Below are 72,089 nucleotides of genomic sequence, written 5' to 3' on the forward strand. Positions count from 1 at the left end.
CAATGCACAATGGCATAAAAGAGAATGAAACAACGTCTTGTATCATTCTAGGAGTACAAGTTTTCCGGCAAGACTCCCCCCATTCTTCATACTCAAGGTATATACGTTCCAAGAGTTTTGAAGCTCTTTGGGTTACACTTTACGTTAATTAGTATATTATGTTCAAGGCGACTCAAGACACAACATACAAAAAAAATGAACAATTCAACAATTCAACAATGACACTTCATTATTTTAATTCTTTAGGACTTGTGATCAACCAAGACTCAAGTGAAATTACTCCCATTGTTCCTTCTCAAAAACACTGTTTGAGATAACCCGACATTGCCTATTAACAAGCGGGGTGTGCCCTTAGCACGAATTGTCCTTAATTCAATTCACATAGACTCTCTAACATATTCTACCCCTTTGGTAGGATATATATTGCTGACTAGAAAAATTCGACTGGCTCAATAATTATGCTAGACATCCTGTACTATAGCATAATAATAATAATAACAACTTGCATGCGCAATACTCATACATGCAAACCAACTTGAACAACATGCTTAACATAATTCAACGATTATAAAAGTCCATAACATGATAGTTCAATAGAATATATATAAGGCATAATTCAATTCATAACATGCTCGTTCATATAGATTCAATAATAATAATAACATGCTCGTTCTCAACATTAAACATGAATTCATAACAACATAATCATTCCCAATCATCAAACATGAATTCATAGCATATAAGTTCACATGATTCGCATTTAATACACTTCACAAAGTCCTCAAGGGATGGGTGGTCACCCTAGTCTTGTACGTACCTGAAATACCTAAGTACGGGGGCCACTGTGCGAATCACGACTCACTAGAAATCAACTCCTATAAAACAAAATAAGAGAACTAAATTATTATCCATGTTTACTAAATTTCCAGCAACTATTTAAGAAACTAAAACCCTTAGTTTAATTAAAATTCATTCATTAATTGGTAATTTAATAGTCTCAAATAGTCAACTCAAGTCCTAGTATAAAAACATTGACTTTTTCGCTTTAAAACCCTTAAAAACCAACTTTTTAAAGCTCATAAACATTCTGAAAATTTTGATTGATTCCCATAATTTAAATTGACATTAAATTATGTAAATCAATTGCTTAATCAATTTGAAACCAAAACCCTAGCAATAGTTTAATCCGAAAACATGTTTTGACTTCAAAAATCCACACTTTATAACATATAAAATCTGAAAATCATAATTTAAATCATCAAAACCAATCCCTTTAATTAAAACACAATACTAACCCAATACGGTGTTCATAACCGTTTTAATTAATCTAAACAATCCAATAATAAACTCAGTCACAATAATTAAATCAATTTAAAACTGAACATTAATATTTTTGAAAACATAATTTGATTGTACCATTTCAACAACACACACGCACACAAGAATTAATTGTGTTGTGTGCGTGTGCGTCGAACAATCAACGCAACAACAGAACACACGCACGCACCGCAGCAGCAGTGCGCACGAGCACGCGACGAGGGCGAGAGGGGCAGGCAGGCGCTGGGCGCGCAACACAGCGACGAGCGGGCACAAGCTCGCGTGGCTGCTGAGAAGGACAACGCGCACGCAACACACAGCAGCAGCGAGGGCGCTACGCTGCAGGGCGAGGCGACGAGAGAGAGAGAGAGAGAGAGAGAGAGAGAGAGAGAGAGAGAGAGAGGGGTACGCGAAGTGCTGGGCGAGGGACAAGGCAGCAGCAACACGGGGCGCTGCGGGCTGCGGGACGAGGCAACGATGCGTGAGGCTGGGCGAGCACACACGGCACGGCAGCGTGCCTTGCGCTGCAAGCAAAGGGGTCGGACGAGAGGAGAGGGGAGGGTGCCGCAAGGAGAGAGAAAGAGAGGAGAGAGAGGGAGTGCTGAAAATTTGTGAGGGTTTAATGAGAGGGTCTATTTATAGGTTTTCTCTCCCTTGTGGGCTAGGTTAGGGTAATTTTAAGTTGGGCTTGCTTTCGGGCTTAGTTCATTAATTTCCTTGCAAGCTTTGTTGAGTTTAATTAAAACAAAACGTTTAAGTTTATTAAATTCGTTTTTGAAATACGACCCAACAATTCCCGATTAAATAAATTCCTTGAATTTATTTAATAAAAAATACGGTTTTCGAAATAATTAATATTTAGTTAATTAAAAATAAAAAGCGCATTTAATTCCCATTAAATGAAATTAATTTATAAAAAATACAACGAAATGCTTTATAAATATAATAAAATATATTTATAATTATAGAAAAATACGAGGTATTACAATCTTATTCTCAACTGGGAAAAGTGTCATTTTATGGTACAACAAGGAGTAGTTTTGGGTCATGTCGTGTCCTATAGAGGCATCGAAGTCGACAAGGCTAAGGTAGACGTCATTGAGCGATTGCCACCCCCTATTTCTGTGAAGGCGGTGAGAAGTTTTCTTGGTCATGCGGAGTTTTATCGCCGCTTTATCAAGGATTTCTCTAAAATTGCCCGGCCTCTAACTGAGCTTCTAGGCAAGGATGTTCCTTTTGTTTTCACTAATGATTGTCTTGAAGCTTTTGACAGGTTAAAGCAAGCTCTTATATCTGCACCTATCATACAACCACCGAATTGGAATCTACCATTTGAGATTATGTGTGATGCCAGTGATCATGCTATAGGCGCAGTGTTGGGCCAAAGAAAAGATGGCAAACTCCATGCCATCTACTACACAAGAAAGACTCTAGATGCGGCCCAGATGAACTATGCCACGACCGAGAAAGAGTTGTTGGCAGTGGTATATGCTATGGAGAAGTTTCGATCCTATCTTGTTGGGTCGAAGGTGATTGTTCATACTGATCATGCCGCATTGAAATATTTGATGAGTAAAAAGAATGCTAAACCTCGTTTGATTCGCTGGATTCTATTGCTGCAAGAATTTGACCTTGAGATCAAGGACAAGAAAGGCGAAGAAAATGTTGTGGCCGATCATCTCTCTAGACTTGTCCTTGATGATGAAGATAATAAAGGGCTCCCAATTGATGATTCATTTCTTGACGATCAATTGTTTACTCTCTTTGTTAAGGAGTTCCCATAGTATGCTGACATAGCCAATTACTTGGCTAGTGGTACTATTCCTCATGGCTATTCATCGCAACAGAAGAAGAAATTCTTTTATGAGGTGAAGAAATATTTTTGGGATGATCCTTTTCTTTACAAGGGATGTGCAGACAGCGTCATTAGAAGGTGCATTCGTGAGGATGAGACAGGCTTTATAATTTCTCATTGTCACGATTCCCCATGTGGAGGTCATGCTAAAACCGCTAAAACTGCTACAAAAATTCTTCAATGCGGTTTCTATTGGCCAACACTATTTAAGGATGTTCATGCTTATGTTCAGTCTTGTGATCGTTGTCAAAGGGCTGGAAATATCTCTAGGAGAAATGAAATGCCTCTAAATAACATTCTTGAGGTTGAATTATTTGATGTTTGGGGAGTTGATTTCATGGGCCCTTTTCCTTCATCTTGTGGGAATAGATACATTCTAGTTGCTGTGGATTATGTCTCGAAGTGGGTCGAGGCTATTGCTACTCCTACTAATGATGCTCGTGTAGTTCAAAAGTTCTTTAAGAAGACAATTTTCCCTCGATTTGGAGTGCCACGGGTATTGGTTAGTGATGGAGGTACACATTTTGTAGAGAAGAAGTTTGAGGGTATGTTGAAAAAATATGGAGTACATCATCGAGTGGGGCTCTCGTATCACCCACAAACTAGTGGTCAAGTAGAAATTTCTAGCCGAGAGATCAAAACTATCTTAGAGAAGACGGTAGCGAGATCGAGGAAGGATTGGTCCATGAAGCTTGATGATGCACTTTGGGCGTATAGAACTCCATTCAAAACGCCCATTGGGACAACTCCGTATAGGCTTGTCTATGGAAAAGCATGCCATCTCCCCGTTGAACAAGAGCATCGTGCTTTTTGGGCGATCAAGACCATAAACTTTGATTTGCAGGCGGCGGGGGAGAAGAGATTGTTACAGCTAAATGAGTTGGAAGAACTTCGTCTTGAAGCTTATGAAAACTCTAAGTTGTACAAAGAAAGAACAAAAAGGTGGTACGATAAGCATATCATGAGACGTGAATTTCATGAAGGGGAGTTAGTTTTGCTGTTTAACTCTCGTTTGAAGTTATTTCCTGGAAAACTTCGTACGAGATGGTCCGGTCCACTTAAAATCATAATGGTTTTTCCGTATGGTTCGTTCGAAGTTTGGAGTGAAGCTACTGGCTCTTTTAAGGTTAATGGTCAACGTCTTAAGCATTATCGAGAAGGTGAGCCTATTGAAGGGAAAGCAGCTTATACCCTTTCCGATCCCCACTCAAGGTGAAGAAAAAGGTGGTCAAGCTAGATGACCTTAAACTAGCGCTCCTTGGGAGGCAACCCAAGCTATCTAATTCTTCTCTATTTATTTTAATTTATTTTACTATTTATTTATTTATTAAAAAAAAAAAGCGCCCTATATATATATATATATATATATATATATATATATTCATATTTAATTCAAGATTAGTATTATTTTTTCTTAATTTTGTTAATTTAATTGTGTGTGTCTTTATTATTAATTTAGTTTATTTTTGTAGTTTAATAATGTATTAACGAATTTTTCATGAAATGCCCCTGAGGTTTGCTTTAATGCACCAAATACCCCTAAACTTTGCAGAATGCACCAAATACCCCTGAGGTTTTATAAAAATACATGAAATGCCCTTAATGACAATTTCCCTCCATTCCGTTATCTTTTTCCGTTAACCTAAATTCTTATGTTTTTGTTTCCTTCTTTTCCCTTTATCTTGCTCCTCCTTGCCTATGTTTCCCTTCAATCCAGTGCATCCACGCCTCACCATCACCATCAATCATCATCACCATCTCCATCTCCATCTCCACGCCTCACCATCTCCATCAATTCATCTCCACGCCTCACCATCTCCATCATCACCATCAACTCAACTCCACCATAATTCATACAAAAAATTGAAATCACCACCACCGAACAAACCAGAAAAGATGCCACCACCACCGAACAAACCCACAAAATGCACCAATTACCACATTCAATTCACCTTTGACGGCAACCACCAAACTCCACGCCGCCGCCGTTGTTGCCGTTCTCCGTTATTGTTGCTCCACCATCAGATTCACTGCTCCTCTCCCTCTTCTTGATTTCCTCTTGCTTTCTCCTCTCACTCTCCATTCTTTCTCTCTGAAATGGAAAATTTGAAGAAACATTGAAGTAAAGGGTGATTGATTTTGATGAATCAACAAGAACAAATCGATATTTTTTGGGTTGCATTATGAATAAATTGGGGGTGGTTTAGGTGTTGTGAAGGTAGCTTCAATGGAATAATTTCACAGCCAAACAACAACACCAATCAAGTGTTCGACTCATGGAAATTGGCGACCAACCAGTTGCTCTAGCAAATCAATGGAAATCCATCAATGGATCTTCCAGGAGTTGTTAGTTAATTCATTTGAAGGGTTTGAAGGAAGGAAAAGGGAAAATATGTGATGCTAATTTTTATAATCTTGCAATTGGGAGCTGGAGAATCAAAGATTTTAATGTTGTGGCACAATCGAATTGAAGAAGAAGCAACAAGCAGAGAAGCAAATGGGGTTAGATTAGAAAATTTTTTTAGTAGTTAATTAGGGGCTTAATTTTTTTTAGATAATAGTTAAATAATTGTTAGGAGTTTAATTAATTTAATTAAGTGTTAATATTAGAATTAGTAAAGAAAATTGTTGAGTAAGGGTAAAAAAGTAAATTCACGCTAACGGTGACTTAACGAAATGGACGGAAAATGCTCATTAAGGGCATTTTGTGTTATTTTTCAAAACGTCGGGGGTATTTGGTGCATTAAAGCAAACCTCATGGGCATTTCATGAAAAATCCGATATATTAATGAGCTAACGAGGTTTGTTTAGTGTGTTTGATGTATAAATTATTTCTTTCCGTCAACATTAGAAGCTTCTAAGCCCACTGCTTCCACTGCTGATGTTATCTCTAAGGCTCATACTGCGTGAGATTCTTCTTTGCTCTTCCCTTTATTTTATTTTATTTTCACAGTGCAGACACTGTTTTTCATTTAGCTTGGGGGAGGGATACTTATCTTTAATTGCCTTCCTAGTATGGTATTTATTGCTTTTGTAGGATTGTTGTACGGTTTGTACCGTCTATTAGGGATGGGAGTTTGTACTGCTTTCTAGTGTTAGTGATCATAATAGTTGCATTACATTTTCATTCATGTGTCTTGATACTTCATATATGACTTTCGAATCGTGTGCGGATCTTGTTTGCCTCTTTGAACTTATTTTGACCCTAGTTATGATTTCGAAATTAAGTCGGTTTATGCTATACATTGATAACTATTTGACAACATGTGATACAATTGAATGGTTTGTGGTAAGAAGTTTGTCCTATCTCAAGTATAGCTAGCCAATTCTCTTATACATCACCTTACTTTTGTTTGGTGAAGTGATGCAACTAGTTATTTTTCTTGACTTTGCTTGAGATCTCTAGTAATAACTTGGTTAGAACTAGCATTTGTTGCACATGATAGAGGCCCTGTTTTCTTAGGTAGCCTTCAGATAATTCTTAGATACATTTGTTCCCATCTTGCTTACCCATGTTGTGCTTATGCCCTTTCATTTGATTATTAGCCACATTACAAGCCTATATAGCCTCATTATAGTTACTATTCCCAAGTTTAGCTTGGGGCAGCTTATTCAATTGATGTGGTTGTGAAGTTTGTTAATGTTTATACTTCAATATTTTGCGAAACATGGTGAAAGTGGATGGTAAAAGTTGTAATCTTTGATTGAGAATGTAGTTTGAGGAAAATGGTTTGTAATTAGTTGAAACTTCATTAATATATTTCTTCAAAAAAAAAAAAAAAAAAAAAAGGAATTGAAATGAATGGAAGAAAAGAAAAGATTTATGCATGTTTCATCCTTAAATGAATGAAAGAATAGTTTTGGAGAAGTTTGTGAAAGTGAATGGATGTTTGAGACCATTTATCATTCTGGTCTTTGACACATTTATGTTTATGCTCCCCTAAGTTGGCTTTTCACTCACAATTTTTCCAAATATATCATCCTACCCTTTCACCCTAGGCCCATTACAACCCTTGAAAAGACCTCTTGATCGACATATGCTTGTTTTGAAATTGAGTGAAGCTGATCTCTTGCTTTGTCTTGTTACCCCTTTGTTGCATCATATACATATTACAAGGTGTGCGGCGACGACTAACTTGATTAGGAGTTGTTTGAGGCATAGTTTGGTGGATTCAGTTGTGGATCATGATGTCTTATGGTTCTATATGTATCCGAGCTTGATTTCTGCTTTAATAACTTTGGTTGATTGTTTGCTCGAGAGTTAGATTGGTCTTATTCTGGTTCATTGAAAGTCTTGTTCATCATATTTCTTTGTTTGAGTTTGTTGTTGCTTAGGGACAAGCAACAGTTTAGCTTGGGGGAATTTGATGAGTCACTTTTTATATAAGGTTTTTAAACATATTTAGGTGCATATTTGGAGCATATTAGTCTAGATAGTTGCATTTTAGGCATTATTTGCATGAATTATCCATTTTGTACTCTATTACGCTTCGTCTGTGGTTTTCTTAAATTTTCAGGTAGTTTTATAGCTATTTGGAAGCTTTCGAAGCAAGATAGTACGAATTGGAAAATTATAGAAGGAGAGTTGACGATCATAGGCATTCTACACCAGCTTTGGCATCAAATGAAGTGAGTTTAGCATCCATGAGGGTCATAGCATAGCTTATTGGGGTGAAATTGAGTTAAAATCGAAGAAAGTTCACTGTTTGCGAAAGTTCAGTTTGACCAACGTTCACTATTTTGCATATATCTCGAGCTACAGTTATCGGATTGAAGCGATTCAAGTTGCGTTGGAAACTAGACTCGAAGAGCTTCAAAACGATAGGTCATATGCCCTATTACGATGTCTGGAGCTCAAGTTACAACCCCTAGAATTTGATCCAGCAGTTCTGGAGCCGAATCAGCATGCATTGGAATTGCCTATATTCATCTATTGTTACTGCTGTCTTGTCCACTGATTATCCAGCTAGAGTTGAGGAATTCATGGCCTTAATTATGCTCTCCTATTGGTTTCCTATATTATTTCTATACTTTAATTAGGATAGAAATGTTAAAAGTAGCAATTATGTCTTAACAAAATAATGCTTAACAAAGTTGATTTGTGTCCTTGAGTAATATAAGGAGAAAAGCTATAATACTATAGAACAAGAGAAAAAATAGGAAGAACGTCAATTTAATGGTATAGGTTATTATATAAATATGTTATTTTTGCTATTTGTAAAGGGGGGATAGATAGAGAATAGATTACGGGAGACTCGATCTCTGATACTAATATGTTATTTTGGTCTTCTTTCAACTCTCTTAAAAATTAAAGTTCTATTATTTTCAATTCCTTCATTAATTCAAGTATTATTTCTCCTTCTCTCTTTTTTCTTTTTTTTTTTTTTTTTTTTTTTTGCTAGGCAAGCAAGATCGAATAATATTAAGTTCAAAACAGATTTACAACCTAAACTAACTCAAGGATGAAACAAACCAACTAGGTTGGACCATTCCATCAAAGAGCTAGAAACAGAAAGCTATCTTACAGAGTAGCAAACCACAAGCTATCTCTCCTAGATACATGTTTAGGTAAAACAACCAAAATTCGATCTCTAACATTTTGCTTAACTCTAGCTACCATATTCTGAACAGTTGGAAAGGAAGCATTCCAAAAACAACCATTCCTACTTGACCAAACAGCATACACTGCAGCAGCTAGCATTGCAAAGCTAACCTGCCTTCTAAACTTTGACATTCTGCCATGAGCAATACACCTCATGAGCTGCTTCAGATTACCAGTGGAATAAGTAATCCCTAACCAAGCTTTGAGAGCACTAATGCATCTGCTGCTATAGGGACAAGCAAAGAACAGATGCTTATGATCTTCATCAGCTTGTCCACAAATCAGGCAACTTGCAGTATTACTAACACCAAATCTTGCCAATTTTGCAGTGGTTTGAAGCCTGTCCTGCACTGCCAACCAACATATGAATCTATGCTTAGGGATATTCAGCCTATTCCACACCATATTATCCCACTGAATCACAGGTTTTGGACCAATAATTTTCTCATAAACTGTTTTCACAGAATAATGAGGCATAGCAGCTAACTCAGTTTGAGTATAGACTAGTTTCAACCTCTCTTTTATGGCACAAATCTTCTTCCAATACCAGCTAGCAGAAGCTACAGGTTTATACTCCCACCAATCCCCATCCTTAATGTACACAGCATGAACCCATTTGATCCAAACATTATCCTGCTTGGAAGCAATGGCCCAAACATATTTTCCAATGCTTGCAATATTCCATCTGAGAACATCTCTAAATCCAAGTCCACCTTGCTTCTTATCACAACATGAACTTTCCCAAGAAATGTTACTGTTTTTCTGACTATAAGTGTAACACCCCGACCTCTAATTACATTATTAAAGCATAATTAGCAGCGGAATTAACCTAATTGGTCGGGGCATTACCTGCCGTAACTCCCTCTTGGGAATTACAAGGCAACCATCAATCATAAGATATTAAATCCCAAAAAATTAATATAATAATCTTTAATATTACCAAAATAAAGGTGCATAAATTACTAAAAGTCTTTAATTAAACTATTAAAACTCAAGGCATAGACTAGGTGGGAATTATTAAAGTGAAATCCTCGCCACTACTCGTTCCCATCGTTCCCAGCGGTACCTAAAACAGAAAACAAAATAACGGTGAGCCGAAGACTCAGTAACGAACTATTCTAGCAACGTAAATTCATTTCATTTCATTTTATTTAATAACACATGGAGAATAGAATAACGTAAAACATTTTATAAAATCCTTTATTTAATTCATTTTCAACTTTAGGGTGCACATGCTAGTCGTGGCAAGTATGACATGGTGGAACGTCTTCCACGATGGACCGCTGTCCATAAAACATGGGGCCTTGGCCCGAAAACATGAGAGCCTTGGCTCAATGGGCGGATGCCCCATGGGTACATGCATGACCGAGAATCGTAACCTGTGAACATATACTGCCAAACGGACTAGGAATTTCACTTTCATTTATCATGTTTCGTTTAATTTTACATTTTAGCCTTTTTACTTCAGTAGAAGTAACATAATTCCTTTAGATCATGAGATCATGATAAAACATCATTTAGATCCTGGGATCCATAAAATATCATTTCTTTCCTGGCATTATAGAGACATCATTTCATTCATGGTTTCTTATAAAGATCGTTTTATAAGAATTTCAATCAATCATATTATAATAAATAATTCAATCAAATCACATTTCATTTCCCGCAATTCATAAAACATGTCAAAGCATTCAATTCATAAATAAATCATAACATTGTATTTTCATAAACGCATTTATAAGGGAATTGCGGGTACTAGCAATAGCCGTTACCTCAATTCCACGATTTGACAGGCCTTTTTCCTTGGTTCGTTCGTCCTGAGCTCCGAGTCCGAATTCTTTCAAAAGATTAAATTATTTAATTAATATTAAAAAGATAAATATTGTAAAATCAATATTTCTAAATAAGTTTTAATTGATAAATTCATAAATTAATTAAATAAAGTTTATTATCAAATTCAAGTTTTAAGGGAATACATGTGTTAGTAGTTTAAATTTAAAAATAATAATAATGCTAGATAGTTCTTAAATTTAATTGCATCAAATAATACTCATTGGAATGAAATAGCAAAAATCAGAAATTTTAATAAGAAGAATTGGGCCTAAGTAGGATTTGGGCTTACTTTGAGTTATTAAGCAAACCAAAGTTCCAAAGTTGGAACTTGGTTTCACGCACAAGACAGAGCAGGCACGAAGGAGAGAAACAGGAGGGTGAAGCAGCGGAGGGAGAAAAGATGGAGGGCGGCGGCTGGGTGGTTCTGGGCGGCGCAATGCGCTGGTGATGGTGGTGGCAGGGAGGTGCGGTGTCGACTGGAGTGGCTTCGTGGAAGAGAGAGGCGGAGGGAGTTGGGCGCAGAGGAGAGGGACGACGAAGGGGAGGTTGGGCGCAGGGGAAAAGGGATGGCGAAGGGTGGTGGTGCGGGTTGTTGGGGTTGCCGGAGAAATAAGGCAGTGGTGGTGGCGGCTGGCGGCAGTCACGGTGGTGGTGGTTATGGTGTTCTAAAATCTTGAATTTATTTTAAATGAATTTCAATGGTGAATTATAAATTGGTGGTTAATCTGATTTGTGGTTCATTTGGGATGATTGAGCAGCTATTTATAGTTGTCATGGGGCTCCATGAATGCAACAACTCAGCTTGATTGTATTGACAAGTGGAAGAAATTGAATCAATGAAAGTGATGATTAAGATGAGCTATTCTAGTTTAGATTTCCAGATATTCACATAGGTTTGATGAGTAAGTCTTGAGTTGCATTATGGTGGTGACAAGTAGATTGAGTTGCCTTGTGGTGGTGACAAGTAGAAAGTGAAGGTTTTGACTTCCATGGCCAAAGTGGCGTGAGGAAGAAGAAGAGAAAGAAGAGAAACTGATTTGTTTCATTTAGGTGTTAATAAGGGTAATTTCGTAATTTTGAGCTAATTTTCAGAATTTAATTACTATTAAAATAATGATTTGGCTAAATTAATTTCCGAAAATAATTTTATAAAGTGCAAGTAATTGAATTTATTTTCCGAATAAGTCGTTAACGAAAACGTACGAAATATTTAAAACGTAATTATTCTCGAAAATACGAGATTAATATAATCTGAAAAATAAATAAATCGTGAAATAAAACTTTTGTAAAATAGGTTTAGTTTTCGAATAAAGATAAGAACGTTTCGAAATTATTTAGAATCCGAAAATATTAAGATTAAGCTTGTGAATATGAAATTTAAATTAAAAATTCAAGCGAAATAAAACTTCGTTAATTAAAATAAAGTTTGAATTTAGGATTTAAAATGATAAAAATACTTAAGCATAATTAATCGAGTTTTAAAAATTCGGGGTATTACACTCTTACCCCCTTAGAAAAAGTTTCGTCCTCGAAACTGGAGCTCAGTCGAACTTTCCATTCTTAGAAATCATACATGTCATACTCAATCGTTTTATTCGTTATGAAAATATGATCGAATAACATTATAACATAATCATTCATATAACATAATAAAGATTCATACGTCTTATCGTTTCTAAACGAATAACTGGGGATATTTCGATCTCATTTGTGCTTCGACTTCCCATGTGGCTTCAGATGTCAAGTGATTGGCCCACAAGACTTTAACCATTGGAATTACTTTGTTTCTAAGTCGCTTTTCTCTTAGTTCAAGAATTTCAATTGGTTTTTCCTCATATGTAAGATCGTTACGCAATAACAAGGGTTCGTGCGTAATCACATGACTAGGATCAGGAACATATTTTCTTAACATCGACACGTGGAACACATTATGCACCTTTTCCAAGTCGGTTGGTAAAGCTAGCCGATATGCTACTGCTCCTATTCTTTCTAATATCTCATATGGCCCGATGTATCTTGGGCTCAATTTTCCTGTTTGACCAAATCTCATTATTCCTTTCGTTGGCGAAATTTTCAAGAACACGTGATCTCCAACTTCAAATTCTAATGGTCTTCTTCGTTGGTCTGCATAACTCTTTTGCCTACTTTGTGCTGCCTTCATTCTTGATTGGATCAAACGAATCTTGTCAGTAGTTTCTTGAATCAATTCAGGTCCTATAACACGTGCTTCATCAATATCACTCCAGCACAAAGGTGTTCGACATCTCCTTCCATAAAGAGCTTCATACGGTGCCATACCAATGGTGGCCTGATAACTGTTGTTGTATGAAAATTCAACCATAGGTAGGAACTTTTCCCAAGTTCCTTGAAAATCTAAAACACATGCTCTCAACATATCCTCAACAATTTGGTTAGTGCGTTCTGTTTGACCATCAGTCGTTGGGTGAAATGCAGTACTGAAGTTGAGCTTTGTTCCAAGAGCTTTCTGCAATTCTTTCCAATAGGTGGATTGATATCTCGTATCACGATCAGAAATAATCGAACTAGGCACCCCATGCAATCTCACAATAGTATTCACATATAGTTCAGCCAGTTGATCTAAACTCGAATTGTTCTTTACTGCTAAGAAATGTGCTGATTTTGTCAATCGATCAACAATAACCCAAATAGAATTCATTCCCTTGGTTGACCTCGGTAAGCCCAAGATAAAATCCATCGACACGGAATCCCATTTCCATTCTGGCACATCCAGAGGTTGTAACAAACCTGCTGGTCTCTGATGTTCGATCTTGATTCTCTGACATGTCAAACATTTAGCCACATAATCTGCTACTTCTTGCTTCATATTGCTCCACCAATACACTTGCTTCAAATCTTTATACATCTTATTTCCTCCTGGGTGAATCGAATATGGTGAACTATGAGCTTCTTCTAAAATTCTCTTTTTCAACTTCTCATCATTAGGCACACATAATCTTCCCTGAAACCTTAACGTACCATCTTCTTGAATGACAAAACCGAGTGACTTTCCATTTCCCACCCCACTCCTTATTCTCTCTAATTGTGAGTCTTTACATTGCGCTTCCTTAATCTCATCAATCAAAGTTGGCTTTATTACCATCACATTCAAACAAGCACTTCCTTCCTTGATAAACTCAATTTCCATCTTTTGCATATCATCTTGGTTGACTCGGGAGAAAGTTAGGATAGAATTTAAGTGAGACTTTCGACTTAATGCATCTGCAACAACGTTAGCCTTTCCGGGATGATATTGAATATCAAGATCGTAATCTTTAAGAAGTTCTAACCACCTACGTTGTCTCATGTTGAGTTCTTTTTGGGTGAAAATGTACTTAAGGCTTTTATGGTCAGTGAAAATTTGACACGAAACTCCATACAAATAATGTCTCCAAATCTTAAGGGCGAAAACAACATCTGCAAGTTCGAGGTCATGGGTAGGGTAATTTTGTTCATGAACTTTGAGTTGGCGTGAAGCATAAGCTATAACTTTTCCGTTTTGCATCAAGACACATCCTAACCCATTCTTGGAAGCATCACTATAGATTACAAATCCGTCAGCTCCAGATGGAAGGGTAAGAATAGGGGCAGTGGTAAGACGTTTCTTAAGTTCTTGAAATGCACATTCACAATCATTATTCCACACAAATTTAGTATTCTTTCTAACTAATCGGGTTATGGGTAAGGCAACCTTAGAGAAATCTTGAACAAATCTTCGATAGTATCCAGCTAAACCCATAAAACTCCGTACTTCAGGTACATTAGTTGGTCTAGGCCATTCCACAATTGCTTTTATTTTCTCAGGATCAACAGATACACCTTTCTCAGAGATAATATGTCCTAAAAATGATATTTCCTTAAGCCAGAATTCACATTTCGACAACTTAGCATATAACTGGTTTTCAATCAACATATCTAACACTTTTCTCAGGTGCTCCTCGTGTTCCTCATTACTCTTAGAATATACCAAAATATCATCAATGAAAACGACTACAAACTTATCAAGGTATGGTTTAAAAATACGGTTCATCAAATCCATAAATACAGCGGGCGCATTGGTTAACCCAAAAGGCATCACAACAAACTCATAGTGACCATATCTAGTTCTAAAGGCTGTCTTTGGAATATCCTCAGGTTTAATTCGAAGTTGATGGTAACCTGACCTCAAATCAATCTTAGAAAACACATTTGCACCTCGAAGTTGGTCAAACAAATCATCAATACGGGGTAAAGGATACTTATTCTTAATGGTAATCTTGTTTAACTCTCGATAATCTATGCATAACCTCATAGTTCCGTCCTTTTTCTTTACAAACAAGACAGGGGCTCCCCAAGGTGAAACACTAGGTCGAACATATCCTTTTTCAAGTAACTCATCTAATTGTTTCTTTAATTCTTGTAACTCAGCTGGTGCCATTCTATATGGTGCCTTAGAAATAGGGGTAGATCCGGGAATTAATTCAATGCTGAAATCTAACTCTCTTGGTGGGGGCATACTAGGTATTTCTTCTGGAAAAACATGCAGGTATTCACATACAACAGGGATGTCAGTAATGGAAGGTACATGGGTATTTAGGTCAACCACACTACATAGGTAACCAGATAAACCACTCTCAATCATTTTACGTGCTCTCAAAGCATGGACAATTTGAATCGTTGGTTTTCTTACTAACTTATGGAATGAAACTCTCTCTCCATTTGGTGTTCTAAGGGTCACACTTTGCCTCGAACAATTAAGGTTAGCTTCATACTTAGTCAACCAATTCATTCCCAAGATTACATCAAATTCAGATAGGTCAAAGGCTACTAAGTCTGCTAGAAACTCTACTTTTTCTATTACAATGGGACAATCTCTATACATGGTTCTACATTTCACTATTTCTCCACTAGGAAGGGAAACGCTAATAGAATGAAAGTCACAACATGGTTTCAAACTTAAACATTTAGCAAACAATGGTGAAATAAAGGAATGTGAAGCTCCAGAATCAAAAAGAACTTGGGCAGATAAAGAATGGATAGAAAAGGTACCGGTGATAACATTATCATCCTCATCTGCTTCATCTTGTCTCATCACAAAAACTCTTCCAGTTGGCGGGGGTCGAGGTGGGTTGCGGTTTGAACCTGAGGCATGGTTGTTGTTACGACCACGATCGTTGTTAGTTGGAACTGGTCCTCTCATGGTTGACGTCACTTGATTTGGGCAATCTCTGACGTAATGATCATGACTTCCACATCGGTAACAAGCATTTGTGCCCACACGACATTCACTCTCAACATGACTCCTTTTTCCACATTTGGCACATCCTTGCGATAGATTGTTTCTTCCCTGAAATCCTTGTCCCCTATTATTTCCTTGATTACCATCGTTCCTCCTTTGATTTCCCTGATAACTTTGGTTAGGCTTCTTTGCTCCTCCTTGGCTTTGGTTATCATTTCTCCTTTTATACCCAACATTCTTCGCTTCTCGAAGTAATACCACTCGCTCTACATTAACTGTGATATCGACCAAATCCTGATATGAAGTAAACCTTTGAGTGGACAACCTATCCTGGTACTTAAGGTGCAGACCTCGCTCGAAACGGTTCATCCTGGACTGTTCTGTCGACACCAAGTCTGGTGCAAACCTTGACAACTCCATGAACTTATTTGCGTATTCCAGCACGCTCATTGTTCCTTGTTGCAGGTGGAGAAATTCATCTTCCTTTTGTTTCCTTAAGGATGGTGGATAAAACTTGTCTCTCATTAATTTCTGGAGTTGGTCCCAACCAAATCCTGACACATTCTTTCGTTCCTTGTTGACTTTCCACCATAATCCTGCTTCGCCCGTTAAATAAAACACCGCAAAGTCAACCTTCCATTTCTCCGGGCATTGCAGGGTTTCAAACAACTGATCAATGCGACTTATCCAATCCTCGAACTCAACTGGATCGGGCTTGCCATCGTAGGATGGTGGGTTGAGCGATGAAAAGTTCTTGAACATCGTTGCGTTCTCGTTCCCACTTACATCTTTCTTTTTCCGAGAATCATGGACTAACTCGGCCAACATTGCACTCACATTTTCCAACCGTTCCATTCTCTCCTCATGTCCATCAACATGGACATTCTCCTCGTGGATAACATTGTTATCATCATGAACATGGTGCTCATTGTGAGCCCCGTTGGTGACATCATTGACAGCATCGATAGTCGACATTCTGTGTAACATATCTTATCAGATTGAAGCAAAATAATAAAATAATCCCTTTGATCCCGTTCCTACACTCACACTCATATTCATTTTAACTTAGCAAGATTTAAGAGCATTCTTTTTAATTCATTCATTAAAACTCTTTACTTAAAGCCTAATAAATTCAATTCGTGCGAAAACCCATAAGGTTTAGCACTTATGGTCCAGAACCTTTGCTCTTGATACCAAACTGTAACACCCCGACCTCTAATTACATTATTAAAGCATAATTAGCAGCGGAATTAACCTAATTGGTCGGGGCATTACCTGCCGTAACTCCCTCTTGGGAATTACAAGGCAACCATCAATCATAAGATATTAAATCCCAAAAAATTAATATAATAATCTTTAATATTACCAAAATAAAGGTGCATAAATTACTAAAAGTCTTTAATTAAACTATTAAAACTCAAGGCATAGACTAGGTGGGAATTATTAAAGTGAAATCCTCGCCACTACTCGTTCCCATCGTTCCCAGCGGTACCTAAAACAGAAAACAAAATAACGGTGAGCCGAAGACTCAGTAACGAACTATTCTAGCAACGTAAATTCATTTCATTTCATTTTATTTAATAACACAGGGAGAATAGAATAACGTAAAACATTTTATAAAATCCTTTATTTAATTCATTTTCAACTTTAGGGTGCACATGCTAGTCGTGGCAAGTATGACATGGTGGAACGTCTTCCACGATGGACCGCTGTCCATAAAACATGGGGCCTTGGCCCGAAAACATGAGAGCCTTGGCTCAATGGGCGGATGCCCCATGGGTACATGCATGACCGAGAATCGTAACCTGTGAACATATACTGCCAAACGGACTAGGAATTTCACTTTCATTTATCATGTTTCGTTTAATTTTACATTTTAGCCTTTTTACTTCAGTAGAAGTAACATAATTCCTTTAGATCATGAGATCATGATAAAACATCACTTAGATCCTGGGATCCATAAAATATCATTTCTTTCCTGGCATTATAGAGACATCATTTCATTCATGGTTTCTTATAAAGATCGTTTTATAAGAATTTCAATCAATCATATTATAATAAATAATTCAATCAAATCACATTTCATTTCCCGCAATTCATAAAACATGTCAAAGCATTCAATTCATAAATAAATCATAACATTGTATTTTCATAAACGCATTTATAAGGGAATTGCGGGTACTAGCAATAGCCGTTACCTCAATTCCACGATTTGACAGGCCTTTTTCCTTGGTTCGTTCGTCCTGAGCTCCGAGTCCGAATTCTTTCAAAAGATTAAATTATTTAATTAATATTAAAAAGATAAATATTGTAAAATCAATATTTCTAAATAAGTTTTAATTGATAAATTCATAAATTAATTAAATAAAGTTTATTATCAAATTCAAGTTTTAAGGGAATACATGTGTTAGTAGTTTAAATTTAAAAATAATAATAATGCTAGATAGTTCTTAAATTTAATTGCATCAAATAATACTCATTGGAATGAAATAGCAAAAATTAGAAATTTTAATAAGAAGAATTGGGCCTAAGTAGGATTTGGGCTTACTTTGAGTTATTAAGCAAACCAAAGTTCCAAAGTTGGAACTTGGTTTCACGCACAAGACAGAGCATGCACGAAGGAGAGAAACAGGAGGGTGAAGCAGCGGAGGGAGAAAAGATGGAGGGCGGCGGCTGGGTGGTTCTGGGCGGCGCAATGCGCTGGTGATGGTGGTGGCAGGGAGGTGCGGTGTCGACTGGAGTGGCTTCGTGGAAGAGAGAGGCGGAGGGAGTTGGGCGCAGAGGAGAGGGACGACGAAGGGGAGGTTGGGCGCGGGGGAAAAGGGACGGCGAAGGGTGGTGGTGCGGGTTGTTGGGGTTGCCGGAGAAATAAGGCAGTGGTGGTGGCGGCTGGCGGCAGTCACGGTGGTGGTGGTTATGGTGTTCTAAAATCTTGAATTTATTTTAAATGAATTTCAATGGTGAATTATAAATTGGTGGTTAATCTGATTTGTGGTTCATTTGGGATGATTGAGCAGCTATTTATAGTTGTCATGGGGCTCCATGAATGCAACAACTCAGCTTGATTGTATTGACAAGTGGAAGAAATTGAATCAATGAAAGTGATGATTAAGATGAGCTATTCTAGTTTAGATTTCCAGATATTCACATAGGTTTGATGAGTAAGTCTTGAGTTGCATTATGGTGGTGACAAGTAGATTGAGTTGCCTTGTGGTGGTGACAAGTAGAAAGTGAAGGTTTTGACTTCCATGGCCAAAGTGGCGTGAGGAAGAAGAAGAGAAAGAAGAGAAACTGATTTGTTTCATTTAGGTGTTAATAAGGGTAATTTCGTAATTTTGAGCTAATTTTCAGAATTTAATTACTATTAAAATAATATTTTGGCTAAATTAATTTCCGAAAATAATTTTATAAAGTGCAAGTAATTGAATTTATTTTCCGAATAAGTCGTTAACGAAAACGTACGAAATATTTAAAACGTAATTATTCTCGAAAATACGAGATTAATATAATCTGAAAAATAAATAAATCGTGAAATAAAACTTTTGTAAAATAGGTTTAGTTTTCGAATAAAGATAAGAACGTTTCGAAATTATTTAGAATCCGAAAATATTAAGATTAAGCTTGTGAATATGAAATTTAAATTAAAAATTCAAGCGAAATAAAACTTCGTTAATTAAAATAAAGTTTGAATTTAGGATTTAAAATGATAAAAATACTTAAGCATAATTAATCGAGTTTTAAAAATTCGGGGTATTACAATAAGCTTGCCCACTCCAGAGAAATGCTCTACAAACTTTAGTAACTTCCTGCAGTACTTTCTTGGGTAAAATAAGTACCTGAGCCCAGTACATATGAATACTCATCAACACAGAATTAATGAGCTGCATTCTTGCTGTGTAGGAAAGATTCCTTGAACTCCAGACTTTAATCCTAGCAACCATCTTATCCACTAAGACATCACATTGAGCAGCAGAAATTCTTTTAGCACAGATGGGAACACCTAAGTACTTAAAAGGAAGCTGACTCCTAGTAAAACCAGAAACATTGACAATTCTGTTGATTTCATTCTCAGCCATACCACAGCAGTAGATAGCTGACTTCTGCTTGTTGGCTAACAAACCAGAAGAGTTGGAGAACAACTTAAAGGCTTGAAGCAGAAGATACACAGAGGGGAACTCACCTTTACTACACAGGATTAGATCATCAGCAAAACATAGATGAGTGAGCTTAAGTTCTTTGCATCTAGGATGAAACTGGAATTGAGACAACTCACTCATTTTGTAGAGAATTCTGGACAGGTACTCCATGCAGATCACAAACAGAAGGGGAGACATGGGATCACCTTGTCTTAAACCCCTTTTTGACTTGAAAAAGCCATGCATTATGCCATTAAGCATTAGAGAGAACTTAGGGGTGGTCACACACTCCATTACAAGAGCCACAAAAGCTACAGGAAAACCCAGCTGTACCAACATTTCTTGCAGGAAATCCCAATCAACTGTGTCATATGCTTTTTGAAGATCAATCTTCATCATACAACTTGGTTTAGCACTCTTCCTACCATATTGTTTTACCAAATCCTGAACCACCATGATATTATGCACTATGTATCTGCCATGCACAAACCCCCCTTGATTCTCAATGATCAAATCTGGTAATACTTGCCTCAATCTGCTACAGATCACCTTAGTAATGCATTTATACAGAGTATTGCAACAGGATATAGGTCTGAATTCACTCACATTCTTTGGACATTTAGTCTTAGGAATGAGAGTAATGACTGTATGATTTAACTCCTTAAGCAACCTGCCTTGTTGGAGGACATCCAGCACAGCACTGACAACATCATAACCAACAATGCTCCAAGCATCTTTATAGAAGTAGGATCCATACCCATCAGGCCCTGGTGCTTTCCTACCAGGAATAGAGAACAAAGCTTTCTTCACCTCATCAGCTGTATAAGGAGCATTTAGAATATTTCTATGAGCATCTGTAATCAATGGACCAGCTTGGACAATATGACTAAAAACAGGTCTTCTATCAGTGTGAGTAGTACCCAACAAAGTTGTGTAATAATCCAAGAAAGCTTGAGAGATATCAGCAGGGTTATCTCTCCAAATCCCATCCATGCCATGAATGCTGTAAACTTGGTTATGATTATTCCTAGATTTGATACTCTGATGGAAGAGGGAGGTATTTTCATCACCATCCCTAATCCATGAAACCTTTGCCTTCTGTTTCAAAAACTCTAAATAGGCTTGATGCTTATTTTTGTAATTCTGCACTGCATTGAGTTCTGCATCAGCAAGACTCTGATCAGCAGGATCAAGATGCATTGATGTCTGAGCTGCAATCATGTCATGGTATGCTTGAAGATCAGCAGCTTGAACATCAGAGAATCCCTTTCTATTCAACTCTTTGAGAACCAACTTCACCTTCTTCAGTTTGTGAACAACACCAAACATCTTGCTCCCTTGAACTGTACCACTCCATTGTGCTTGGATAAGAGTCAGAAAATGAGGAGCAGATTTCCACATTGTAAAATACTTAAAAGGCTTTTTCCCCCCTGTATCCCTAGGATAGACAGTCAACAATCCAGGGGAATGATCAAAACAACCCTCATTCATAAAACACACTTCAGCTGAGCTATAAACACCTAACCACTTAGGATTAGCCATTATTCTATCAATTTTAGAAAAAACTCTAGCTGCACCATGCTGCTTATTGTTCCAAGTGTAGAAATTACCCACACTCTTAATATCTTCCATACTACAGAAATGCATACAATCACACATATCCACTATTTCAGTATTCCTAACAGGGGAGCCAACTCTCTCATCAGTACTCATAACACAATTGAAATCTCCACACAAGATCCAGGCATCCTGTGTGTTTAAAGCTTTCAAATCTTTCCACAACACTTCTCTATTAGAGCTATCATTGAAAGCATAAATGAAAGTACAGAAAAAACTAGGCATACCACTCACTGGTTGAATGAAGCAATGCATAAACTGACTAGAAGCTGCTTGGATACTCACAGAAAAGCTTCCTGGATTCCAAGCCAAAATAATTCTGCCACCATTATGATAACTTGCATTACTTGAGAAACACCAATTTGGGAAAACTCTTTGGTAAAGCTTCCCTAAGTTAGGAAGCTTAACCTTATGCTCTAGGAAACCAACTAACCCCACATGATATTTATGAAGAAAATGCTTCACAGTATCCTGTTTCTGAGCTAGGTTGATACCCCTAACATTCCAAGATAATATCCTATCCATAAGATTTGGAAGAGTTCCCTCTTCCTGTGCTACCCTCCTCAATGTCATCTTCCCTATCCAACTCAGCAGTACTGCAAGCACTGTGACCACCATCATCATTCAGCATTTGGAAAGAATTAACAACTGGTGTTGGAACCAAATTGGTAGGTCTAACCCTGATTGGCCTGAGAGTTCTCTGAAACCCCTCCTGATCCACCTCTGGTGCCACCACTTCTGTGTGATTCTGAACTTGTTGTTTTTTCTGCACCCATATTCTCTTAGTTTTCCCCTTCCTACACTCAATGGTTGAATGTCCAACTAGTTTGCAATTATCACAAACAGTTGGTCTCCACTCATAGATGATAGGTACCTGAACCAGCTTACTATGCTCATTCATAAATGAAACTTGATCAGGAAGCTTTTGTGTGATTGGCATATCAACCAACACCCTAGCATACTGAAGTTTATCCCTACTCACAGTGGCTGCATCCCTCTTAATTGGTTTGCCTAACTGACTCACAATCTTGAAAAGAGATTTTTCACCCCAATATTTAAAATTCAGAATCAACTGAATCCAGATGGGGACAGATTTGATCTCTTCCTTCTCCATATCCATATCAACACTCCAGGGTTTCACTATCATAGGTTTGCTGTCAAAGAAAAAATGGCCAGAAGTGACTTTGTCTCTCATGTCCATAGTCAGAAATCTCACTAAGTAGATCCCCTTTTTCACCAACACCACCTTATCAACATTAAAGTTCTTCCAGATTCTCCTAATAAACCCTTCCATAACATGTATTGGGGGATTAGCACCAATAATATAGCAGATTATGGAAGAATTCCAAAAATCCACCTCATCCTGTATATCATTAAAATCAATCTGTACAGGGCTAGAAACAGGATGCATTTCAATTGGATCAGGTGGCCTAAATTCATCATCAACACTATCAGCATGTTCAGTCATTACTTCATCAAATTGTTGCAATATTGGAATGGAAATCGTACCAATGTCAACATTAGATGGAGTATTATTCACCTTGTTAGCTGATCTGTGAACAGATTGCATCCACTCATTGAAGGAATGCCTGAGTTCAGAACGAGCTTGCAAGTGTTTCAATCCAGATTTGGGGGTGAGAATTTCATTTTCAATCGTCAAATCCAGTGCTTCGACTCCTAAAACCTCCTCAATCGATCGAGTCCTAAGAGCCTGAGAATCAGATGAAGGTCCTCTTGGTTTCTGCTTTGCATTGCGATGCTTACTACCTTGCATTTTGCCCCCAGACTTCCTTGCCATGGCAGCAGTGCACAATGGAGATCATGCACCGAAGGGAAACTTGGGGGAGAAGGCAAGGTTTTCTCTCGCTTCTCTCTAGAGTTTCTCTCTCTATTTTTTCGTATGTTTTTCTCCTTCTCTCTCTTTACTGTTATTATTATTAATTATGTTTTCTTTTATTATTTCTTTGGTTTGCTTAATTAATATGTGTGAGTAATTTCACCAGATTCTAAGGTTAGGATGAACCCTAATATGGATTAATTTGCAATTGAATTCCTAATTCCCAAACTTTGATTAATTTATAATTCATTTATTGTAGGGTTGGTTTTAATTATCAATATTTCACTAGAAATAGTATTTATTGAATGTGATTAGGTTTGCAATGAAGGTTGATTCTTAATCGACATAAGAACCCTACTTTAATATAAAGGAAATCACTATGAAAGTATTGATGGAATTTGTTAGGATCTTAGGATGCTATGCATAAAGTCTTTAGTTTGCATGAATCCATGAAAATAGGTAGGATTGCAATATTTGGGAAGCTATTGATTGATCGAAAGAAATCATTAGTATTATTAATTAGGGCGCATCTATCCTATGAATTATTTGTTAATCAATTAAGGGAAAAGAGAATTGTTTGTTGAATTAATTCATGTTAGTGGGGATTCCTATACCTAGAATTGCCTTTTAATTCTTGATTTTAAATCTTGTTAGTCTTTTAATTACCTATTAGTTGATTTCTTCATCACTTATTTTGTTTGATTGTTTAGAATTAATTAAAGATAATTTGACTACTTTGAACCAATTAGTCCCTGAGGGATCGACCCTTACTTGCCCGACTACATAGTTAGGAGGTCCAGTTAGGTTATTATTTTTGTTAGGTACGCGACACGCCTATCAACCATCTGTCAAACCCCAATTACCAATGACCAAATTCAATTCTAGGTATGCCAGGAATTTTAGGCATATACCAGCTGATGTTAGAGCAGAAAAAATAGCCAAAGGCCTTTTTTATTATTGTGATCAGCCTTTTGACAGGGGTCACAAATGCTAGTTTAAGGAACCCCAACTGTTTACTGTGGAGATATCTAGTTCTGAAACTGCATCAAGTCCAGTGAGTGATGAGGATGTTCATGAGGAGTTTGAGGAAGACTTAGTAGGTGATCCTGTGTTGTCATTGAATGTACTGTCTGGTAATCAAACCATCCAAACCATGAGAGTCAAAGGAATGAAGGGCAGTAGGATGTTTCACATTCTTATAGATTCTGGAAGTACTCATAACTTCTTAGACCTTGAGTTAGCTAAGAAGATGGGATGTAATATTGAATTAATTCCATCTCAAGCAGTGACAATGGCTGATGGAAATCATTTAGCTTGTAAAAATATGTGCAAAGCTTTTAGGTGGGAGATGCAAGGAAACAGTTTTGTAGCTGACATGATGCTTTTATACCCTTTGGAGGATGTGATATGGTTCTGGGAGTACAGTGGCTGACTACTTTAGGGCCTATTTGCTGGGATTTTAAGGAATTGTGGATGAAATTTGGCCAGGGTAGTGATCAGTTGGTTTTGAAAGGAGTACATCCTCAAAAGGTGAAGGTTTTGAGTGGGGCACCTATTGCAAAGTTAATTGATAGTGTAGTTCAGTTGTGCTTACTACAAGTAAGAGATATGTCTTACATGGGAATTCAGACAGAGGATACACCTGTTAGTCCAGTTTTCCCTGAGTTGGAGGAACTGAAACTCAAGTACAGTGATATTTTTGCAGACCCTGAGTTGTTACCACCTCATAGGGGGGTGTTTGACCATAGTATTCCGCTGGAGGCTGATGCTAGACCAGTTAACATTAGGCCGTATAGGTACCCCTTGAAGCAAAGAGATGTGATTGAACAATTGGTTCAGAAAATGTTAGACAGAGGGATAATTCAGAATAGTGCAAGCCCTTTTGCATCCCTAGTAGTGTTGGTGGGCAAAAAAGATGGTACTTGGAGGTTATGTGTTGACTACAGGGAATTGAATAATAGAACTATAAAACACAAGTTTCCCATTCCTGTTTTAGATGAACTAATTGATGAATTGGCAGGAGCTACTGTGTTCAGTAAGTTGGATCTAAGAGCTGGTTATCATCAGCTAAGAGTGAGTGACAAAGATGTATACAAGACAGCCTTTAAGACACATACATGCTACTATGAATTCTTAGTTATGTCATTTGTTTTAACAAACGCTCCAGCTTCATTCCAAGGGTGGATGTATAGTATGTTTAAACCCTTGCTAAGGATATGTGTCTAGGTCTTTTTTGATGATATTCTGGTTTACAGCAGATCTCAAAAAGAACATTGGGAACACTTAGCCCAAGTATTGGAGCTAATGAGAGGAAATATGATGTTTGCAAAAAGTAGAAAGTTTAGCTTTGCTATAAAGAAGGTAGAATATTTAGACCACTATGTTTCTAAACATGGGGTTGAAACTGATCCATATAAGGTGTCAGTTGTGGATAGTTGGCCTGTACCCAAATCAGTCAAGGAGCTTAGAAGTTTTTGGGTTTAGCTGGCTATTACAGAAAATTTGTGAAACACTTTTCTATCATTAGCAAACCACTCACTGGTCTTCTAAAGAAAGAAGCTTTTGAATGCTCAGATAGCTCTGATCAGGCTTTCCTATTACTCAAAAAAGCTTTGGTGTCTGCTACTGTTTTAGCTGTTCCAGATTTCTCTAAGGTGTTTGTGGTAGAAACTGATGCTTCACAAATGGGAATTGGGGCAGTTTTGATGCAAGATAACCATCATGTGGCTTATATTAGTAGATCATTAGGACCTAAGTGGCAAAGACTGTCAGTATATGAGAAAGAACTACTGGCAATTGTTTTTGCTATTCAGAAGTGGGAACAGTACCTGATGAGTTCCCATTTTATCATTAATACTGACCAGAAAAGCTTGAAATAGTTGCTTCAACAGAAAATATCTACCCCATTTCAGAAGTTTTGGTTATCTAAGCTGATGGGATTCAATTATGAGATTCAGTATAAGTCTGGAAAAGAGAATGTAGTAGCTGATGCACTGTCTAGAGTTCAAGGAGATGAAATTTTATGTTAAGCTATTTCTGTGATTGCTTCTGATCTTGATGCTCTCATTAAGGCAAGTTATATGCTAGACAATAATCTACTGTCACTTCTGCAACCATTACAACAATCAACTGTTATAATTGATTACAATGTGGTGGATGGTTTAATAAGAAGAAAAGGAAAAATTATTGTTGGTCCTGATACTAACCTAAGAAACAAGATTATCAACTAGCTTCACTCTGCTCCTGCTCCTGAGAGTGGTCATTCTGGTAGAGAGCTTACTATTAGAATATTTAAAGGTCTCTTTTATTAGAAGGGTCTCACTAAGGATATTAGGCAGTTTGTGAGACATTGTCATACATGTTAGACTTCTAAGTATGATTCTGCAGCAACACCTGGCTTGTTACAACCTTTACGAATCCCAGAAGCTGTCGATTGATATCAGCATGGACTTTATCACTGGTCTTCCTAAATCAGCAGGCAAAGATGTGATGTGGACAGACTAAACAAATATGGTCATTTCATGTCTTTGGACAATGTGTTCAAATTGCATGGTTGGCCTAGGAGTATTGTAAGTGATAGGGATGTTGTATTTCTCAGACAACTCTAGAAGGGTTTGTTCAGTTTAATTACATGGTATCGAATTCCTCCTTTCTTCAGTTTAATAACAATCTGATGCATAATGCCCATATTTTTGGCAATTATAACACTAGACATCGTTTGTTTTTCCACGTTCATTTAAGGTTTTTCCTCCTCTATGTGACCCTCTTCCATGGCCAAATCTCATTATTATAGTTACGAGGTTGATAGTTTCCACGGTCTCTACCACGTCCACGAAAACCGCCTCTTCGTTGGATACCTCTTTGCTCAATTAAAGTCAGCTTTGATTCAAGTGCCTGCTCTATCATAACAGGTCCATCATTTTTTTATAATTCTTTGTTCATGCACCTGAAACGATCCAAGAAGCTCTTCTATTGATAATGTATCACTCAACGACCTTGTAATCTTCAATCTTTTCACCATTCTGCTTTTGTTGGTTAACATTTGTAAGCAAACGAGAAAAAAATCTGAGATTGACTCACTATCTGTCATTTTGATTTCCTCAAAATCACCTCGTAAAGCTTGTAACCTAATTTTCTGGACAGGCTCGACTCCTTTGAATACTATAACAAGAGTATCCCATGCTTGTTTGCTTGTAGTTGCATTTGAAATTTTGATAAATGTTTCTCGGTCTAACCCGGCATATATAAAAAATAATGCCCTTTGATCTTTTTTCTGAATTTCTTTTAATTCGGTTTTCTTTTCTTGGGTATATGAGACTTTTTCCTCATCTGGCGGTTCTTCAAAACCGTCGCTTACAACTTCTCATAAATCTTGGGAACCAAATAATGATTTCATTTAAATACACCAATCTTCATATTGGTCTTTGGATAATTGGGGTACTTGTGGCTGAACAAAGTTGGTAGACATTTTTAAAAAATAACCTTGCTTTTTGGTACCAAATGTAGGAGTTATACAATTTACGAATTGCTAACTCAAATAATTTTAAGGATTATAAAAAGGAGAAAGAAATATGGATTACAACCCAAGATAACAAAATATATATATATATATATATATATATATATATATATATATATATATATATATATATATATATATATATATATATATATATATATATATATATATATATATATATATATATATATATATATATATCTTTCAATATAAAACTTTTTCTCCTTAATATCTCCTTTATCTTATCTCTTACCTGCATCATGCAATAGTAGCATAAGCGGTGGGGGCGGAGACGGAGTGGCTTTGGTGGTGCTGCAACAAAGAGAAGAAGATAGCGGGATGGAGCGAAATTTATGGATTTGAATTTCAACGTTGGAGTATAATAGAGGCGGTGTTGGTGGTGCTACGTTGATTGCAGAGAATCTGCTTGTATAGAATGAATGAAGAAGCGGCGAGCATGGAGAAGATGGAGTAAAACCGAGGAGTTAATTTCTTGACCGAGGCAAATCACAATCAAGTGTATTTATTTTATTTTATTTATTTTTATTTTAACAAAGGAAGAAACGATATGTGCCATAAAAGAGAGATTGAAACTAGTTTATACTCAAACTGAGTTAGCTGCTATGTCTCATTACTTTGTGAAAACAGTTTATGAGAAAATCATTGGACCAAAACGTGTGATTCAGTGGGATAATATGGTGTGGAATAGGCTGAATATCCCTAAGCATAGATTCATATGTTGGTTGGCAGTGCAAGACAGGCTTCAAACCACTGCAAAATTGGCAAGATTTGGTGTTAGTAATACTGCAAGTTCCCTGATTTGTGGACAAGCTGATGAAGATCATAAGCATCTGTTCTTTGCTTGTCCCTATAGCAGCAGATGCATTAGTGCTCTCAAAGCTTGGTTAGGGATTACTTATTCCACTGGTAACCTGAAGCAGCTCATGAGGTGTATTGCTCATGGCAGAATGTCAAAGTTTAGAAGGCAGGTTGGCTTTGCAATGCTAGCTGCTGCAGTGTATGTTGTTTGGTCAAGTAGGAATGGTTGTTTTTGGAATGCTTCCTTTCCAACTGTTCAGAATATGGTAGCTAGAGTTAAGCAAAATGTTAGAGATCGAATTTTGGTTGTTTTACCTAAACATGTATCTAGGAGAGATAGCTTGTGGTTTGCTACTCTGTAAGATAGTTTTCTGTTTCTAGCTCTTTGATGGAATGGTCCAACCTAGTTGGTTTGTTTCATCCTTGAGTTAGTTTAGGTTGTAAATCTGTTTTGAGCTTAATATTATTCGATCTTGCTTGCCTAGCAAAAAAAAAAAATCAAAGGAAGAAACTAGTTTCGAATAAGAGGTTTCTTTTGTTCTCCATATTTATTTTAGTTATTTGTTTATTTTTTTCCTGAAACAAAGAAACCTGGTAAATGAAAAAGTGGTTTCCTATGCTAGGCAAAATATTTGATGAATAAAAAGAGACCTATTTTCTTGGAAGGGATCTCTTATATTTCAATCAAAGAAACCTCTTTTCTAATATAATAGGTCTCTTTTATTAAGAAATCTCTTATTTTACAAAAGAGGTATCTTATTAGTAATTTTTTTGGCCGATTTTGAGGTATTGCAACGTCGAAAAACCTGATTTTGTAAGTTAATTTTTCACAAAAACCTGATTTTATATGGTGGTTTTTTACAAATTTCCCAAAGTAAAATGTGGTTTAAGATCCTTATTACAAAACGTAAGGCCTCGATCATCCTCTATTTATAAGAGTAAGACGACAAGGTGTTCTAAGCAATAGGAAAGCAGTAAAACATTGAAAACTGTTGGTGTACACACTCATGCTCTCAATGCTGATATGATCAACTCAAGCTTACAACAATGCAGCAAGCAATTTCGTGCAGTCAAGCAGCAACAACTGCAGCAACAACTAACTGCATCAGCCTTCTAGAATGTTCAGTGTAACTGAATTCTGTTAGAGCTATTTGTTAGCTTCTGTTTCTGTTATAGAGCATGTTAGTTAGAGCTTGCTGATGTGTTAAATTTGAAGCACATTGATTGGCTCCAACACGTCACCTAATCATTGTATATAATGCCAATCATGCTGTAATCTTTATTCATTCAATAAGAAAACAATCTATCTCTCTTTCTTCCTCTCTTTCTCTTTGCATTTACTGTTAAGTTGCTTAGCAACTTTCAGTTTGTGATCAACCAAGAAGGTGATCACTAACATGGTATCAGGGCAGTGACTAAGTCAGATCCTGCTATAATCCGTTCTTCTTTGCATATTCAATCAGCAAAACACTCAAAAAGGTCAATCAAGAATGCCTGATCAAACAGATCTATCCCAGAATCCTAGTTATGTTTACTATCTGAGCAACAATGATCTAAATGCTACAAAATTGGTGAATATTGAATTTGAGGGACAATTTTTCAATGATTGGAAACGATCTATGATGATAGCTTTATCTGCAAGAAACAAATTGTGTTTTGTTGATGGAACACTAAATCAGCCAGCAATAAATTCTGCAAACTACAGATTATGGTGCAGATGTAATGATTTGGTGATTTCTTGGATGTTAGATTCACTTGAACCTAAAATAGCAAGAAGTGTCTTGTATCTCAAGACAGCAAGAGCAATTTGGCTTGAATTGGCTGACAGATTTTGTAGAGAATCTGGTCCTCAATTGTTTTCTGTACAACATCAGTTGAGTGAGTTAACACAAGAAGAGGATGAAGGAATTGCTAGTTTTTACACTAAAATCAAGCTATTTTGGGACCAACTGGATGGATTAGAACCTCTGCCTACGTGTGTTTGCACTGGTTGTAATTGTAATCTCACACAACAACTTCTGAAAACTCAGCAGAATCAGAGATTGATACAATTTTTGATGAAATTAAACCAGAAATATGAGCATCCTAAAAGTGCAATTCTCATGATGAATCCCTTACCTACAATATCTAAGGCTTATGGACTCTTACTCCAAGAAGAGCAGCAGAAAGAGTTGCACACTATCAGAAATCAATTGCAAACAACAGAATCTGCTGCATTTAGTGTCAAAAGGTTTGACAACAAGTTCTACAAGCCTCAATACAGCTCTAATTCTGGCTCTCAGATTACAACATCAACCAGGAATAATCTCTTTTGTGATCATTGCAAAATGAGAAACCATACTGTTGACAAATGCTGGAAGCTACATGGCTATCCAAAAGATTTCAAGAATAAAGGAAAAAGGATTGCAGCAGCAGCACAGCTTGATGAAAGCTTCAACAAAGAAAATCAGAATGAAACAAATTCAGGAATGGTTCATGCCACTTTTACTGAAGATCAATACAGTCAATTGATGCAATACCTCAACAATAATCAGGTTTCTAATCAAGTTGAGAATTCCAGCCCTCACTCACTTGGATTAGCAACAACTTCTCAGCACAAAGGTACTTTCTGTTTATTTTCCAATCTCAAGAAAAAATGGATTTTAGACAGTGGTGCTAGTGATCATATGTGTTCAGATCTGTCATTATTCAGTTCTTTTGAATCTGTGAATGATGCTCAGCATACTTTTACTATTCCTGATGGTTCAGAATTAACAGTTAAGCACAAAGGTGTCATTCATTTAGGTGGAAATATTACACTTAAAGATGTGCTGCATATTCCTGAGTTTCAGTTCAATTTGATATCAGTATCCAAACTTTGTTGTGATGATGGTTATTCTGTTTCATTCACAACTAATGAATGTTTACTTCAGGACCTTTCCAAGAACAAGCTTATTCTGCTTGGTAGATTGGAGAAGGGATTGTACAGTTTAAGTGAAGATTTACTGGTGTCTAGCAAGAATAAGTATGCTCTCTCTACTGTTGGGTCAGTTGCTGTCCAAGAAGCCAAACTCTGGCATCTTAGGTTGGGACATATGTCATTTGGCAAAATAAAGGGATTACAAGGAGTTGATGTATCAGGATGCTTAGCTGAATCTTTCTGTCAGATATGCCCTTTAGCTAAGCAGGCTAGGTTTCCTTTCTCTAATAGTAGCATCAAAACAACTAGGCCTTTTGAATTAATACACATTGATGTATGGGGCCCTTACTCTATTCCTGATTCTTCTCATTGTAATCAGTTTCTTACAATTGTAGATGATCACACAAGGATGACTTGGACTCATCTTATGAGAAATAAAACAGATTCTTTGAAAATCATGACTCAATTTCTTATTTATGTTGAAAATCAGTTTGGCTTAAAGGTTAAACATGTTAGATCAGACAATGCACCAGATTTGACAGAAGGTAGCATGAAAGAGTTGTTTCAATCAAGGGGTATCCTAAACCAGAAAAGTTGCAGCTATACACCTCAACAAAATGGGGTTGTTGAGAGAAAACACAAGCACCTACTTGAAACAGCTAGAGCTCTTTCATTTCAATCCAATCTCCCTGATAAATACTGGAGTGAATGTATTCTTGTTGCTACTTATCTCATTAACAGAATGCCCTTGAAAAGTATCAATTTCTGCACTCCTTATGAAAAGCTATTTGGTACAAAACCAGACTTGTCTCATCTAAGGGTGTTTGGATGTCTTTGTTACATTACTACTGCAAAGACACAGAGATCAAAATTTGATCCTAGAGCTGATCCATGTGTCTTCATATGATATCCTTGTGATCAGAAAGCATACAAGGTTCTTAATCTTGCTACTCATAAACTTGTTACATCTAGGGATGTTGTTTTTCATGAAAAACATTTTCCATATCATTTTTCATCTTCCCCCTATTCCACTTACAAAACCAAATTTTTCCTTCCAATTGTTACTGATATTTCAGATTCCTCTTCTCTTTCCATTGCTCAAAATGAAGAATCTCATATCTCTTCTCATATCTCTTCTATTTCTACTCCTTTAACTTCTCCACTTTCTGCTCACAATTCTCCTTCTTCTATACCATCTCCTTCTTCCCCAGAAACTGTTCACACTTCTTCAGATCACAATCAACCTTGTGCTCCTCCTCCAAGAAGGTCCACTAGAGTACCAAAACAGCCATCTCACTATCAAGATTTTATTTGTTCAAAGCCAGTTAGACACTGGTGCAACCTTGTTGCTTTTGACCAATTACCTGACAAACAAAAGGTTATAATTGCAGCAAATATGGACTTGATTGAGCCCACCTCTTATTCTGAAGCTGCTGGTGATCATAACTGGGTTACAGCCATGGAAAAAGAGATTACAGCTCTCAACAACAATCACACATGGGATTTTGTGGTTCTTCCTAAAGGCAAGAAAGCAATTGGCTGCAAATGGGTTTACAGAATTAAGAAAAATGCTGATGGTTCTATTGAAAGGTACAAAGCCAGATTAGTGGCCAAGGGTTTCACTCAAAAATATGGTATTGATTACCATGAAACATTCTCCCCAGTTGTAAAAATGTCCACAGTTAGATGTCTAATTTCTATTGCTGCAAGCAGAAACTGGAAATTGTTCCAACTGGATATTAACAATGCCTTTTTACATGGCAATCTTGATGAGGAAGTTTACATGAAAGTTCCTGAAGGTGTCAATGCTCCTGTTGGACATGTGTGCAAGCTTACTAAGTCCCTTTATGGCCTCAAACAAGCATCTAGGCAGTGGTTTGCCAGACTTTTAGCTGAGTTGAAATCTCAAGGGTTTACACAGTCAAAGAATGACTACTCTCTTTTCATCAAACATGATCTTACTGACATTACAGTGGTGGCTGTTTATGTTGATGATATTATCATCACAGGATCAAATGAATCTGTTATTACTGCACTAAAGACTCATTTACATCAGACATTTAGCATCAAAGATTTGGGATTACTTAACTTCTTCCTAGGGATTGAAATCTGTCACACAACAGAAGGTTACATCCTTACTCAGAAGAAGTATACTAAGGAAATGCTCCATGATTGTGAACTGGATCTTTCTAAACCAGCAGTCACACCTTTCCCTTTGAATCTAAAGCTTTCTCCTGAGGGTGATCTTTATGCAAATCCTGACTTGTATAGATGCTATGTAGGCAAGCTAAATTTTCTCACCAACACAAGACCTGACTTGGCATTTGCTGTTCAATCACTTAGTCAATTCATGCATTCACCCAGAATTGATCACATTGCTGTTCTCACTCATACCTTGAGGTATGTTAATCACACTGTTGGTCAAGGGATTTTGCTTAGAGCTACTGATAAACTCACACTCCAAGCTTTCTCTGATTCTGATTGGGTTGCTTGCCCTTCAACTAGAAGATCAGTAACTGGATATATTCTCTTGCTAGGCAATTCTCCTATTAGCTGGAAATCCAAGAAGCAAACAACTATATCTAAAAGCTCTTCAGAAGCTGAGTATAGAGCTATGTCACAAGCAGCTAGTGAAGTCTCTTGGATTGTAAGACTTCTAGAGGAATTGGGGGTCACTGATTTACAACCTGTTCAACTTAATTGTGACAATCAATCTACTCTTCACATTGCCACTAACCCTATTTTCCATGAAAGAACCAAGCATATTGAGGTTGATTGCCACTTTACAAGGGATAAAGTTCTTGAAGGTCTGTTACAACTCAGCTATCTTCCTACTCAGCACCAGTTAGCTGACATATTCACTAAGATTCTCCCTAGTCATCAACACAGAACTCTTTCTTCCAAACTTGGTATGACTCATGTTTCACCCATCCCAAGTTTGAGGGGGGGTGTTGGTGTACACACTCATGCTCTCAATGCTGATATGATCAACTCAAGCTTACAACAATGCAGCAAGCAATTTCGTGCAGTCAAGCAGCAACAACTACAGCAACAACTAACTGCATCAGCCTTCTAGAATGTTCAGTGTAACTGGATTCTGTTAGAGCTATTTGTTAGCTTCTGTTTCTGTTATAGAGCATGTTAGTTAGAGCTTGCTGATGTGTTAAATTTGAAGCACATTGATTGGCTCCAACACGTCACCTAATCATTGTATATAATGCCAATCATGCTGTAATCTTTATTCATTCAATAAGAAAACAATCTATCTCTCTTTCTTCCTCTCTTTCTCTTTGCATTTACTGTTAAGTTGCTTAGCAACTTTCAGTTTGTGATCAACCAAGAAGGTGATCACTAACAAAAACCCAATCAGGAAGAAGCTTGTTAAGCTGTTAATTCTTGCATGATTCAACTTGCGGGTATTATATTAATAGGGTGACTTATATCTATAAATAATTGGATCCCGTGCTCCTCCAAAAGCCTTTTCAAGAGACTGATGATGAGCTGTTGTAGTTTTATCAGTATGATCAGCTTCTGTGGTTTGATCTGGTACTGTATATACTCCAACTCGCGCGCCTGCAGTAAGCCGGCGAGCTAAGCGTTCAGCATCAGGCATTTTGGCAACATGGATGACAAGATGTTCAGTCGTAGGATGACGAATAACGCATTTCTTAAGACTAGGGAGTGTAGTAGTTGTTGTAGTAGTAGGAGTTTTAGGGGCTTTTGAAGTTTCTCCTCCAGACTCGAAAAACTTGCTAATTAAGTAACCAGTTAAGGCTCCGACCGCAACAGCTAATACGACACCAGTTATTATCGAAGCCGCAAGTACAGCAACTGAAGCAACTACTGTTGTGGTTGCAATCCCTGTCGCAGCAAACAAGGAAACTGTAGCAGCAGTACCTATCATCTCGCCTGCAATCCCACCAGCTACCGATGCACCAAACTCCACGGTCTCTTTTACTGCGGTTTGCACTGGATGATCTGATTCAATCGTATCATAAACTATCATGCCCATTTGGAAAATGATGAGTGCTCTACCGAACCATTTTGCACCCTTTGCTAGATTGGCATACGAACGCTTTCCAGCTTTAACCGCAATTTCATCATAAACCTACAAACATGGTAACGATATCAAAATAAGTATCCAAACTATCCACAAGAGATAAATCAGCAAACTCTGCTACTATAGATACATATAATAATTGATCGACCTTTACGCAATTAAACTACAATCCCATGATCATCTGGAATCGGGACGTAAGCTCTAACCAACTGAGCTATCAATCACTCTCATGGTAATTTTTATGTAATTGTAAAGAAAAACTATTTTCATTCCCATGGTAAATTGGTAATGCTAGTCTACTCAAAATTATCTTTTATTTTTTTCTGTATGAATTTCCATTTATCACCCATTACAAGCCATTTGAGGAAGCGTATTGGATAGTAATGCAAATTTGTGCAAGTTTAAGATAAAGTTTTATGACTGTGCATATTATGATGTTATTATTTTTTTTATTTTTTTTTGCCAAATAGCAGTAAAATAAATCAAACACAAAAATAGTAATATAACAACTTTGAAAAACCATGGACTACAAGTTCACAACAATAAATTCCAAAATAAAATCTAAGAATATACCGGAAAAAGTTGTATGATTCGTAGTATTAACTTGCAATTCAAAATAACATATGGTACAATCTACGTAGTATTTGTGTGCTGCTCCTTCTCATTGATTTATAGTAATATTAATATTATTTTCGATATGAAAATAAAAAATAATCGACTAATTTCTTATATCAATTAATAGTAAAAAGTAGCATATACAGGGTACACAAATTACGGGATATAGGATTTTAACTCAATGTTAAATACAAAGACTTATATTTAAATTATGACTATTGAAGTATTGAATAGATGTTCTATTGAGAGAGAAAAAGTTTTTAATTTCCCTAGCGTGTTACGGGATACGGAATATTATTTTTCCTTAGGAAGGGTGGGAAAAAAAACAATGATATTTTATAAACACGACAAACGCAAGCATTCGGGACAACACACTTGCTTTCTTAACACATATTTTCTCCGTTTCATAATAATATTTTAGTTTCTATATTTATATTTGTCAATCCACAATTTTATATCATTTATATATACACAGTAATATATATATGTTTCTCCTTATATTTTGGAAATCATTAAAAAGATTCTCTCAAGTTGTGATTTTGTGAATAGTGCCAAAATTATAAACCGGAACATCATAATTGTGAAACGGGGGAAGTAGTCTAGTAACATAATAATTTACATATACCTCAAGAGTCTCCAAATTCTGTATTTCTACCGATTCTTCCAAAGTCACTCCCTCTATCTCGGCAGTATTTGTTTCTGAGACTTCTCTATTTGTTCCTCCCTCTGTTTCTGAGCTATTTCTTCGCGCAGCGGCCTTAGCTTTGTACCTACATTATGACATAGTGTTTCGAGTTAATAAATTTCAACAATTCGGTTACATTTTAGTTAAAAAATATTAAAAAAAAAAACAATAAAATTAAAGCAAGTAATGCAAAGATTTTTATGCCTTATGTTCTAATGAAAAGTTGGTATGTTACGTACTTAACGACGACGTGGTTAAACAAGTTATCCGTAGGATGCTTGTAAATCCTCCTCGAAAATCTTTTCCGGATTGTAGAAGGGATTTGACGTGACTTTAGAAAATCGAGCGAGAGTTGCTTGTGTTCCATCAACTCGCCCACGATATTTTCAGCTCGTAAACACTGGACTCCAAGTGCTCCATCAACGACGAAAGACTTAATACGGTCCAACGCCGTGTGCGTCTCTTGTACATATTCTCTGATCTTCTTCAAGTACTCGTGGCGAATGTGGAAGCTTGGCAAAGCTCTACAAGCTACACCCACGGAAATATTGGCGAACTCTTTCAGATGATCACAAGCCGAAGAAATGGAGTCATCCACCTACATATTCATTTAACGTAACATTGCCATAGTATGACAGATCATACGTTCAAAGGATATACCAAGTATATACCTATATTTACGGGTTAGATGTACGTAAGGGTCTTTTTTCTACACATTTTAAACTCTATTTTCCAAACTCTATTTACGGGCTATATATACGACATGCAAAGTTAGATGAAAAAATGAGTATTAGCAGAAGTTGATGTAGCAGTAGATACTAAATAGTCAAAGATTTTAATAATTAAGATGTGACATGTGATTAAATTAACAAATAAAAAGAATAATAACATACTTCTGTTATAATGAAAAAAAAGTAATTGAAATCTACTAATGACCCTCAAGGCCTCAAATGAAACAATGAATGAGTATAAGAATTTTACGTAAAATTTTCCTTGGGAAAAGGATTCGAACTAGCGACCCCTACCTTATTTTTTGTTCTTTATTTACACGAAAAAATTTCTATTCATACTGTAGGAGTTTGTTATACTCCCTCCGTCCCGGAATACTCGATCTGGTTTGACCGGCACACAGTTTAAGGGACTTGAATTGACTTATTTAATTTAATAGGTAGTAGTTGATAGTGGGGTATTATTTTAAGGTAGTTAGTGGAAAATGTGTAAAGGGGTGGTGTTGGGGGAGAGTAGGGGTCCGGTTGAATTTTTAATTATTTTTTGTATGGAGTAGGGGGTAGGTGGGTTAATAGGGGTGGAGTGAGAAATAATATAATATTGTTAGAATATTTCCATTTTTAGAAACAGGTCAAGTATTAAGGGACGGCCCGATAAGGAAAACAAGTCAAGTATTCCGGGACGGAGGGAGTAGGATTTTGGGCCTTTTTCTTTGGGCCCAGGGTGACCGGCCCTTATGCCCTGCCCTAGGGCCGGGTTTGCTATTATTAAACTTCAAGGCAAAGGAATGTGATATCACCACATGTGGCTACATATGTAATGATGACATGATGCTTAGTTATAGGTTTTGAACATGTGACCTCTCATATTTTAGTCACGTATGATAATCATTATGCCACAACTCATTTTGTTGTTTCTTATACGTTCAAAATTACATTAAGTCATGTAATTAGAAAAAGCTAGATCTGAATCATTTCTTAATGGATTCACATCACTAATTAGTCATATATATATTACTCTTACGACTTGCTAATTCTTACATGATAAATTTTTTTAAAGCATACTCAAAGCAAGATATAGTGTAATGTAAAAAATTAAATTACACTCAAAACGAGTGGTATAATAATGTAAGTGATCTATTTCTCTACTATCCAGACATCGTCCCGGACACAAACTAGTTTGCTTTTAAAAACATAGGGTTACTATGATTCATAGAAAGATTAGTATATCTAAAAAAATTAGTGTTTAATTAATTATTTGCAATATCTAAACAATTAATAAAGGTTTATTTGTATGCAAAAAGGTACTAGAGAAAACTATTAGTATTCAGTCCACATTAATATTATTGTGGACCAAGTCCACACAAGAATAATCCACAAAATTTAGCTTCATGTGGAATTTAACCCTTATTAGCCATTAAGGATGCGCGTAAGGAGAAGTTTCTTTTTTCTTTTCTTCATTTCATGTTAAGACCCTGTTCTTATAGACTTAATTACAGTTCCATTCAGTTCAGTTCAGTTCAATTCAACGCGCTCCATTCGGTTCAATTCATTTCAGTTCAGCTCCATTCAGTTCCATTATGTTACGTTTAAAAGAGCGGCATTATGTTCCTCCTCCTCTTTAATGATCTAATTTCATTATTATTTTTATTATTATAATATTAAATATTATTATTTATTATATTGCAATTATTATTATTATTATTATTATTATTATTATTATTATTATTATTATTATTACTACTACTACTACTACTACTACTACTACTACTACTACTACTACGACTATTGTTGTAATTATTACTATTGTTATTATTGTTAGTATTTAATATTTATTATTTATTATTTATTATTTATTATTATTATTATTATTATTTTTTATTATTTTTTCTTTTTTCTTTTTATTTATTTTTTTATAATTTTTTATTTTTTATTTATAATTTTTTAATTTTTATTTATAATTTTTTATTTCTTACTCCCTCCGTTCGTAAATGTTCTTCCCGTTTTTATTTCGGGCGTTCCTATATGTTCTTCCCATTTCTATTTTTGGACATGACTTTTTACCATAAATTTCCCCACCATCCCTTATTTAATTTATTCACATTTCCCTATTCACCCACCCAACCCCACTTTTATGATTTTTTATTACTTTATTAAAAATATCTTCTCTCTCCACCACTTCTTTATTATTTTCCTTTACTACTTTATTATTTTCTCTTACATTCAATCATTCATCTTACACCCAATCATTACAAGATTCCATTTTCTTAATTCCCACATCAATTCCCAAATGGGAAGAACATAAAGGAACAGAGGGAGTATTATTTTTTATTTTTTATTTTTTATTAATTATTAATTATTAATTATTAATTATTAATTATTAATTATTTATTATTTATTATTTATTATTTATTATTTATTATTTATTATTTATTATTTATTATTTATTATTTATTATTTATTATTTATTATTTATTATTTATTATTTATTATTTATTATTTATTATTTATTATTTATTATTTATTATTTATTATTTATTATTTATTATTTATTATTTATTATTTATTATTTATTATTTATTATTTATTATTTATTATTTATTATTCATTCAATTCCATTTTTTAATAATCATCTAGTATTGTCATGTTCAGGAGCTTTATCCGTAGTTGTAATACTTAACAATACGGAGAGAGTAAAAAAAATACAGTAACTTAAGCTAAGAGAATAACAGAGTTTAATTTTCGGTAAGTAATCACATATAATTATTAGAGACATTCCGAGTTAATCTCAGTGATTGGAAAACTTTCCAATCAAATGGAAAATTCGTAAATATTTTGTCGAAAAAGTACTAGTATTTTATCTGTGGACTATATATTAGTAGTTCTTAATTGTATATTAATTGGTGTTGATGGTATAGTATTAGTCGTTGACTGTATCTTCAATGACTGGTTATGTATTACTAAAATTCAATATTGTTCATTTGTAAGTGATTGATTGTATATTTGTAGTTGTTGATGACATATTAATGAATGTTTATCGTATATTGCTAGTCGATGACTGTATATTATAGGATTGTTGATATATTCAAAAATATAATGATGACCGTATATGGCCCTACATCAAATAACATGTGACTGTTCTTAGGCTTACCTTTAATGACATTTACATAACAAAATGTTCATTTATTTATGAGAATATTTGATTAGGACAATTTTCCCAATCAACGAGATTAAATCAGAAACGTCTAATTATAATTTATTAGGTAGGTAAGTAGAAGAAAACCTTATCATCTTGTTGAAGATCACGCTTACGCTTAAGAAACTCAATCTGCTCGGCGAAATCCAGGATTTGAATGGCAGACTCGTAGGTCTTTCGGCAGTCTCGAAGGTACTGTATCCGGTGATATACGGACCTAAATTTAATGGTCTGTATGCGCTGTGCCTCTTGTAGATACATCAACCAAGCCAGATCCCTTAACTTGTCTTCCGACATCAGAAGTTGAGATATATTGTCAACTTTGCTATGATCAGTTTCTCCTCCCATTTTCCTGCAATACGTTCTTTAATTTATTATTACTAGAAAATAGAAGAAAATTACAATCTTGAAAAAAGACTATCAGTAAAACAAAAAAGAAAATAGAGGAAAAGGGGAAGTAGAGAATAGACGACATACCGTACGTTTAAGTTCCGATATGATAGGACTATAAGAGTGGAATGTTTAAACAACACTAGCTTGCCATTTTATTTATACAGTATGTGGATGACTTTTCAATAGCCATAATAAAGTATTTAAAATTTTTTGTCTGCCCCCGGTCTACAGTATTTTACTGTACATCCAATCTAGCGCGTAGAAAGTGAAAAATAGAATTCACTCAAGGTAAAAAGTGATCCAGACCAAAGATAAAAGTATACCTGACCAAAGATATAAGTGAACTTATTTGAGGAATAAAGTTACCTTACATAAAATAAACAATAAAGTGACTCTCGTCAAGAGTGATATGGTTGTTACAAGTTATAACTATTGACTAATACAACACCAACAATGAGAATGCATCAATACACAAGTGTAATATAATATAAGTAATAGTCTATGTGTGGCTTGAACCCACACCATGTACAATATTGTATATTGCTCTCTCATTTGAGCTAATAGCCTTGAAAATAAGGTAACTTATAATCACAATAAAGAAAATTAATAGCATCAAAAACGGTAACTAAAAGAACAGAACATGTACGAAAAACCTTTATCTTTTGGACCGCCATATAATATATTAACATAGATCGGCCTTTATGAAAAGTTTATGTAAAACATTACCCCACAATCTCAACCATGAATTTCCAAGAATCTTAACCGCTTGTAAGTTTGATATGTTTTAAAACTAATTATAATTATAAGCATAACCTCCCTATAATATCATATTCACACTCTCTCAGTCCCATTTTTATTGTAATGTTTCTATTTCATACGTTTCAAAATTATAGCCCTGTTTCTATTTTTGGCTATTAAATTTTTTTACTCTCATATATTTTATTAATTAAAAATGTATTGGTAATACAACAAAACAAAAATTATGTACTACTTCATATTACAACTCTTTGACTCTCTGTGTACTATATTTCACTTTTCAACGTACTATACTCTCCTTCCTCTTATAAATCAATTACCAATATATTGAAGGAAATAATGCCCTTGGTCCAAGTATGCATTCTATGTTAAGTCTAATAAATGCGGTTCAGTATTAATTAACAAGTTAATAATTCAGTGAGATCAAGTGAGCTGAATGCCTAGCTAGAGGCCGCTTCATTTCAAGTGGAATTAATGATATTAATCCACAGCTTACTCTTGACTGAACCCGTAGGGTCACACAAATAGTACGTAAACGGATCAAGTATTTAATGGCATTAAATACTCTATCTATGGATATTCGGAATCGACGGATCTTGGTTTCAGTGGGAGCTGAGATCGTCACAGGCAAGAAATGAATACTCCGGAAACGATGATATTACCGGAAACGGAAATATGGATCGTATCGGAAATATAAATATTATCCAAGTCGTAGATGTTGCCGGAAACGGAAACATGGTACGTATCGGAAAATATTATCGGAAATGGAAATATTACCAGAATTGGAAATATTGCCGGAAACGGAAATATTGTCAGAATCGGAAATATTACCGGAATCGGAAAATAATTCCGGAAACGGAAATATTAAATATTGTTCGTAACGGAAATGAATTCCGGAATCGGAAATTTAATCGGAAGCGTATCGTACGAATAAGCATCGGACGAGGCCTGCCGGACGAGGGCCCAGCACGAAGCTAGGCCATCGCCCAGCAAGCCAAGCGCGCCACACAAACAGCCACGCCAGGCCCAGCGCAAGGCCAGGCCCAGCAGGCCGTGGCAGCGCGCACAGCGCGCGCAGCGCGCGCGGGTGCTTGCGTGGGCTTGTGGCTCGCGCAGGCCTCGCTGCGTGGGCTGCTGCTCGCACGCACGCATGGGCGGCCCATCGAGGCTTCCGTGTGTGTGTGCGTAAGTGTTTGTGTTCGTGCACGTTTCCTAAAACGTGCAGAGTTCGGTTAATGATTAAATTCCTAATTCTATTTGATAAAATAATTAAATTAGAGTTCTTGTAGGATTCTAGGTTTAATTAATTTGTATCTGAATAGGATTCCAATTCCCTTTCCATAACCCTATAAATATGTGGCCTGGGTTCACAATTTATAACGAGTTTTAAAAAGTATTTAAAGTGAGTTTTTGAGAGAAAAATTCAGCCACACATCTTGCTCAAAAGTGCCGAAAATTCTAGTACCTTAAGGGCGATTCTAGTTGGTCAATCTTAAGGCGGATCCGGACGTGCTGTGGACTATCTACGGAGGGACGACACTTGGAGTCCTAAAGACTTGTTCTTGTTCGGTTCGGGCGCAGCTAGGGAGGGCACGCAACAAAGAGTATGCATCTAAATTATGCTATATGATTATGTGTAAATAATATGTTGTCCTGGGTTAATGGTTGTTTCCGCATGATCTATGTAATGTCATATGTATCATAACCTAACAGTGGTATCACGAGCCCCTTATTATTTTCATAATCTAAATTGCATAAACATGGTTAAATATTACAAATTTGCAAGAATTAAAAGGGGTGATTAATTTTCGTAATTGTTAATTAATTGCAAATTGCGTTTATTTAATTATACGTACGTAGTTTTTCGGCAGTTTCTTCGTTACTCATCCAAATCGAGTGATTTTTGTGTCAATTCCGCATGTAAAAGGCATTCTAAAATTTTGACTTTTCGAAGGTTTTAGTTTTTCGAATGCAAAATTTCGTAAATTTAAGATGTTAAATTAAATATTTGCGATTCTTGTTGATAAATCTTGAATTTTTGATTGACCTACTGCATATGTTTAGCAAGTTTGAATGCCTAGTCTTGTTAATTATGCAATCTAATTTGTAATTATGATTAATTTGTTGAAAATTAGAATAATTTAGAATTAATTTGATTTTCATAATTAATTGTAATTTAATTAGAAACCTATGATTAAAAACCACCATAAAAATTGTAAATTTATGATAAATTTTAAATTTTTATGACCTAGACTTGAATCCATAACAATCGGAAATCAATTGGATAATAAATTTTCGATTTTTCGCCCTAAAATTATGAAATTAATAATATTTATTAATTTGTCATTAATTTTATAAATTTTAATTTTTTTTTATGCGATTCGTTCATATAACTTGCACGCACAAAGCAATGGACGCTTCGTGTTACCCTTAAGGGGTGTTGTATAGTGCGGGCATGCGACGACGAGCAAGGGAGCTCGTCGCCCGTGCGGCACGAATGCAATGAGCAAGGAATGGTGCACGTGCACAAGGCAGCAGCCCTGCCTTGTGTCGTGGGCCACAAGCAAGCGAGCGATGTGGGCAGCAAGCGAGCTGCGCCACAACGCGCACTGCCTCGCGCAAGAGCGCGCAGCCTCGCGCGCAGCGAGCGCAAGCTCGCGTGCCACGAGCGCTGCGCCCAGCGTTGCTCGCGCGCCCAGCGAGCGATGTCGCGCGCCCAGCGAGCGATGTCGCGCGCCCAGCGAGCGATGGCTCGCACGCACAGCGAGCGATGTCGCGCGCACAGCGAGCGATGTCGCGCGCCCAGCGAGCGATGGCTCGCGCGCACTGCGAGCGATGGCTCGCGTGCGACGAGCGCTGGCGCGCGCGCAGCAAGCACCACAGCGTGCGATGGCTTGCGATGGAGATGCAGCAGCTATGCGACGAGCGCATGGGCTGCGCGCACATGGCCAACGATGGCTGTGTGCGTGCGGCCCATGGGCGTGCAATGCGTAGGGTGTTTGCGTTACGATTAGATCGTTTTGAATGTTTAATTTGAAAATTTCAGTTCACGTAATTTTAATTAATTTTAAAATTAATAATTTAAATTATTTTCTTGGATTTTAATTTTGAATATTGTAATTATAATAAATGTTATTTATTCTAATTATTTTACTAAAATTAAAATCATGAATTAATTTAAATACGACTGAAATTAAATTAAACTTTTTGGATTCAATTATAAATTTATATGAGCTTTAAATTTTAATTAAATTTGTAAGTTTCCGGTTAGACTAGAAATACATTTTTATGTTTAAAATTAGTAAAGCATATGAATTTATTGGTTTAAGTGGGAGCGCTTTTTAGTCATAAACTCTTGATTAGGTCTACAAATCCTTAAGGTTAAAACAACTTGATTAGAATTAATAAGGACTGAATAATTGGTAGATTATTGGTGCCCTTGATTAATTGCTGCAAATGTTTACGTGATGCATAATGTGTTTTACTAACCAGCTATGTGGGCCATTCATGATAATGAATGGGTGAATGGTATATATTGTATATGTACTGTTTTGCAGGTTATGAAGTGACTAGTATGGCCCAAATAGGATAGAAAATATGGTCTGCGTACCATTAATTTGAATGTAATTGGTCTGAAGTACCAAAGTTATTTTTCAATTCAAATATGGTCTGCGTACCATCAAATAGTTGTAATTAGTTATAGCTTATCCTATTTGAAGAAAATGGTGCCTCCCACGGAGATTTTCAAGACGGACTTTGAAGTTAAAGTTTCAAGATGAAGTCGGGCCATACTAGATCACAAATATCTTATGCATGTTTTAAGTTATTTATTGCTTTTAAATATGTCTTAAAATGCATGAGATCAAAAGCTTGATTATGTTGCATGATTAAGGATTTTAGTTCACTTAAAATCTAACCAACATAGTAAGAGCTTTAAGTTCCAAACTTAAAAATTGAGTTAAAAGGTGCCATGCCAAAATATACACTTGCTTGGATATCCTTTACATCAATCTAGTAATAGTTTTCGCTCAGCGAGGTGTTACTTATTGGTCCTAAAGGGGCAAGGTACACAAATAATTGTGAGTACATGTTAGTTTTGGTGAAACTCAACGATATAAGTAAGGAGTCCTTTTATGTCGTGGCAAAATCGATAGGTTTACCTAACAAGTTCTTAGACGTACCTATCAACCAAGAGTAGTTTCTAGACTATTAGAAAAAGGCTTTTGCTTACCTAAGATGTTTTAGGATTAAGTCGACAAACTGTGCTTAGTTCTTCAATGATTTTAGGGTCTTGGAATCATTTTATTCACACCTGCCGGAACAATAAAATCGAATAAAATGCTAATAACTTGTTTGAATTGCATGGTTGCTTTAATTTCAAGTTATTATTCATGATAAATGTTTAGACTTTGCATGCTTCAATGTATATTTTAATTATTGTTTATAATTAAATATCTTGCACTGCAATAAATCCTTTTAGAAAGGTAACAGTAAATTTCCTCGATTGGTAGTGAATCCAAGAACGATTCACGGAAATGAGAGAAAATGAGCAATTTAAAATGTACGTTTCTTATATCGACTTTTATGGTTGTTTTCGAGAATCAAAATCGAATGGCAAACCGATTGGTGATTGTGAATTCAAAATACAATGTAGTTTTGAGATCATAAAGCATTGAGTTTAATACGCTCAGCTTTACCAATGGTTAACAACCTAATATCTTTGTCCATTTAATTCTCGAATGAGTCTAGTCCCTAGACATTCGAATAGATCGATGCTTAGAGAACTTTAGAAGCTTCTGGTAAGATCATCTAGTTGAAACAAAATATTCAACATAAATTAAAATGGTAAAGAACCTTGTTGGTGACATTGGACATGTCTAACAAAGTATAAAAGTCAACACTAAAGAATTCAATTCTTAAGACTATAAGAAAGGGTACAAGAAATAGGAAAACAAAGGAACACATGAAAGGAATTTACGATTCCGTTTCTACCTATAAGTTTATGTTTAAAGAGAAGTAACCTAGCAATCAAACTTCCTTGGTATCATATACCGCTTGAGGTTCTTACTTCGATAATAACTCAAACAATGGAAGCTAGGATACACTAATGACCTACAAGTGGGAAATGAAGCATGGCAATGCTACATTAGTTGTAGGGTCATCTAGTTTGTTTTAAAGTCCTTTCAAAGGCTGGAACTTAATGGCTATTTTGTTCCATAATCAGCATACCTAAATTTCTGCTTCAAACACAGAAAGACTCACATTCAGAAGAACAAAAACAATGCTTGATTGTTTGTTCATTTGAATGAAATGGTCATTTACAGAATGAGTCAATATGCTTGATTAAAACAAACAACTCTTTAAAGAACTTTACTAGGTTCAAATCAACCCCTTGATTTGAGTTCCACTAATCTTTGGCATTGTTGCTTAGACCATATCAACAAGTTAGCATTCAAAAGCTCTATTTTAATGGACTTTTGAAAGTTGGTTGATTTCTAGATCAACTTAAGACAAGCTAGTCTTACTTGTTGAAAGTAACAAAAGATATGAACTATTGTTAGAACGCCTAGACGATAGAGTTCAAAGCTAAAGAAAGATTTTATGACTTTATTATTTCACATGGATTTGAGTGAATATAGGTTTATTTACTCAAATGTGATATAAGTTGAATCTGTTTGGCTAGTTCAAAGATTCAGAAGTATAAAATCCACTTGGCAAGAAATCATAAAGATCTAGGTTAGATCATGTTGATGATTACTTGAGACCAAATATGATCATCAATGATTGTGTGTTGTAATTTCACAATCTAGCTCCATAAGATATGGCATATCTAAGTTGGAATTATCGAAGTCGATTAGTACTTGATTCAATCAATGATGGATCATAAAGACTTTTCCTATAATTTCTAAAACAAAATGCTCAACTACCACCAAACTAAACCAAATTCGTCAAAGCTATTGAAAAGTAATTTCAGAATATCTTTTCATAATATATCTAAAGAGTTCTTAAACTCAGTGGGAGCTTAGTGTTTGTTATTCAACAAACTAAGGCCCAAGTCTAGATATATGTTTCATTGTGATTTATTCAAATGAGACACAAGGGTATTGTTTCTACCACGAATTTTTGAGAACATAATGTTTGTTTGCTCGAAATAATGTCCTTTTGGAGATTCGTTTCCAAAATGACAAGTGGGAGAAAATAGACCTCGAAAGTCTTCGAGGCGAACAACAAACATAAACGGACATTCCGGAAGCTTTTCGAAGTGCTTCAGAAAAACCGAACTTATTCTTTAAGGACTTTAGAAGTGGATTTAAAGAATAGACATCTCTTAGAATACTTTACAAGTGCTTCAAAGAGAATAGAATATTCAAAGGACTCTCAAAGTGCCTGTTGATATTCTATTGTTTGATGTTCTATACCCAAGTAGGCATAGAGTTCAAGTCACTGGAACTATTAGATTCTTCTATTAGATAGTAAAGAAACATAGAGTTCTGGTCAATGAAACTATGAGATTCTTCTATTAGATAGTGAAGAAACCTACAACTTGCAATCAAACTATTATCATGTAGATTAATGAGTTTGTGACTTGTAAGAAAGCTATGACGAAACCTAGATTCCCTAAAATGGTTAGAGGCCATATATAGACTCAAATGTTTTAAATGGTTAGAGGCCATAAAACATACTCAATGTTTTGATGACAAAATTGAAATTTTGTTGATTTGCAAGAATAGGTTCACACCTATTGGTTGCAAGTTTGTTTTAAGGATAAAAACCATCAAACATGAAATTGTGTTCACACACAAAGCGAGATTAGTTGCTAAAGGTTACAAGCAAATTCATGGTGTGAATTGTGTTGAAACCTCATGCATAATCGTAATGCTCAAGTCTATAATTCAAGCAATGATTGCATATTGGTACATATAGCAATTGGATGACAAAACGTATTCCTCAATCAAATGTTGGAATAAACTATGTACATGGTATGTCATAGGATTTGTGGATCCAAATAAATGCTTGAAAGAGAAAGCTAGCTTATAAAATCTAAGTACAGATTTAAGCAAGCAATTGGGAATTGGAATTATATTTTAATGAAGCTAATAAGTATTTTAGTTTCATAAAATATACATGATTCTTATAGATATATAAGAAGTTTAGTGGGAGTACGTAAAACTTAATTGGTCCTATGTGTATCACACATATCTCTCTATTGTGAAATAACATTCAAATGCTAATGACTTAGATTTGAAATTATTTATCCATGATGGACCATGGCGAAACTTAGTACATACTGGGTATTAAGATCTATTTACAAAGATCTTATAATATTGTTTTGGATTAAGTAATGGCATTTACTAAATCAAACACGAAATACTCCATTGGAGATATTCGACCCATGTGAATAAATCTAAGTAAAGGATGTTTGAACTATGTATAAGCATTTACTAAGTTAAACATCAAAGAGTCTAAATGAGATTCTTAACCTATATTATATGTCAAAGAATTTAGCTGAATTTAGTATCTACTGAAACTAGATATGCTAAAGTTACATGAATAGAATTCAATTGGGAATTATTCTGCAAAAGAATTTATCATGTATGATATAATATGAGGATCGCCAAAAACGTATCGTATGACTTTAGGCATGACGAACATATACCAATCTCTATTGATCTAAGTGAAGATCAACTAGATTGAGATCAAGAATACTTATGGTACTTGAAAAGGTACATAGGAATAGTTCTTGATTCAAGGAAATAAAGATATGCTAAATATTGATGCTACACGCATAAACACTGGCAAAGGATCAAGCAAGACCCTTTGGAGTTAACCATTGACAAGGACGAGCTAAAGAGCATCGTGTTTTGAAATGGCAACATGGATTGAAGACCATGAGTTGTTGCGTGGGAAATTAAATATGTTCTAAGATATTGCTGGAAAGTCTTCCACATATCTGTGAACTGCTTGGATAAGCAAATCCAAACAAAGCATCACTAGCAACCTAAACAGTTGAAGTAAAAGTACTTATTGCCTAAGAAGCAATAAAACAGAGTTGTTTATATTAATGAGTTCTTCATTGAACTTGGGTGGATCACATGTCTGCTAACTTGATGATTCTTCATTACAAAATGCGTAGAACCACTATCGAAGTAAGAAAGACTAGATCACATAATAAACAAACTCAAAAGATCTTATCATCATATCTCGAAGAACATTCGATGAAAAGGATATTAAGATTGGCAAAGCATGATAACTAAACCTATGCAACAAGTGAGAAGCAACACTCACGTTGTAGCACTGGAAATCAAACATAGCTTTGAATTCCATGAAATGTTTTAAAGATGGGTTAGAGGCCCATGGTTGTAAAACATTGGGGTTGAACATTTATCATATATGAAATGTGTTTTCATATTCCATTTAATCTTGGTTTAGTATTAAATGATGAGTCCCTTCAATTTGACAATATATTCAAGATAGACTGTCAGGACCAGTCCTGTGACTAAGAAATGTCTATCAAGTGAACTTGAATGTCAAAAGTTGAAAATGGTCCCTAGTCGGAGTTTTCTATAAAATTGGACGCATAGAAAACGTTAGACGACTAGAATGCAAGATGACTAGTAGTTCTGTTTCTTGAACTATGTGGACATGGCAATGTCATAATCATTTGCATAGATACTTACTTTGGGAAGACTAGTATCGGACAAGACCTATGAAACTTTACTGTAAGAGATGAAAATCTGTCATAAGTAAATTTCATTAAAATTATTAGACACTAAATCCTCAATACCTGAGTGATTTGAGATTACTTGTTTGAGAACTGGTTGCTTTGACGTTGACCAACCGTCGCACCGTAAAAGGAGGCTATAAAGGCAACGCTCAGGTAATCACCTATCAAACGAAGTCTAATCTCAAGATCGCAAGATTGGGATTGTCCTCCCATAAATCGGGATGAGATGCTTAAAAGTTGTACAAGGCCACTCGGAGAGCTAGAAACTGTGAAATGCATGGCCGTGCTCGGATGAATCATAGGCTATGATTATCTGTTTATTTGATCAGTTGAACTCTGAAACCGAGGAACACCTCTGGACATAATAAGGATGACAACTCTTACCTTATGTTCAAGAGCAAGCATCGAGCGACAAAGGAATTAGGAAATGCACACTTGTCCCTAAGGACAAGTGGGAGACTGAAGGAAATAATGCCCTTGGTCCAAGTATGCATTCTATGTTAAGTCTAATAAATGCGGTTCAGTATTAATTAACAAGTTAATAATTCAGTGAGATCAAGTGAGCTGAATGCCTAGCTAGAGGCCGCTTCAGTTCAAGTGGAATTAATGATATTAATCCACAGCTTACTCTTGACTGAACCCGTAGGGTCACACAAATAGTACGTAAACGGATCAAGTATTTAATGGCATTAAATACTCTATCTATGGATATTCGGAATCGACGGATCTTGGTTTCAGTGGGAGCTGAGATCGTCACAGGCAAGAAATGAATACTCCGGAAACGATGATATTACCGGAAACGGAAATATGGATCGTATCGGAAATATAAATATTATCCAAGTCGTAGATGTTGCCGGAAACGGAAACATGGTACGTATCGGAAAATATTATCGGAAATGGAAATATTACCAGAATCGGAAATATTGCCGGAGACGGAAATATTGTCAGAATCGGAAATATTACCGGAATCGGAAAATAATTCCGGAAACGGAAATATTAAATATTGTTCGTATCGGAAATGAATTCCGGAATCGGAAATTTAATCGGAAGCGTATCGTACGAATAAGCATCGGACGAGGCCTGCCGGACGAGGGCCCAGCACGAAGCCAGGCCATCGCCCAGCAAGCCAAGCGCGCCACACAAACAGCCACGCCAGGCCCAGCGCAAGGCCAGGCCCAGCAGGCCGTGGCAGCGCGCACAGCGCGCGCAGCGCGCGCGGGTGCTTGCGTGGGCTTGTGGCTCGCGCAGGCCTCGCTGCGTGGGCTGCTGCTCGCACGCACGCATGGGCGGCCCATCGAGGCTGCCGTGTGTGTGTGCGTAAGTGTTTGTGTTCGTGCACGTTTCCTAAAACGTGCAGAGTTCGGTTAATGATTAAATTCCTAATTCTATTTGATAAAATAATTAAATTAGAGTTCTTGTAGGATTCTAGGTTTAATTAATTTGTATCTGAATAGGATTCCAATTCCCTTTCCATAACCCTATAAATATGTGGCCTGGGTTCACAATTTATAACGAGTTTTAAAAAGTATTTAAAGTGAGTTTTTGAGAGAAAAATTCAGCCACACATCTTGCTCAAAAGTGCCGAAAATTCTAGTACCTTAAGGGCGATTCTAGTTGGTCAATCTTAAGGCGGATCCGGACGTGCTGTGGACTATCTACGGAGGGACGACACTTGGAGTCCTAAAGACTTGTTCTTGTTCGGTTCGGGCGCAGCTAGGGAGGGCACGCAACAAAGAGTATGCATCTAAATTATGCTATATGATTATGTGTAAATAATATGTTGTCCTGGGTTAATGGTTGTTTCCGCATGATCTATGTAATGTCATATGTATCATAACCTAACATATATTACTCCCTCCATTCCTAAATGATATTCCTTTTTGGAGTTTGGGGTGGAAAATAAGAAAATGGAATCTTGTAAGGATTGGATGTAAAAATAATGATTGGGTGTAAGAGAAAATAATAAATAAATAAAGGAAAGTAATAAAGAAATGAAGTAGAGAGAAGATATTTTGTTTAAAGTAATAAAAAATCATAAAAGTGGGGTTGAGTGGGTGAATGGGGAAATGTGAATGAATTAAATAAGGAATGATGGAGAAATTTATGGTAAAAAGTCATGTCCAAAAATAGAAACAAGAAGATCATTTAGGAACGATATTTATAGAAACAGGAAGATAAAAAAGGAATGGAGGGAGTATATTCCTTTTTTCTAATGTACTATATTTAACTTTTCTAAAACCTGTGAAAATTATCAAACAGAATTATAAAAATGGGACAGACAGAGTATAAAACTCATCTGATCGTACATTTTACAAAATTTATCAAACTGCATCACTAAAAATATAAGGCCCGCCAATAAATTATGACCAACCACGGTACTCCCTCCGTCCCGGAATACTCGACCCGGTTTGACCGGCACAGAGTTTAAGGGATTTGAATTGACTTATTTAATTTAATAGGTAGTAGTTGATAGTGGGGTATTATTTTAATGTAGTTAGTGGGAAATGTGTAAAGGGGTGGGGTTAGGGGAGAGTAGGGGTTGAATTTTTAATTATTTTTGTATGGAGTAGGGGTAGGTGGGTTAATAGGAGTGGAGTGAGAAATAATATAATATTGTTAGAATATTTCTATTTTTAGAAACAGGTCAAGTATTAAGGGACGGCCCGATAAGGAAAACAGGTCAAGTATTTCGGGACGGAGGGAGTAGTTTCTTCTGTCATTATTGTCTTCACTGTTCGTAATATTTGCCCAATATTGTGTTATTGTAAAATTATCCTTTTAAGGGACTCAAGGGAGTCGTGTGATAGTTTCCTTTTGTCCAAGGTACACATGAAATGTAATGTGGTGAATTATCGATACTAAATTATTTTTTTGACGAAAACAAATAAATAAAATCGATACTAATTCTAAATACATGCGATGTAGGGTTTTAACATTGAAAACTAGTGTGTGGCTCGGGCGATGCCCCGATTGCTACATTGAATAGTTAAAATTTTAGATTTTTCTTGAGCAAAATATTTGATAAGATACATGTAAAGCATTAAGTGAAAGCATTCATCAAGTTCGTCAACTACACAAACAAACTAAGTCATTTATCGTGAGAAATAATTTTTCAATTGCATCATCTTACAATTTGTATAATTTGTTTTCTAGTGGAAATAAGTTATTCAAAATTAACAAACACCAAATTAGATACATGCAGCCATGCAAGGCATTTCTGTAGTTGATGCTTAATTATGAGACTTATGACATCATGGTTATTCATGATTATCCTAATTCTTTAATTATTTTTTTTTTCCAAAATAGTCAATAGAAAATAAAAAGTCACATAAAAGTTTAGTTGTTGTAAATTTCATGTTAACATTCATTTATAAATTTATGTGAAAAGATAAACCACAAATGGTTGTTGGTTAAGATGGTAATGAGAGTTATCCTCCACACTTGAGGTATCGAGTTCGAACCTCATTGTATGTATTGATTTTTGGTTGTCCATGATATGGCATATCATTTGGTGAGTGGATGATGTGGCGCAAAGGGAAGAGTACTACGTGCCACATAGACATTTTTCTCAACGCCTTTTAATATATTAGTATAGATATTAAATTTGTTTATAAAAAGGGAATAAAAAAGTAAACGAGTTATAACATAGGTATAAATGTATAATAGAGACCATATAAAATTAAAGTAAAAAGTCGGACTTATTGCAATCCCAAATTCTTATATGAGTCTGTTCTCACCATTAACTGAAGGTGAGACCAGTTCACACTTGCGAATTTAGGTATGTTACTTCTATAGTTTAGACATGTTACTTTTTTTTATAATTTTAGAGGAGGTACTTTTTTTAGTTTAAGTATGTTACTTCTATAGTTTATACATGTTACTTTTTTTATACGGAGTAGTTTTAGGAGAGATACCTTCTTAGTTTAGGTATGTTACTTCTATAGTTTAGACATGTTACTTTTTTTTTATAATTTTAGAGGAGGTACTTTTTTTAGTTTAGGTATGTTACTTCTATAGTTTATACATGTTACTTTTTTTATACGGAGTAGTTTAATGGGAGATACCTTCTTAGTTTAGGTATTTACTTCTATAGTTTAGACATGTTACTTTTTTTTTTAATAATTTTAGAGGAGGTATTTTTTTTAGTTGAGGTATGTTACTTCTATAATTTAGACATTTTACTTTTTTTAAAAAAAAAATTTAGATGAGGTACTTTTTTAGTTTAGGTATGTTACTTATATAGTTTAGACATGTTACTTTTTTTTTTATACGGAATAGTTTTAGGGGAGGTACATTTTTAGTTTAGGTATGTTACTTCTATAGTTTAGACATATTACTTTTTTTATATATATAATTTTAGAGGAGGTACTTTTTTAGTTTAGCTATGTTACTTCTATAGTTTAGATCTGTTACTTTTTTTTATATAGTTTTAGTGGAGGTACGCTATTGGTTTTGCGCTCGTCACACCATCAAGTTGATGTTGTGACTGGTCTCACAGGAGACGCGCTGTATTGCAATTTAATTTGGCCGGCGATGATAGAGGTCACAAGTTGCGATAAATCATATTTCCTCCGTCTTTTAATACTCGCAACGTTTGTTCGTTTCACGCATGCCAATGCACAACTTTGATCATTTATATCTTAAATTCTCTTTATGCAAAAATTATAAAAAGTTGATATTTTGAAAATACACATTGAGACGAATCTAACAAGATCCCACATGACTATGTTTTATCTTATATAAAAAAGCACTAAGAATAGTCAAAGTAGATTATATGAATAGTGGCAAAAGTCCAAACGTTGCAAGTATTAAAAGACGGAGGAAGTATGTGTTACTCATTTGATGGTACCACGTAGACCGCGACTCATCAAATTATTTTTATTATCAACACCAATGTTTACCGTGAAAATATTAAAATAAGGCAAACCATTAAAACAATGACATAATTTTTATAATGGTATGTTTTAGCAAAAATATATTTATTTTATTATTTTATAATGGTATGTTTTAGCAAAAATATATTTATTTTATTATTTTGTCGCTAATGCGACTTTTATCACTTTGCAATTTATAATACTCCGTAATGTTCTACAAATTTAATTATTACTCCGTATTACGTAAAAGATCATTCCTTGGCTATGCGATAATTGTTATGAATGAAGGACCTTTTTGGGCTTGAATGTTGATTTGTATGACAAATCTAATGTTTGAATAATGAGAAGAAATAAATGAAGAAATTAAAACACACACAAAGATTTAAGATGGTTCACTCTTCAATGAGCTACATCCACCATGTGGGAGGGTTTTGAGCTTGTATTACTCTTCTTTGGAGAAAAGGTTACAAAGAGGAATTCTCAAAGGGGAAAAAGAGAGAATTCTATGTATGCTTAGATCTAGGGTTCCAATCTCACTTGTGTTTCTCTCTCTTAATTTTGAAATTCTCATTACATTTGGTATTTATAGTGTTAGACATCAAACCAGTCTAAAGGACAAGAAAAGGGCCACGTCGATTGAACCTTGCGGAGAAGAAAACAGTTTACCCGTAGGGTTCAGTCGAACCTTTAAAGGGTCCGTCCGAACCCAGGTCAGGTTCGGCCGAACTTACCCAAAGTTACTGACTCTCTTCAGGTTCGGTCGAACCATCTAAGAGTTCGGCCGAACTTCCAACAGGGTTGGCTGAACCTCAAAGCTCGTTGGGCCGAACATCCTGCTTCATGACAGCTTCTCATAAAATAGTCATAACTCCCTCATTTCTCATCCAAAATGAGCTTATGACCAGCCGTTGGAAAGATATTGAGCCGAGCTTTCACCTCCAACTTGAATCAACTGAATCTAATGAATAGATGATGAGATATGTCCATTTGAAGTCAGATCTTCCACTATAACACCCTAACATCCTTCAAGGAAGATTCGAGGCACACATAACAATAATATTGTATTCTTTTCCACAAACTTTTACTGAAGGCTGGTGTACGATTAAGTAATACCCACAGTTGCACACTGTACTTTTTTTTTTAATAAAGCTAGAAGAAAAGTATCTATTTACACCTTCAAAAACTAATACAGTGATACTAGGTGTTATAACGGATGCAAAGAAAGATTAAATTAACGTAATTAAAAAACGCAGAGATTTAACGTGGTTCACTAACAATGTGTTAGCTACGTCCACAAGCAGAGGGGAGGAAAGTTTTATTGATCTTGAGGAATACAAATTACAGAATTCGGCTAGGTTATGACTAAAGAGTTTATATAGTACTCTCTAGACAGATGCGGAAAAAGCCAGAAAATAGGCCCAAAACAAATAATCCGTGTCCAAAATAACAGATACCCCGTGCTGGGGCGTTGCAGTAAGGGATTTGACCGATTCAAGACATTATCTAACACTAGGGACATGAGAGAGTCAAGTAGAAAATACTACAAAGACTGGAGCTAACTATTTTGTCCAACGTATTCGTACTCCCTCTTTCACTAGTGGAAAAAGGCTTATTTGCATCCCCGCATTTGCCACGCCATTCTGAACATGTGACGCAAATGACAAATTTTAGCATAAAATTTAGTCATTTGCGTCGCAGCTTTGTTAAACTGCGACGCAAATGACTCTAGGATGCCCCCCAGAGTCATTTGCGTCGCAGATTAGTAAAACTGCGACGCAATTAACTCAATCAAGTGCGTCGCAGATTTACTAATCTGCGACGCAAATGACTCTGGGGGGCATCCTAGAGTCATTTGCGTCGCAGTTTAGTAATTCTGCGACGCAAATGATGTTTTGAATTTTTCTAAAATTTAATTTTGTTGGCGCTAGCTCTCCAATGCGATATTCCACAGCGACCTAAATTGAAACCCAATTGCAAAAGCTTCACCCCTTCACTGCTTCAATTCCTTCCTCGGCCTTCCTCGTCCTCCGCCGTCAACCTCGTCCTCCGCCGTCAACCTCCGTCTTCCTCGACCTGCTGTTCGTCCTCCTGCCGCGTCAACCTCCTCTTCGCACAGCTCATTGTCCTCCAACTTCCTGCTCGTCGCCGCCCCCTGATCGTCGTTCAACCCCCGGCCTCTTCACAGGTCACTGTCGCCGCTTCCTCCTATACTGTCGCCGCTGCTTGCTAACGCCGTCGGCTGCCACGCCGCTGGCCCTCCTCTCTTCAATTGCTCCATCGATTAATTCGGTACATTTAAATTTTATTTTGTGGATATTATTTAATTGAATTTTAATTGTGCATTTTAATTATAATTGTGGATATTATGTTTGAATTTTAATGGTACATTTTAGTTGAATTTTAAGATTGAATTTTAATTGTGGATATTATTTAATTGAATTTTAATTGTGCACATTTAAGATTTAGGTTTTGTTGAATTTTAATTGTAGTTTTTGATGAATTGTAATAGTTGGTTTTGTTGAAATTATTTGTTTATTACAATTAGGTTTTGTTGAATTAAGGTTATGAAATGAATTTTTGGGTTTGTGTAGGTTTATGAGATGGTTTGTGTAGGTTATGAAATGATGTTTTGGGTTTGCTACAAAATTCGGGTTTGTGAATTTGTGATGTGAAATGAATTGTACTATGGGAACTTGTTATTAGTTATGGTAGGTTTTGTTGGAAGCCATGGATTTATAATGATATGAATAGCCTAGTTTATATTCTAACCTTTGACAAAATTTGGTCATATTGTTTTATCTTTAGTGGTTGAAAATGGATCGGAGTTGGATGTATGGTAGTAAACGATTTTCTACAAGGTTCTTACAAGGGATTCAAGAGTTCATTAAGGTTGCCTTGAAACATCAATCAGAACATGAATCAAGTTTAATTCTGTGTCCTTGTTGTGATTGCAATAATTCAAGGGGGTATCGGGATATTGATGATATTGTTGATCACATAGTTCGTCGCGGTTTTAAGGGTAACTACACGACGTGGACATGGCATGGTGAGAGCATAGATCATGGGGCAAGTTCTAGTATGCCGAGCTCGAGTCAGCATAATCATTGTGATAATGGTGATGATAATGAAATTGAGGATGATATTGGTGTTGAAAGTGAGGAAGAAGAGGAGAAAGATAGGATAGATGATATGATGCATGATGTGGAAGACCATCATTTCGTTGAGCGTCCCCATATGTATGATAGTATAATCAAAGCTTCCGCAACACCATTATATCCTGGTTCTACATAAACTGTACTTGGTGTCGTCATCGAATATTTCAACTTAAAGGTGGAAAACGGTTGGACCAACAAGAGTTTTTCACAGTTTTTGGAGGCCACGTCTGGTAATCTTCCTGAAGGAAACAAACTTCCAAGGTCTAACTATGAGGCCCAGAAGCTTATGTGTCCTTTGGGTATGGATTATGAGAAGATACACGCGTGTCCAAATGATTGCGTGTTGTATCGAAAGCAGTATGCAAATCTGCATGAGTGTCCAAGATGCGGATTGTCCCGTTACAAGATCGTGGAGAATGATGCAACATCAACTAAGAAGAAACCTTCTCCGGCTAAGGTGCTTTGGTATCTTCCAATTATACCAAGATTTAAGCGCCTTTTCTCAGAAGAGAAAACTGCAAAACTCTTGAGGTGGCATGCCGAAGGGAGGAAGAAAGATGGGTTAATGAGGCATCCTGCTGATTCTCCACAATGGAGGAACATTGATCGAAAGTACAAGGTCTTTAGGGAAGAAGTTCGGAATCTCAGGCTTGGTCTTTGCACGGATGGAATGAACCCATTTGGGACACTTAGTACCCAATATAGCACTTGGCCGGTTCTTCTCACCATATACAATTTGCCTCCTTGGTTATGCATGAAGCGTAGATACATCATGTTGTCGCTCTTAATCTCTGGGCCTAAACAACCCGGAAATGACATAGATGTGTATCTAGAGCCACTCATTGAAGATTTGAAATTGTTGTGGGATGAAGGGGTGTTGATGTTTGATGCATACACCAAAACCAATTTCACTTTACGTGCCATGATTTTTTGTACGATAAATGATTTCCCGGCTTATGGAAATTTGTCAGGGTATTCTGTAAAGGGAAAGAAGGCATGTCCAGTTTGTCATGATGATTTGGTCTCGAGGCGCCTAAAATTTTGTGGGAAATATGTGTACATGGATTACCGGATGTATCTTCCTGAAGATCACCCATTTCGAAAAGAGAAGGAAGCTTTTAATGGAGAATTGGAGATGAGAGAAGCTCCTGCCCCCTTATGTGCGTGTGAGGTTTATGAACGGGTTAAAGACATTGAGACAGAGTTTGGTAAGCCTTATAAAGGTCAGCCAAGTGGTGGTTACAAGAAGAGGTCTATCTTTTGGGATCTCCCATATTGGAGAGATTTGGAAGTTAGGCATTGTTTGGATGTAATGCATATTGAAAAAAATGTTTGTGATGCCATTGTTGGGACATTGTTGAATATGCAAGGGAAAACGAAGGATGGGCCTAAAGTTAGACAAGATATGGCTGCTATGGGTCGCTCCGAGTTGGCACCTCAAGAAAGGGGAAAACGCTGGTACCTTCCCCCAGCTTGTTTCACCTTGTCTAAAAAGGAGAAAGTTAGCTTTTGTGAGTCTTTGCATGGCTTAAAGGTCCCTGCCGGTTACTCTTCAAATTTTCGTAGACTTGTGTCCATGTCTGACTTGAAATTAGTTGGAATGAAATCTCATGATTGTCACGTGTTGATGCAACAATTGCTGCCGGTTGCAATTCGAGGGATATTGCCGCCACAAGTGAGGTATACCATTACAAGATTGTGTTTCTTTTTCAACACAATTTGTAGCAAGGTGATCAATCCAACAATACTGGATGATTTGCAGGCTGATGTACTTGAGACCATGTGTCGGTTTGAAAAGTATTTTCCGCCATCATTCTTTGACATGATGCCTCATTTGATTATTCATCTTGTTCGTGAAATTAAGCTTTGTGGGCCAGTTTGTATGAGGTACATGTATCCCTTTGAACGGGAAATGGGTACCTTGAAAGATAGAGTGATGAATCCGGCCAAACCTGAAGCTAGTATTGTCCAACGAACCGTCGCGGAGGAAGTTGCTGCATGGGTTTCTCAATATATGGCACGTTTGAAAGAAGTCGGAGTACCAAAGTCTAGACATGATGGGAGACTTGGGGGTCAAGGTACAATTGGCAAGAAAAGGATATCAATCAGTTCTGAAATGATGTGTAAGGTTGAGCTGTTTGTGGTGCAAAGTCTTAGTGAAGTCCATCCATACGTGGCTGAGCACATGAACTTTCTTAGAGAGCAATATCCTTCAAAAAATGGTCCTCAACTGATAAAAGAGCATAATCGTTCATTCCTCACATGGTTCAAGCGTCGAGTGATGGATCAATTTTTCGACACGCCTAATGAGGTATCTGACATGGTGAGATGGTTGGCATATGGTCCTAAATGTCAAGTCATATCTTATGAGGGGTACGACATCAATGGCTATTCTTTTTACACGAAGCGACAAGATGACAAAACGACGATGCAAAAAAGTGGTGTTACGGCAATATGTTTGTCTTCAGAGTATGCTAGTGTAAAAGATAGAACACTTGTAGATAAGACGAACTCTTACTATGGAGTCATTGAAGAAATATTAGAGTTGGAATATAAGTATTTTAAGATTCCTCTATTCCGGTGCAAGTGGGTTGATATTAGTCGCGGTGTCAAAAAGGATGAACATGGGTACCTGACACTTGTAAACTTTAGTCGAGTTGGGCATCTTGCAGATCCTTTCATATTAGCATCACAGGCAAAACAAATCTTTTACATGGTTGACCCTGCCGATCGTAGTTGGTCAGTTGTTCTGGAAGGCAAAAGAAGAATACTTGGCGTTGAGGATGTAGATGATGAAGAAGAGTATGATGAGCAGTTTAATGAGATTCCACCTTCCTCCTGGCATATCCCTCAAATGATTGACGATGTTGACATGAGTTATACACGCCGAGATCATGATGAAGGATTTTATGTTGAAAAAGAGAAATAGTGAGATAGGTACTATTTTGGCAACTATTTTTTCACCAAGTTAATTTGTAGATTAGTTAAAAGTTGGGTTCGAAAACGTCATTTTTGCCTAAATATGTACTATAACGACCCAATTACCCTTAAATGTGGAATAATAGATTAGTACGAGGCTTAGAAAGTTATAACTATGCATATGAGACATGTAATAAGTTTGAAAACATTCCTTAGGTTGTTTGGTTAAAAGTTGGGTTCGAAAATGTCATTTTTGCTTAAATATGTACTATAACGACCCAATTACCCTTAAATGTGGAATAATAGATTAGTATGAGGCTTAGAAAGTTATAACTATGCATATGAGACATGTAATAAGTTTGAAAACATTCCTTAGGTTGTTTGGTTAAAAGTTGGGTTCGAAAATGTCATTTTTGCCTAAATATGTACTATAACGACCCAATTACCCTTAAATGTGGAATAATAGATTAGTACGAGGCTTAGAAAGTTATAACTATGCATATGAGACATGTAATAAGTTTGAAAACATTCCTTAGGTTGTTTGGTTAAAAGTTGGGTTCGAAAATGTCATTTTTGCCTAAATATGTACTATAACGACCCAATTACCCTTAAATGTGGAATAATAGATTAGTACGAGGCTTAGAAAGTTATAACTATGCATATGAGACATGTAATAAGTTTAAAAACATTCCTTAGGTTGTTTGGTTAAAAGTTGGGTTCGAAAACGTCATTTTTGCCTAAATATGTACTATAACGACCCAATTACCCTTAAATGTAGAATAATAGATTAGTACGAGGCTTAGAAATTTATAACTATGCATATGAGACATGTAATAAGTTTGAAAACATTCCTTAGGTTGTTTGGTTAAAAGTTGGGTTCGAAAATGTCATTTTTGCCTAAATATGTACTATAACGACCCAATTACCCTTAAATGTGGAATAATAGATTAGTACGAGGCTTAGAAAGTTATAACTATGCATATGAGACATGTAACAAGTTTGAAAACATACCTTAGGTTCTTTGGTTCAAAGTTGGGTTCGAAAACGTCATTTTTGCCTAAATATGTACTATAACGACCCAATTAACCTTATATGTGGAATAATAGATTAGTACGAGGCTTAGAAAGTTATAACTATGCATATGAGACATGTAATAAGTTTGAAAACATTCCTTAGGTTCTTTGGTTCAAAGTTGGGTTCGAAAATGTCATTTTTGCCTAAATATGTACTATAACGACCCAATTACCCTTAAATGTGGAATAATAGATTAGTACGAGGCTTAGAAAGTTATAACTATGCATATGAGACATGTAATAAGTTTGAAAACATTCCTTAGGTTGTTTGGTTAAAAGTTGGGTTCGAAAATGTCATTTTTGCCTAAATATGTACTATAACGACCCAATTACCCTTAAATGTGGAATAATAGATTAGTACGAGACTTAGAAAGTTATAACTATGCATATGAGACATATAATAAGTTTGAAAACATTCCTTAGGTTCTTTGGTTCAAAGTTGGGTTCGAAAACATCATTTTTGCCTAAAAATGACCTAGGAAAACGTCATTTTATGGGTTAGAATCGAAATAATGACAGCATGCATGATTGATGGTGTCTTTCATGGGTTTCGATCTGTTCCAAAATGTTGCAAAGCTCAGATCAGAACTGTGCTGATCAGTGCACAGAACTGATCAGAACTGACCGGTTCTATGCACTGATCTGCACAGCTCAGATCAGAAGCTGTGCAGATCAGTGTACAGAACTGATCAGAACTGACCAGTTCTATGCACTGATCTGCACAGTTCTGATCTGAGCTGTGCAGATCAGTGCACAGAACTGGTCAGTTCTTTATTTTTATTTTAAAATCCTGCTTTTGAAGGTATGTAATTTTGATGATTTTCCAATGCAGTAGCGTCAGGCATGGATGAAGATCAACACGCAAATTCAGGTCCTTCTAACAAATCACCAAATCAAGTGCCCCAAAAGCAAAAAAAAAAGCCAAGAGGCCCTACAAAAGGAATAAAATCCATGTCCGGGGTTCCAAGAATAATTGAATGGGATCACTTGGACCGACCCACAGGGAAATGGGCAACGGATTACAAGAATCACATTGGCGAGATAAGTCGCGCAAAGGTTTCAATATTGATCAGAACCTGGGAAGATGTTTCACAAGGAATAAAAGACACTTTGTGGGAAGACGTCAAGGTAACCGGTTTTATTTTGGAAATTCAGTTGTACATATCTACGTGTCTTTTTCATGTGCTAAAAGACTTTCTTGTTCCTTTTCTTTTTCTTTCATTTAGAGAGAATTTCATATCACAGATGAAACTAAGAAAGAAGTTGTCTTAAAGAGTTGTGATAAGCGTTTGAGGGAATTCAAATCAAGATTGACGACTGGTTGGATCCGGGGTACAAGAAAAAGGCCAAAAGATGAAAAGATGCCATATGATTTGTATAGTCATATAACTAAGGATATATGGAAGGAATTTGTGAAGATACGTACCTCCGAAGAAGCTGAGGTATAAAAATTATTCTTATTTAAAGTCTTGTTATAATCTAAGTTTTATTTTGTTGTAATAATTTCTTTTACCCCCCTAAAATTAGGAAATAAGTGAGAAAGCAAGACAAAGTCAATCTTTCAACATATATCCTCATCATATGGGACAGAAATCATATGCTGAAATGACAAGTGAATGGCAGAGAAAAGGGTACATTCCCTCAGTTTCTTCGTCATCTGAAGGTTCCTCTGCGTCTACAATTTCTTCAAGTTTGCCGAGTAGGACATGTTTATGGCTTCTTGCAAGATCGGTACCAGATGAGAAAGGAAATCCTTACTTGCCGGATCAGGGCACACAAAAGGTCAAAGAAAATATTGTAAGTTCATTTAACAATTTTGCGTAATGTTGTGATTCCTCTAATTTCATATATGTTCTTAAATATGAAACCAAGTGTTGAACTTTTCTCAAAACCATTTGATTTCATGTAGGATGAATGGAAAAGGAAACAAGATGAAGGGGAATTTGTTCCCAAAAGTGCACGAGATGATGTCTTATTTCGTGCACTTGGTAAGACTAAAGAAGGGAGACCACTAACATTTGGTGGTGGAGTAGGCATCAAAGCTGTGTGGGGGACCGGAGAGCGGCGTAGCTTTCGACGGTATGGAGATGCGGAGATGGAGGAAATGGAAGCAAGAGTGACCAAAAGGGTCAAAGATGAGACAATACAAGAGATGAACTCCGAGATGGATGCCATGGTCATGGAGAAATTTATCACATTTGCTAAAGAACTTGGTGTCCAAATACCAAGCCATATGAGGATAGACGCAAATGTTCATAGTAGTTGTCGTTCCGGGGGTTTAGATCCATTTGCCGACATTACGGTATGATAATTTGTGTTTTTCAAGTAATTTGTTTCTAGTTAATTCTATTGAACTTTTCTAACATGTTACATTGTATTTGCGTTATTGTTCAAAATAAATAATAAGGAACCTGTCCCGTGCCATCTATACCTGAACATAGGCTCGGAGAAAGTCTTTGTTGCCTATGGTACCATATGTCCAGAGTTGCTCCTTGATCACCACAACGACGTCACGTCCGATAACGTGAAAGTGAGCGTTGATGATTTTGAGCCCGCGTACAAAGAAGCTCCCGTCCCCGTGCCTTCTCAATATATTAAGAAACTTTCTCAAGCTCATGGTACCTTCACTCAGTGGCCAAAGCATTTGGTGTCGCTTACGAATGAGGAGGTAACTAACATATGCATGATAATTTGAAGTAGAACTATTATACCATGTATGCTCACTAATATGTATATCGTTATTTGAAAATCATACCTCAGGTAAACAAGCCTACAAGTAAAGAGCCTAAAGGGAAAGGGAACAAAGGGAAAGAGATAGTGGTTGGGGGAAGTGGAACAAAAGCGTCCAACACTAAATCAAAAACCTATTTCCTTGAAAATTATAAAGTGCAAAATTTGAGTGGTAAGTGCAATGTGATGAAAACTATGATGTTGGGATTAAAAGAAGGGGAGCACGTTAAGGTACATTGCACTAAAAGGACATTCAATATGGAAAAGGACTTTGAAATTAGTGTCACCGTTGAAGACACCGATCAACTTCTCTCGGGAGCATGGCTCAATATATCAATAATACAAGTTTTTGTTACGTGAGTTACCTAAATTCATATTTTGCCCCTAAATTTGATTTTTATGATTGTCTTAACGTTCTTACACTCTATATTATAGGGCTTTGAGTGAGTTGTGTTTTCACGATGATTGTCACCCCAATAGTATTGGATTCATGTGCCCGGAGATGATCTCGGCCACCATGTTAAAGTCCGATGCAGATCGAATTCTATTGTACATGACGAGGTCCATGAGTGCACTTAGTTCTAAGACATTCATCTTATGTCCATACTACGAAAAGTATGAAAATTACTTTGAACTTCGTTTTTAATTGATTGTTATAAATTTAACTTTTTTTTTTCTAACTACATACGTTTATTGTTTGTATGTAGGAGTCACTGGATGCTTTTAGTTCTTTGCTTGTCTAAACGTGAGGTCTACATATTTGATTCTCAACAGAAGAAGAGAAATTTGATGATTAAGGAGCCACTAAACAAGTAAGTAAAGTATGCATATGAAAATGCCATTTTTGCCTAAATTTTTGCCTAAGGTTCTTTAGTTCAAAGTTGGGTTCGAAAACATCATTTTTGCCTAAAAATGACCTAGAACGACCCAATTAGCCTTAAATGTGAAATAATAGATTGTAAAGAGACTTAGAAAGTTATAACTAGGCATATGAGACGTGTAATAAGTTTGAAAACATTCCTTAGGTTCTTTGGTTCAAAGTTGGGTCCGAAAACATCATTTTTGCCTAAAAATGACCTAGGACGACCCAAATAGCCTTAAATGTGAAATAATAGATTGTAAAGGGCCTTAGAAAGTTATAACTATGCATATGAGACGTGTAATAAGTTTGAAAACATTCCTTAGGTTCTTTGGTTCAAAGTTGGGTTCGAAAACATCATTTTTGCCTAAAAATGACCTAGGACGACCCAAATAGCCTTAAATGTGAAATAATAGATTGTAAAGAGACTTAGAAAGTTATAACTATGCATATGAGACGTGTAATAAGTTTGAAAATATTCCTTAGGTTCTTTGGTTCAAAGTTGGGTTCGAAAACATCATTTTTGCCTAAAAATGACCTAGAACGACCCAATTAGCCTTAAATATGAAATAATAGATTGTAAAGGGCCTTAGAAAGTTATAACTATGCATATGAGACGTGTAATAAGTTTGAAAACATTCCTTAGGTTCTTTGGTTCAAAGTTAGGTTCGAAAACATCATTTTTGCCTAAAAATGACCTAGGACGACCCAAATAGCCTTAAATGTGAAATAATAGATTGTAAAGAGACTTAGAAAGTTATAACTATGCATATGACACGTGTAATAAGTTTGAAAACATTCCTTAGGTTCTTTGGTTCAAAGTTGGGTTCGAAAACATCATTTTTGCCTAAAAATGACCTAGGACGACCCAAATAGCCTTAAATGTGAAATAATAGATTGTAAAGAGACTTAGAAAGTTATAACTATGCATATGAGACGTGTAATAAGTTTGAAAACATTCCTTAGGTTCTTTGGTTCAAAGTTGGGTTCGAAAACATCATTTTTGCCTAAAAATGACCTAGGACGACCCAAATAGCCTTAAATGTGAAATAATAGATTGTAAAGGGCCTTAGAAAGTTATAACTATGCATATGAGACGTGTAATAAGTTTGAAAACATTCCTTAGGTTCTTTGGTTCAAAGTTGGGTTTAAAAACATCATTTTTGCCTAAAAATGACCTAGAACGACCCAATTAGCCTTAAATGTGAAATAATAGATTGTAAAGGGCCTTAGAAAGTTATAACTATGCATATGAGACGTGTAATAAGTTTGAAAACATTCCTTAGGTTCTTTTGTTCAAAGTTGGGTTCGAAAACATCATTTTTTCCTAAAAATGACCTAGGACGACCCAAATAGCCTTAAATGTGAAATAATAGATTGTAAAGGGCCTTAGAAAGATATAACTATGCATATGAGACGTGTAATAATTTTGAAAACATTCCTTAGGTTCTTTGGTTCAAAGTTGGGTTCGAAAACATCATTTTTGCCTAAAAATGACCTAGGACGACCCAAATAGCCTTAAATGTGAAATAATAGATTGTAAAGAGACTTAGAAAGTTATAACTATGCATATGAGACGTGTAATAAGTTTGAAAACATTCCTTAGGTTCTTTGGTTCAAAGTTGGGTTCGAAAACATCATTTTTGCCTAAAAATGACCTAGGACGACCCAAATAGCCTTAAATGTGAAATAATAGATTGTAAAGGGCCTTAGAAAGTTATAACTATGCATATGAGACGTGTAATAAGTTTGAAAACATTCCTTAGGTTCTTTGGTTCAAAGTTGGGTTCGAAAACATCATTTTTGCCTAAAAATGACCTAGGACGACCCAAATAGCCTTAAATGTGAAATAATAGATTGTAAAGGGCCTTAGAAAGTTATAACTATGCATATGAGACGTGTAATAAGTTTGAAAACATTCCTTAGGTTCTTTGGTTCAAAGTTGGGTTCGAAAACATCATTTTTGCCTAAAAATGACCTAGGACGACCCAAATAGCCTTAAATGTGAAATAATAGATTGTAAAGGGCCTTAGAAAGTTATAACTATGCATATGAGACGTGTAATAAGTTTGAAAACATTCCTTAGGTTCTTTGGTTCAAAGTTGGGTTCGAAAACATCATTTTTGCCTAAAAATGACCTAGGACGACCCAAATAGCCTTAAATGTGAAATAATAGATTGTAAAGAGACTTAGAAAGTTATAACTATGCATATGAGACGTGTAATAAGTTTGAAAACATTCCTTAGGTTCTTTGGTTCAAAGTTGGGTTCGAAAACATCATTTTTGCCTAAAAATGACCTAGGACGACCCAAATAGCCTTAAATGTGAAATAATAGATTGTAAAGGGCCTTAGAAAGTTATAACTATGCATATGAGACGTGTAATAAGTTTGAAAACATTCCTTAGGTTCTTTGGTTCAAAGTTGGGTTCGAAAACATCATTTTTGCCTAAAAATGACCTAGGACGACCCAAATAGCCTTAAATGTGAAATAATAGATTGTAAAGGGCCTTAGAAAGTTATAACTATGCATATGAGACGTGTAATAAGTTTGAAAACATTCCTTAGGTTCTTTGGTTCAAAGTTGGGTTTAAAAACATCATTTTTGCCTAAAAATGACCTAGAACGACCCAATTAGCCTTAAATGTGAAATAATAGATTGTAAAGGGCCTTAGAAAGTTATAACTATGCATATGAGACGTGTAATAAGTTTGAAAACATTCCTTAGGTTCTTTGGTTCAAAGTTGGGTTCGAAAACATCATTTTTGCCTAAAAATGACCTAGAACGACCCAATTAGCCTTAAATGTGAAATAATAGATTGTAAAGGGCCTTAGAAAGTTATAACTATGCATATGAGACGTGTAATAAGTTTGAAAACATTCCTTAGGTTCTTTGGTTCAAAGTTGGGTTCTAAAACATCATTTTTGCCTAAAAATGACCTAGGACGACCCAAATAGCCTTAAATGTGAAATAATAGATTGTAAAGGGCCTTAGAAAGTTATAACTATGCATATGAGACGTGTAATAAGTTTGAAAACATTCCTTAGGTTCTTTGGTTCAAAGTTGGGTTCGAAAACATCATTTTTGCCTAAAAATGACCTAAGACGACCCAAATAGCCTTAAATGTGAAATAATAGATTGTAAAGGGCCTTAGAAAGTTATAACTATGCATATGAGACGTGTAATAAGTTTGAAAACATTCCTTAGGTTCTTTGGTTCAAAGTTGGGTTCGAAAACATCATTTTTGCCTAAAAATGACCTAGGACGACCCAAATAGCCTTAAATGTGAAATAATAGATTGTAAAGGGCCTTAGAAAGTTATAACTATGCATATGAGACGTGTAATAAGTTTGAAAACATTCCTTAGGTTCTTTGGTTCAAAGTTGGGTTCGAAAACATCATTTTTGCCTAAAAATGACCTAGGACGACCCAAATAGCCTTAAATGTGAAATAATAGATTGTAAAGGGCCTTAGAAAGTTATAACTATGCATATGAGACGTGTAATAAGTTTGAAAACATTCCTTAGGTTCTTTGGTTCAAAGTTGGGTTCGAAAACATCATTTTTGCCTAAAAATGACCTAGGACGACCCAAATAGCCTTAAATGTGAAATAATAGATTGTAAAGGGCCTTAGAAAGTTATAACTATGCATATGAGACGTGTAATAAGTTTGAAAACATTCCTTAGGTTCTTTGGTTCAAAGTTGGGTTTAAAAACATCATTTTTGCCTAAAAATGACCTAGAACGACCCAATTAGCCTTAAATGTGAAATAATAGATTGTAAAGGGCCTTAGAAAGTTATAACTATGCATATGAGACGTGTAATAAGTTTGAAAACATTCCTTAGGTTCTTTGGTTCAAAGTTGGGTTCGAAAACATCATTTTTGCCTAAAAATGACCTAGAACGACCCAATTAGCCTTAAATGTGAAATAATAGATTGTAAAGGGCCTTAGAAAGTTATAACTATGCATATGAGACGTGTAATAAGTTTGAAAACATTCCTTAGGTTCTTTGGTTCAAAGTTGGGTTCTAAAACATCATTTTTGCCTAAAAATGACCTAGGACGACCCAAATAGCCTTAAATGTGAAATAATAGATTGTAAAGGGCCTTAGAAAGTTATAACTATGCATATGAGACGTGTAATAAGTTTGAAAACATTCCTTAGGTTCTTTGGTTCAAAGTTGGGTTCGAAAACATCATTTTTGCCTAAAAATGACCTAAGACGACCCAAATAGCCTTAAATGTGAAATAATAGATTGTAAAGGGCCTTAGAAAGTTATAACTATGCATATGAGACGTGTAATAAGTTTGAAAACATTCCTTAGGTTCTTTGGTTCAAAGTTGGGTTCGAAAACATCATTTTTGCCTAAAAATGACCTAGGACGACCCAAATAGCCTTAAATGTGAAATAATAGATTGTAAAGGGCCTTAGAAAGTTATAACTATGCATATGAGACGTGTAATAAGTTTGAAAACATTCCTTAGGTTCTTTGGTTCAAAGTTGGGTTCGAAAACATCATTTTTGCCTAAAAATGACCTAGGACGACCCAAATAGCCTTAAATGTGAAATAATAGATTGTAAAGGGCCTTAGAAAGTTATAACTATGCATATGAGACGTGTAATAAGTTTGAAAACATTCCTTAGGTTCTTTGGTTCAAAGTTGGGTTCGAAAACATCATTTTTGCCTAAAAATGACCTAGGACGACCCAAATAGCCTTAAATGTGAAATAATAGATTGTAAAGAGACTTAGAAAGTTATAACTATGCATATGAGACGTGTAATAAGTTTGAAAACATTCCTTAGGTTCTTTGGTTCAAAGTTGGGTTCGAAAACATCATTTTTGCCTAAAAATGACCTAGGACGACCCAAATAGCCTTAAATGTGAAATAATAGATTGTAAAGGGCCTTAGAAAGTTATAACTATGCATATGAGACGTGTAATAAGTTTGAAAACATTCCTTAGGTTCTTTGGTTCAAAGTTGGGTTCGAAAACATCATTTTTGCCTAAAAATGACCTAGGACGACCCAAATAGCCTTAAATGTGAAATAATAGATTGTAAAGGGCCTTAGAAAGTTATAACTATGCATATGAGACGTGTAATAAGTTTGAAAACATTCCTTAGGTTCTTTGGTTCAAAGTTGGGTTCAAAAACATCATTTTTGCCTAAAAATGACCTAGGACGACCCAAATAGCCTTAAATGTGAAATAATAGATTGTAAAGGGCCTTAGAAAGTTATAACTATGCATATGAGACGTGTAATAAGTTTGAAAACATTCCTTAGGTTCTTTGGTTCAAAGTTGGGTTCGAAAACATCATTTTTGCCTAAAAATGACCTAGGACGACCCAAATAGCATTAAATGTGAAATAATAGATTGTAAAGGGCCTTAGAAAGTTATAACTATGCATATGAGACGTGTAATAAGTTTGAAAACATTCCTTAGGTTCTTTGGTTCAAAGTTGGGTTCGAAAACATCATTTTTGCCTAAAAATGACCTAGGACGACCCAAATAGCCTTAAATGTGAAATAATAGATTGTAAAGAGACTTAGAAAGTTATAACTATGCATATGAGACGTGTAATAAGTTTGAAAACATTCCTTAGGTTCTTTGGTTCAAAGTTGGGTTCGAAAACATCATTTTTGCCTAA

General features: G+C 35.9%; 2 protein-coding genes across 3 annotated transcripts; one reads left to right on the forward strand and one right to left on the reverse strand.

The window, feature by feature from the left end:
- The first annotated feature begins 28,575 nt into the window (after positions 1-28,575).
- Positions 28,576-29,888, forward strand: LOC130463230 (uncharacterized). Its single transcript, XM_056832301.1, has 2 exons — positions 28,576-29,129; positions 29,825-29,888. The coding sequence occupies exons 1-2, from the start codon at positions 28,576-28,578 to the stop codon at positions 29,886-29,888; spliced, it is 618 nt and encodes a 205-aa protein (XP_056688279.1).
- A 4,990-nt stretch (positions 29,889-34,878) lies between these two features.
- LOC110797435 (uncharacterized) lies at positions 34,879-41,528 on the reverse strand. Of its 2 annotated transcripts, none has more exons than XM_022002551.2 (5): positions 41,432-41,528; positions 41,042-41,306; positions 37,270-37,628; positions 36,971-37,115; positions 34,879-35,778 (listed from the first exon to the last, which is right to left on the reverse strand). In XM_022002551.2, the coding sequence occupies exons 2-5, from the start codon at positions 41,300-41,302 to the stop codon at positions 35,095-35,097; spliced, it is 1,449 nt and encodes a 482-aa protein (XP_021858243.1). In that variant the 5' UTR covers positions 41,303-41,306; positions 41,432-41,528; the 3' UTR covers positions 34,879-35,094. The 2 variants fall into 2 exon arrangements, with proteins under 2 accessions (XP_021858243.1, XP_056688379.1); XM_056832401.1 differs by having other exon boundaries at positions 41,437-41,489.
- Positions 41,529-72,089: the final 30,561 nt, after the last annotated feature.

Source organism: Spinacia oleracea, chromosome 6 (assembly GCF_020520425.1).
Source record: "Spinacia oleracea cultivar Varoflay chromosome 6, BTI_SOV_V1, whole genome shotgun sequence".
Classification (NCBI taxonomy): Eukaryota; Viridiplantae; Streptophyta; class Magnoliopsida; order Caryophyllales; family Amaranthaceae; genus Spinacia; species Spinacia oleracea.

Coding starts and splice junctions, on each gene's coding strand:
- LOC130463230 (XM_056832301.1), top strand. CDS start 28,576: ATGTCTCATTACTTTGTGAAAACAGTTTATGAGAAAATCATTGGACCA. Junction 29,130..29,824: donor AGCTTGTGGTTTGCTACTCT/GTAAGATAGTTT, acceptor ACAACAATGCAG/CAAGCAATTTCGTGCAGTCA.
- LOC110797435 (XM_022002551.2), bottom strand. CDS start 41,302: ATGGGAGGAGAAACTGATCATAGCAAAGTTGACAATATATCTCAACTT. Junction 37,629..41,041: donor ATCTTCAACAAGATGATAAG/GTTTTCTTCTAC, acceptor ATGAATATGTAG/GTGGATGACTCCATTTCTTC. Junction 35,779..36,970: donor AGAATTTGGAGACTCTTGAG/GTATATGTAAAT, acceptor CCATGTTTGTAG/GTTTATGATGAAATTGCGGT.